This window comes from Sceloporus undulatus, chromosome 6 (genome assembly GCF_019175285.1).
Source record: "Sceloporus undulatus isolate JIND9_A2432 ecotype Alabama chromosome 6, SceUnd_v1.1, whole genome shotgun sequence".
Lineage (NCBI taxonomy): Eukaryota > Metazoa > Chordata > Lepidosauria > Squamata > Phrynosomatidae > Sceloporus > Sceloporus undulatus.
Window position 1 is genome coordinate 77876791 of NC_056527.1, and position 60171 is coordinate 77936961.

The following is a 60171-nucleotide window of genomic DNA, read 5'->3' on the forward strand; positions in this document are numbered from 1 at the left end:
CACACACACACACACACACACACACACACACACACACACACACACACACACACTGTAGTGATGACATACCCAGTTCCACAACAGGATTTACTGTCTTTTTAGGTTTAGATTTTCTGGGTTCTTTTTGTTCAGGTGATATTATTCCACCAAATACAAAGCCTCCTGAAACAAAAGAAAATTTAAGGCATTATTGCTGCATAATAACCATTTAAATTATTTTTGTGACTCAAGACTATAACATGGAACAAATGGGGTAACAATGTGACCTAAAGGCATATCAGTTTTTATCAGCTTATACATTAATGAAAAATGATCTCTCTTTAACATGTCTTTTGGCCATACTATTTGCTTTTAAGCACTCAGTCTCTTCACAGTTCCATAATCACACTTCTCATATGGACAAACTGATAGTGAGAAGCAGTCAGGGGGAAAATAGTCTTTGTGCCCTTATTGGAACTTGTTCCAAAGTGGCAATAGACATGGGGTTTGCTAGTTCAACCCAACATCAGAAGGCTTCCGAGTAAGTGTTCAGGAAAGGCATGGGTCACAAATAACTGTGTTGCATGGTGCTAATTAGTCCCTCCAAGTATGAAAAAGGAAGAGAAATGCAAACATTATAATGTCACAGTGTTGTTGTATGCCTTCAAGTCATTTTTCAACTTATGGCGACCCTAAGGCAAGCCTATCATGAGGTTTTCTTGGCAAGTTTATTGGGAGGGGGGCACTGCCATCCTCTGAGGCTGACTTGCCTAAAATTGCCCAGTGGGTTTACTTGGCTGAACTGGAATTCAAACCTTGGTCTCCAGAGTCTTAGTCCAGTGTTCAAACCACTACATCATGCTGGCTCTAACATAAAGCCACATACAGTGGTGCCTCGGGTTACGAAATTAATTCGTTCCGCGGCCGCTTTCGTAACCCGAAAAGCCTTCGCAAGCCGAAAACCCATAGGCGCTAATGGGGAAAAGCCGCGATTTCGTGTGAAATAGCACCGAAAAGCACCAAAAATTTTTTCGTAACCCGAAAAAACATTCGTAACCCGGAACAATTATTTCCTATGGGATTTTTTCGTATCCCGGAAATTTCGTAACCTGGGTATTTCGTATCCCGAGGTACCACTGTACAGTGATAGAAACATTGTATTTTCACACTGCTTAAGCTTCACTAGTAGTGAACAGTGTTTGCAGTGCATTGGTACAAAATGTAGGTGCACTGCACTTGAAGAACTGTTGCTTCTAAAAGTTAACACCTGAGGGTCTTGTCTTATATTCCACACGTTCTCCACGCCAATACTCCAGTGGTTTGATACGCATTCTTTTGGTCCGACGAACATTTGGTGTGTTGGTGGGCAAGACTAAAGAACAAGAAACAAAAGTGGGTGTCAATAAGCTAAACCCAGAAGCAGCAGAACACAAAATATGCATATAGTAGTAGACAACATTCTGTCCTTTGCCATTTGTGGGCTATTCCAGTGAAAACACTTGATTCTATTCTATTCTACAACTTTAAAAAAAACCTGCGCTCAAGCCAATTTCTTTTTAAACCTTCATGACAAGGATCTCAGAACAATATATACAGTCCCCACCACCAACCTCTCCCCAAAATTTGAATAGGTGATACTGAGAGAGATAATTACTGACTTGAGCTCACCCAAAAAACTTTGTGACTAAGCACAGATTTGAACATAATATTCAGGTATTCTGGAAACTCAAACAACTATGACCTTGGAGTATGCTGCCAACTTGACATTCTTCCATAGGTCTGTCCAGACATGACAGGGCTTGGTCTGGCCTGTCCACATCATTAATTGTTGACAGTGGGACAGAAGGAAAGATTTTTTAAATACTTCTCTTTTCTTCTAGAGCAGTACTAACCAAAGTAGTGGAACATGAACCAACGCCAGTCTACAAGCCTTTGGTTGCTGGCTTTCATGAGTTTCCAGAAAGAAAGAAACAATTGTAACTAATAGGCACAAATATCCCTGGCATGGAAAAAATAATTGCCAGTGCCCCACATAAGACAATATGGGAAGCACTGCTCTAGAATATTATTTTGAATATGAAATATGATGGGTTCTTTGTAGCAAAAAACTCCGAAAGCCTCATATCATTTTCTATAGTAGAATATTATCCTTCTTAAAGGACTGCTAAACAGCACTGACTGGCATCAATTTAAAACCAGTATGTATAAAAAAAAACTATCCAGATTTATCACATTTATAGAAAAAAAGACAACACTTTTGAGCCAGCTATCTTACAGAGAGACTGCAAGGTCTAATTAGGCCTTTTTATGCAGTTGCCATTCTTTTTGTAGAGGAAATAATGGCGGGGTACAGACCATCCAGAAGAGGTGCCTCCTTGGTGCCTCTCTCTGCTGTGCAGCTGCACTGCAGCACACTAATTGCACAGCACAGCTTCGCAGCAGAAAAGGAGCTCAAAAAAGCGGCTCCTTTTTGCTGCGCCGTAAAGCACCAAAGATGGTGCATATACATCGCAGCTGTACAGCTTTGTATGAAACCTGCGCAGCTGTGACGTAATGGTTATGCGCGCCATGTGTAAGGCGCTGCGTAACAGTGGCATGTACATGACATGCTAGGGTTGCGGGGCGTGTGCAAGCGCCGCCCCAAGCAACCCTAGCACGTTGTGGACGCACCACAAAGGGCCCATCTGGAGAAGGCCAATCTTACCTAATTTGTGCTTTAATGAATTTGAAACCAATCCTCCCAAATTCCTCATGAAGTCTTCAGATTCATCTAAAAATAGAGATCACAGAAAGATCCAGTGTTTTAAAAGTGTCAAGTTGATTACAACTAGAATGTCTAAGTAAAGTGTAATAAATTTGTTAAAATATATGGATAAACCACAACTCAGATAAAACAGAAATAGTATTGGCTGATAATTTCTTCTACTTGAGGATGTGGTATTCATCACTTCTAGAAAGGGCCACACTGAAGCTGAACATGAAACAGAATGTGAGGCTATTAGCCTTCCTTTACTTGTTCAGGTTTTGGGGAGAGGCCACTTTTAATACCACTTTCAATAGTCGAAAAGTAGAAAGAAGCATTTATGCTCGCAGAAGGCAAGCTCAATTTCCTAGCACAGAGTATATAAAAACCACAAATGAAAGTCTTGTGCATTTCTAATTCTACACATAGATATACAGTAACACAGAGAAGATACAATGCCAATATTGGTAAGTCTTACCTGTATTTGATATATCTCTGTCAAAAGTCTCCTTACGCTTGGAGTGTGCTTTGTTATCAAGAGGGCCACTTTAAAAAAATGAAGTCCACATTTCGATGAGGTAAGATCATTACAAAACAGTAAACTCCAAATCAAGGTTTGCAACCTGAAAAGTTTGTCATTGTAAAGCAAGAATCCTATGTATATGCAGAACATAATATTCTTGAAAACATTTATAGGGCTAGACTATACTTAATGTAAGTTATCATTTTCTAGCTGACAAATAAATGAAAAATGAAAGTCACAGAACCTGTATCAACAGGCTTATATCCTAAATACCTAAACTTACAAAACACAATTTTAGGAAACCTCTGATGTTCCAACTGTATGTCAGAGACAAATATAATTCAACACAACCGAAAGAAGCTCAAGTCAGTGCCTAACTCTGCAACATGCTATCCTATACCAAGGCATGTATGTAAGTGATGTCTGCACAATCTTTCTCACAAAACATTTGGTGGTTCGTAGTGGGAATCTTGGAAGACATTAGGGGTAGAAACACCACACCTCTCCAAAGAGAAAGAGGGAAACAAATACACAGACACACACTCTAACCTAGATTAAGCTCATAAACATTCCAGAAAATGTTTAGTTGAAAAAATTATGATATGAACAGTACAGATAATTACCTGGCATTGATCATATTTACATCTGATGGAGAAGAAGATCTAAAAGAAATGAAAAAATTAGGTACAGGTTCATTGCTAGAAGTCACACTTCATCATCAATGCAGCTGGCTCTCCACATCCACAGATTCAACTATCCACAGCTTGAAAATATTTAATTCTAAAAAGCAAATCTGGATTTGGCATTTTTATATGTGGCCCCATTTTACTATGCCACAATATTTAAAGGGATTTGAGCATCCATTGATTTTGGTATTCATGGGGGATCCTGGAACATCTAATGCATCTGACGAAGTAGACTGAAGTCTATGAAAGTTCATGCTGCCAACTTCTTTCTTTCAGTTAGTCTCAAAGGTGCTACAAGATCTCTGTACATACTGATTCCACAGACTAAAATGGCTATAATCTTAGAATATACAGTAAAGGCATACACATAATTGATCTGGATCCAGCACTGGTGCTTCCAGCAATGGGCTGCTTTGTTTCAGACTGCTTTGGACACATCAGCTTTGAAATAATCTCATTCCAAAAATATTCCCCATTGGGAATGGGCTAAGATTTCCTATTGAGCATCACAGAGAAAATAGCTAGAAAAAGCCCCTGCATGGCCCAAGAATTCTTGGAACAAAAAAGATTCAGAATAATGAGGGAACAGATTTTCCCAAACCACCTATTTTGAATATGGTCTTTCTTTGCCTCCAATGCAAATCTACTGATACAGTCTTATCTTCATAGGTTTGCTTGCAGAAAAGAGGTGGGGAGGAAATGGGTCATCCCCACCAAGACACTTTGAAGCAGTCTGAAGCTTTTGTAACAGCTTGCTTTGCTTCATGGAAGATTCTCTTCACCCCCCAAAAGATCTAAATATCACCAAAGCAACTCCTTTTGCTTCAGGAGTCAAATTTGTTCAAAATGGGTGCAAGTCAAAGTGAACCTTCACACTGAAACTGATGTTCACTGCTCCCATCAGAACACTAATTGATTACAAATTTTTAAAAGTCAAATTAATAAACAATTAAAAGAATGAGAAAACTTACTGCAATGAACTTGTAGCACTTTTTTGTTGCTCCGCGGAAGAATATAATCTTTTTTCTGTCAGATATTGTTCAGAAGAATCCTCTTCACAAGACATACTTTCACAATCGCTATCTTCTGAACTTACTAAAGAAGTCTGTCTTGTTTTTTGAGATGGCTTCCTTGAATTAGTTATACGTCTTAGTTCATAAGGACAATGTTTGTCAACCCCTTCATTACACTGTTCATCTTCAAGCTCACTTTCAGAACTCTTTGAAACCAGTATTCTCTCCTTCCTTCTACTTGCCCTAATAATAGGTTCTTTAAGACTGCTCTTCTGAGTTTCCAGTTGTTTTTTAGATTGTGTAGTTCTTACAGGCTTTTGCCTTTTAAGTGCTTTTTTATTGGATGACTTTTGCTTTGCAGGTTGTGATTTTTTATTGGATGACTTTTGCTTTGCAGGTTGTGATTTTTTATTGGATGACTTTTGTTCTGCAGGTTCCACTGGCAAAATGGGCTTTAAAACAGAAACTGAATTCTCAGAGCACATGTCTGTATTCTTGAAGGGCTGGCTATTCTCTGAGGCTGTGATTACAGAAGCCCTCTCCTGGCTCCCTTCGTTTTGCTTTTCTGCTGAAGTTTTTGTTTTTGGGTGTTTGTGTTTCACAGTTCTCATACTGTTAGGTGACCTTTCTGCTGTCCTTAGAACAGCTTGTGGTTCTTCTAAAAAACTGTTGTCCTCTTCCAGTAAAGCTGCATGGTCTTCTGTTTGGTTTATACTTGTAGAAATGTTGGTACTTATTTCTTCTGACACCTTACCTTTGGAATCTATTTTCTGCTTTCCTTTTTGGGTGGTATTTAAAACCAACAGTGGCTGGTCATCTACCAAAGACATAATTTTATTACTCCCTGAAATATTCTTTTTATCAACAGTGGTTTCAGCAACATTTGTCATCTTGGTTTGCTTTATAGCGGTTGGTGTAACAAGTTTCTCTGATGTTCTTTTATCTTTTTTTCTTGCACTATGCTGGCTCACTTCCCTTTTTTGTCGAGATGGTGCAGATATTAAGCTCTTTTTCTGTGGTTTTTGTTTCTTCTTTTGCGAGGCTGAAATCCAAGATTTAGAAGAGATTCCAAATGACTCTTCTATCAAAAATTCACAGTCGTCTTCTGGCTCTACATTGGCGGTATTTCTTGGGGCGGGGGGAGATAAGTGATTTCTTAGGTTAAGACCAAGGAACAAAAAGAATAGAATACCCTCAAATGCTAGTTTCAGACGTACTGCCATTTTGAGAATACTCAAATGTATTTTTTTTGAAAAGAATCAATAATTATTTCTACATTGTATTATCCAAAGCATACCCATAAAGGTATCCCACCATTGACCAAATACAACACAGGACCTCAGGCAAACTTTTAACATAATCCACTTTCTTAATTTACCAAGCAGGATAGGGGGTGCAGATAATATTTTTAAGAAAATAACTTTTGAAATGGATGGTCTTTGATTGGCTATCTGTATGACCGCACATATAAAATTCCATGTCTGCACTAAGCATATCTGCAGAACCTTATCCAAGAATGCCTGTGTGGCCATATAAATGACCGTCAGGTATACACAAGCAACCATCTGTCTTTCATATGGCAATGTAACATATATGGGAAACTGGAAACTATGTACGCTCAGATAGCTGCACTTGGAGTATAGCCAGTACAAAGCACTCATGCAAAATACTTATCATGCATCTAGGACATTGCATTTCACAAACACTAATGGAATAGACCAGGTGAGCAATTTGGGAGGTTATGTGGCAAGGGCAGCAGAAATGGATCCAACCCTGAGTTGTTTAAAGATTTCAAGTCAGCCTTCACTAGGCAGTCAGGGAACACAATAAGATGGCAAGTAAAACATGTTCTCACAGCCTTTGCAAAGAAACTCTGTAGCTTTGCTGAGTTTCTCTCCGTAATAGCCAGGTGCATTAGAGCCAAGGTGGGAAGAGAATGCCAAGTGTGTGTCTCTACAAAGGCCACAGAGACGGACTACATGATCTACCTGTGGTTCAAAGTCTTCCTCCCAAAGCACTTCTTGCTCCAGTCCCAATGGCTTCTATGTGAATGGGGTAGTGAATCTGCTCCAAATTTCAATTAAGATTTTAAAGGAACACTTCAAGTTGCTGAAACCTTCTTGCAGAAAGGGTTGAACACACTGGGCAGGCTCTTTAAATTTCTGAACAAAAGTCAAAGCAGATTCACCTTCTTACTCACAGTGAAAACCACCAGCCATCACTGTTCAGACCTACCATCTAGAACAGTGATTACCAAAGTGGATAGTACTGCTCTCCTGGGGCAGTAGAAAGATGTAGGGGTGGTGAACAAAAGGATGTGGCAGTGGGACATTCAGTCACTACTAGCACGCAAGAAAATGGGAACCAGATGCTTTTAGGACCATAGTGAGGATGAGGATTGCATGAAACATCTGTTTTCAGGGTCCTTTAAAATGCTGCGCATCACTGATTTTGCTTCATATAGTGGTGTCTCCAGCTCTTTCTCTGCCCACACAAGTTCACTCCATTAGCCATCACTTTTGCTAGTAGTGGTGGCTGTGGTAGGGAAACTCTCACAAGACTTGGATATAGGACAGTGGTTCAGAGTGGTACCATTTTGGGACAGATTGCCTGACTGGAGCAAGGAGGTAGAGGACAGGGCAGCAGGGGAGAATGGGTGGTAACAAGGAGCTTTCAAATTTTGGACATTGCTAAAACTTTGTGAACTTTGCCAGAAAATGGTTGGCAGGTTGGAGCTTAGCTTCTGATCCAGTTTTCTTTTGTTGGACAGGCCAACAGAAGAAGTCAAAGAATATTTCTGTCAGGGGGGCACCTCAAAGCTGCGTGGGGAAGGCACATCTCTGAGGAACGAAGGGAAGAAGTATTTGGGGTTGATTCTTGGAAACAGTCCTTTATCTTGGAATAGCTCATCTAGTTAAAGTCTCTTACTTCCCCTATCCGAACATGTGGCCTCTGTAAACCCTACTAGTAATTTGATGGCTGTGCTGCAAATTGTAAATGTTCAAATATCTTAAACAAAAAGACTTTGTAAACAGTGTTGCTGTACCTGGGTGACCTTGGGGAAGTCACACACTCTCAGCCTCAGAGGAAAGCAATGTCCCCCCCCCCCCAAAAAAAAAGAAACATGCCAGGAATAGGTTCACCTTAGGGTTATCATAACTCAGAAATTGCTTGAAGGCACACAATAACAAAAACCTTCTTTTATCTACATCTTTACCTCTGTGTAAAATAAGTTCTCATATCTTCTGATGATGCTAGGGACTCAGACATCTTGTTTTGATGGGAAGGTGCTGCTGAAGATTTTGGTTCTACAGCAGAAAGCTCCTTTGTTTCTTTCCTTTCATGACACATCTCATACTGTGCAACATCTTTGTCCTGCTCTACATTCACAGCAAACACAAATTTATCTTCACCAGAATTTAACCTACATGGGAGGAAATCAAGAAACTCATATTTTGATTTTGTAAATTTATCTTAAGAACTGTCACCTAACCTTTTCTGTAAAGGGACACCTGAGAGATTTTTTCAATCTTATTTCAACTTTAATTGAATCCCCCCCCCTTTTCTATTTTATTTGTTTTTATGGAGGGCTTCTCAGGGTCAAAATGTGGGATGTGGAGACTTTCAAATAGCTGTACTTAAACTAAGGAAATTCTTAACATAAGAAATAGTGAGTAACTGAAAATATGAGTTAGCAAGTGAGAATTGTATAGATTGTTTACATTTCATCATTTCAACTTGATACCTCTAACAGAACTAAGGGAAAGGCCTCTGAGATTTATAAAACAACTATTAAGACTAGATGGGGGTCCAAAAAATGATCTAAAAGCACAGGAAGCTGAGCTTGGACTATAGATCACCAAAAATAAATGGGATAGGATTTGGAGATACAGTATGTCCCACAGAAATTTCTATCTGCAGCTGTAAAGGAGGGTACTATTAAGGTGATACACCCTTGGTATCTGTGCCCTATAAAAGTATCCAGAATGAATAACCATTTATCAGATGGATACCAGAGAGGCTGTAATAAGGCTGGAACACTGGAACTTATGTGGCTGGCTGCTCTAAAATAATTCCATTATGGCTGGACACTCTTGATCGGATTAACAAAATAACTAATAAAATAACTAATCAAAATGTACACATTTAAAGTACTGTACTGATTTTATTAATTTATTATTTAAAAAATGAAATTGTCATATGTAAATTTAAAGATCTTATATCTACCTTCCTGTATGCAGAAGGGGTGGAGATAGCAAGGGCATGGAAGAATTTACCAGGTGCGTCCATCAATTGTTGGTTAGACAGAGTTTGGATCTTTGCATTATTAGGGAAAATGACACACAAATTCTGCCTTGCCAGAGGTGTCACAGCTGAAGACACTTTCAAGACTATGTGGCATTGTTCATAACATATATGACAGAAAGCCGCTCCTTTTTGAGCCAGCAGAAAGCTGGCTTTTCTGCTGCTGCTGCAGCTTTGCAATGTTCCTTTGGTGTGCGATGTATAAACACCACACCATCGAAGCGCCACAAAGCTGCCTGCCATGTGGCCAGGAGGGCAGTTTCACAGCAGCTTCCTGATGGCTTGGGGGTGTGCATCATCTAAACAAGCCAGCAAATCACCGCAAAGGAACTGTCTGATTCACCCCTTAGTTATACCTAAGTTAGACCCACTGAAATAACATTCAGGATGTCTAAAAAGTTAATTAGGAGCTGGTAAGAAATTATGAATTATGTATGTCAAATGATCCACCAAAAATCCATGTTTGAAGAAAGACCAAACATGTACAGACACTCTCCAAAAGATTAAACTTTTTTAATTTTTAGTTTTATATATATATATATATATATATTTTAGAATATACATCTTAATCATGCAATTCTGTGGCAATGGGAATGGTCCTTAAGGTTGTTGAAGAACTTCAAACACAGTATGACGTCAAATACAAGACCTTGCTGAATGGCTATCAAAGCATTCATCAAAGTCATCCATTGAACAGCTGAACATTTATTCCTCAGCAAGCTAAAGTTAATCAAGAACAGAGGTATGCTATACAATATTTCATTTTGCATAGAAGTAACTTACATTCCTTCACACTGTGATGTTGAAGGCTTTTCTTCACATTTCTCCTCTTCCAGCAGGAGAGCAGGTGATCCTAAGGATATATCAAAATCATCATCATCATCTAGAACATGGCTTGTATTCAGTCCTTCTTCATCTTCTGATACATTCTCACCTGTTTTGTTAGAAAAAACAAAATGAACAGAATAGCAATATTATTACTCCTTCGGGTATAACAAGTTATTATTTGATACTGCTTTAATTGATGGCTGAAACATTTATTGCTGAACATTTTTTTAGTGGGTTTTGTGATTATTATTTTCTCTCACTCCCAACACTGATTTGCTTTCACCTGCTACTCCAACCCCACAGATTATAATAAACACATTTTGAAAGCTGGAGTTGCACATTGGTGAGGTTTTTCTCACTAGCTCATCCATTTTCCCCCTATCTATGAGATTCCCACATTTCCTTCTGCTTTGTCAGAAGTGGCAAGATAATGTTGCTGGTCTGTCTGGAGAAAATCAGTCTTCCATGCCATAGTGCCGACATGATGGCTGAGAGTATGGTGACGGATGAGAGGGTTTTGAACACAGAAACAAATAACTGAGATGTGGTGTTAACACAGCATTTATCGGGTCACATGATTGTACTGCAGGTGACTGTTGTGGATGCTGTTATGTTAATTTCTTGAGGAGTGTGCAGCATTTAAATGGACACTGTTTTGAAAAAAATACTGTCTTAATGTTCTTGATGACTGCTTGTTTTTTTGCAGACAAACAGAGAGTTTGTTAAAGAAATTATAATGCTAAAATACAATGCTCCAATCTGTGAGTGGCTAGCCCACTGATACAGAAGGCCAACTGTATTACTGGGCCTGAGCACAGGCCAAAATGAAACTGCTTTGGGTCACGTTGGAGGTATGCTGTAAATGACACATGCATCTTAAGAGGCCAGAAGCTGTGCTCCAGTCCTTAGGAAATGCCTTCCTTTTCTCTTTTGTATCCAAGAGAGAATTGGTAGCATATTAATTACATTACATTACAAGCCGCTAAGAGTTCGAAACCAATGTCACCCACCTGGACATAGGTCTTTTTGATTTGATGATGGTAAGCAAATGATGGTATTAAATGCATTCTGCACATGGATTTGTGGTGCTGGTTGTTCCTGCTGGCAATCAAAAGATACAGTAGAAATGGAAAAAGATAGTGTTAACCCATAGTAAACAGAACAAGGTTTTTGAATTTTTCAAAATAAAAATAAGTATGGTATTGTATTCACATGAAGCAATGCTTCTTACAATGTGATTTTCTTATAAGGAGCAATCTCAGGGCACAGGAAAAAGCACACATAGTTAATATGGGATTTTGACCCATGTGAGGAGGACAAGGGAGTGCAACTTTGCTTAGTCTCCTAATTCTCTTGGTAGTGTTATGTACTGCTGTCCATGGCATTTTTAGATAATTGAGTTAAGAGAGGAATGAAGAACGGTTCAATGGTACATCTTATACCAGGATGTCCCATGTCAGACATTGGTGTGGAAGGACTACTACTCAGTCCTGTAGCAGTTATGATAAGGCTGGGAAAGATCTCCATACAGTCTTGTAGGAAATATTTCACAGAATGATATCACACACATCTTCTCACTACATCAGCTTATATATTGACCATGGTCTCCTTATACCATTCTACAGTAGGGTGCATATTGAATAGAAGAAATATCGAGATCCTAGGTTGGAACAAGATATTATGGCACTGGCACTGCAAATTCCTTTAAGACATTTTTGTTGTGTAAATGAACATAGCTTTAAGCACTAACCAAGTACTCTTGGAGTATTTCCTTTGACTTCAAAGTTCCTTAATTTCTGGACAGTGGGTTAGTATTGAGGAGATAAATATTCTAACTATAAATTTAGCTGAATTAAACCAGATAATATAGAGTGAGCTCTAGATGAAGTTTTATTGATTCAGTCTGCTTTGCCAAATTCAGCCAGGGCAAATATGGTCACTGCTTAGCCAATACTTAGTTATATATGTATAACAACAGAGGGGCAAGCAATCCTGCTTTCATATTCAGGCCCAACTGAGGTTTCAAAGTATTTCAAAAGTGGTCCCAAATACAATGCATCACAAAAATCAAACCATGCTATTACTAAAGCATGGAAAATCACAGCAAGAGTAGACAACTACTGCAACATTTCTGCAGAGTGATGAATCTAGTAGCAGTTCAAACTTCATCTTAAAGACTGTAGTGCCGTCACTATATATCAACAGATTGCCAAGATACAGTTTCACTTTACTATCTTTCATCCATCCCTTTACTGATTCTAGGCATTTATTCAGAATGACCACTGTCGTTATTTTTGTAAGCCGTCTGTAGCTAACACAGAGTCCCATAAAGACCGTTTCTTATTTTAAAAAATGTATGTGATATTCTTTCATTGTGGCAGCCGTCAAGCCTGCATACATTCTTTCTTATTCAGGAGCAGCAGCTTCAACGAAAATTCCAATGGAGCAACAGTTCCAAATTAACAGATAAGAGCTAAATAAAAAACCAAAGTTAACACTAGTAACACAAGTACATGAAGAATTGTTTTAAGCTAGCATCTTAACAATAGGTAACTGATAAGGAGCACCTCTCCCCATATATAGATGCTCAAATGTTCTAGAGGGGCCCTCCTCTGTGTCCCACAGGTGAGGTCAGCATATTGTGTGAGGCCATGTGAGAAGTCCTTCTCAACTATGCCACTCTAAATGTGGAATGGCCTCCCTTTCTTGGAGGCATGACTAGGCCTGACACTGGCTTTAACTACCATAGCTGCCAAATAAAAGCATGGTTATTCACTGAAGCTTTTGGGGCTTCATTGATTCACTTCACAATATTTGTACAGATGGCTTTAAATTGTTTTAACCTTAACCTGATTTTAACATAACCTCTGAAATACGTTTCAATTATCTTTATTGGATTATTTGCTAATACAGCCCTCCATATCCACAGATTCTTTATCCATGGATTCAAGCATCCACATCTTGAAAACACTAAAAAATTATATAAACTCTAAAAACAAACCTTTATTTTTGCCATTTTGGTAAAATGGTAAAGGACACCTTTTTATTATGCCATTGTATTTAATGGGACTTGAGCATTCACACATTTCAGTATCCACAGATATCCTGGAACCAAACCGCAGCAGATACCAAGGGCCCACTGCAGTGATTTTACTTGTATACCAGGCTGAGATTTTAGCAACATAGGGCAGGATATATATATATATATATTTAATCAATATACAAAAAAGAAAGATAAATTGTATTTTTTTCAGTCAAATCATTATCACCTAACCAAACATGACTACGTAGGTTAAACTGCATGGTATTCCCACAAACAGGAAACACAGATTACTAACAGAAACAACTTACCTCTTCCCTTTGAAATGGACCTTCATCCTGGTCCTTCCCAAAACTGGAGGATGAGGAACATGATACAGTAGGAGAACATATTATGAAGTCCTTGGCACAAGCTAAATAATAAGTAGTATTATGCACTGTTAAGTGGGAAAACTGCAGTTTTACATGGATAGAGTATAAATATCATAAGCTAAAATTACCCTCTAAATCAGGACTGTGTAACTTCAGAGTCTCCAACCAATCCTCCTGCCTCAGGGACACGCTGTGGCTATTACCTCCAACCTTGCTAGTTCTGGTTTAAAGCTCTATTCCGTGTTTGTTTTACACAGCGATGGGGAAGAATTTAAGAATTATGCTTTTCAGAGCCTTGTAGTACTGCAGTTCTTTATTTTCCACCCTTAACTTTTTCTCCCAGGAAGAGAGGGTTGAGGGGAAGAAAAATACATGAAGTGCATATGGCCCATACACCCTATGCTGCCCCCCTACTTTAAATGATCTACAGCCACACTTGCTAACCTGCTGGTAGTGAAAATGTCACAATTTTCCACAATGTCCAAACAACAAGATGACTGTGCATCATGAAGCTTACTGCTCAGTTTTATACAGAAAGCAAAAGAGGTAGCAGCACAGAGGAGGTTACAGGAGGAGTTAAAAACGGTATAGAATCTATAAGGTCCAATTGATCTAGAAATTATACTGTGTTACTAGTAATACTATGGTTGTTGCTTTGTACCTTCAAGTCACTTCTGACTTATTGTGATCTTATCACAGGCTTTTCTTAGCAGAATGTGTTAAGAGGGTTTCCTCTGAACAAATTCTGAGGCTGAGACTGTATGACTTAGCCAGTGTCACCTGGTGGGTTTCCATGTCCAAGCGGAAATTCGAACCCTGGTCTCCCAATGTCCCTAGTCCAGCACTCAAACCACTGTACTACTCTGGCTCCCAATACTATAAGATATGTCAAAGCTGCTTATTATTTAAAAAAAGATGAGGATAGCTACCAATAGCAGCTAGACTTTGTGGACCATGTGACATCTATATTATGAAACTAGTTATTCTACTGCATGATTTTTCAAACCGATCACAGCACATGGAAACTTACTTTCAAAGCAGCCTTGTATATATTTCAGTACATTTTCCCCTTTTAGACCAACATCTTGTTTTTGGCTGCAGGAGGAAAAAAAGTTGTCAAAAATCACTCACTCACTTCCAATTTCTAAATACAGTTTTACTGGCATTGCCTTGAAATCATGTCAGTCAGTGTGACCACCTTACCATACAATCTCATGTTACATTCAATTCAGATACCAAAACAAACTAGGTTTCTGATCCCAGAGTCAATAAGCCAGGGATCTTTCTGTTCAAAAAATAAGTCACGCAGCTCTTGTTTCAAACAAGCTGTTTATGACAGTCCTAAAACCTATATAACCACACCAGGAAAAGTTACCTCCATCTTGAAATCAAAGATCCTAGAAAGAATGGAATGATGTGGGGTATCTGGAAAAAGTAGAACTGGACATTATCTGAATTAGCCCATTTGGCTTAAATGTTATCTTTAAATACATTCAAAGATGTATGTGTAAATTATTTTATTGGAATATTTGTAGTAATATAAAGAGAAGAGGGTATATTTTTCCCTTATGTTTAACAAAAAAACTACTGTCTCTCAAAAGAATACTATTTCTAGGAGAGAAACTATACCTAGTGTATCTTAAGAGAGCTGTATCTAATTTATCCCTGATGTTTCACCTGCATCTGTGGCTGGTATGTTGAGAGGTGCCACCACCTCTGAAGCCACAGATACAGACAAAACATCTTCTAGAACACAGACACATAGCATTAAAAACCACAAAAAATTATGGATGTCAGCCATGAAAAGCTTTCGACTTCTGATATAAAATAGTTAAGGCTGCATCTGCACTGCAGAAATAATCCAGTTTGACATCACTTTAAATGCCCTGGCTCACTGCTTCCCAGAATTCCACAGGACTGAGATAGGGCAGTTAAAGTGGTATCAAACTGAATCATTTTTACAATGCTGATGAGGAGCAAACATCAAAAGTTTAACACGAACAAGATGTTTTTAAAGCCAGATAAATTAAAGCACTGCAAAATTGATGTCAAAACAATTCAGAGAGAACATTTCGTAACTGCATTACCATGCTCTCCGTAATGCCTCTCATTTTAACAAAACCCTCACCTCTAACAGGTGGCAGTTGAAGCAGGGCACCAACAAAAGAATTTTATACATGTTGCTGGTTTCCCATAAAAATGCATGCGCCTACATAATGGAATCTGTTGGCCTGTTTCTGACCATTAGTTTGCCAGATTGTCTCACTAAATTGTTGTAAACGTTCACCAGCTGGTTATTACCTTTAAAGCACTACATGGCTTGGGCCAGAGTTACTTACTGGAACACCTCTCCCCACATAATTCGCCCCACACTCTCAGAATATCGGAGAAGAACCGGCTGGGATTAAAAACGACCAGAACTTCCCTAAGAGCTTTCACCACAGCCGCTCCTAGATTATGGAACAGTCTCCCGGAAAAGATCCGTCTTACTACCTCCTTGGAGACCTTTAAGAGGGCAGTTAAGACAGATCTCTTCCAGTGAGCATACCCTATGGACTCGGGGATTGGAATCCTTATTCCCACTGTCGCTTTTGAAGCGTGCTTTTAATTGTTAAATGCTTACATATTTAACTGGTAAATTTTGAAGCTGTATATTATACTAGATTATAATCCACCTCGATCCATCCTTGGAGAGGTCGGGAAAATATAAATAAAAATGTTATTATATTATTTATTATCAGTCTTATAGCATAGTGGTTACCTACACAATCTTGCTCTCCATTAATCTAGAGATGACTACTTTAAGAATGGTATCTGAAGGTTTCCCCACCTTTTAAAATACTGCATAAGGTACAGGGAATGTGGCAGGTGCACAGTTGCAATTAAAATGTTCAACCATTATAAGAAAGCTGATGGAAAAGACTACATTTTAGCTGTATCTTGAACAAGATTTTTTTACCCTTCTCTGTTGAAGTATCTTGGTCTCGTACTTGGTTTTTAGGTGACCCTGTGGAGGAAAAAAGAAACCATAAGAAGATGTTTCTTGAAAAGCAAAGCAGCTAAAAATGTTATTTTAAAATCTGCCTTTCTATACTGCACACTCAAGGCAATAAATTAAAACTAACACAAATCACAAATATAAATGCCACACACCCAACAACAGTTCCTAACCAGCGTTTAGATCTTTCATTATGTTTGATGCCAAGAGGGTGACTCTCCCTCCATTTCTATGTTAACTAAACACTGGAAGGTTTTATCACAAAGAGATGAGAAAACGTTGGAGTTTATATTTTGTATAGAGGCAACCACTCATGATATTTAAAATTGTGGAATTACAGATACATTGTCATTGTTTTCATAGAATCATAGTAATCATAGAGTTGAAGAGACCGCAAGGGCCATCCAGTATCCAACCCCATTCTTCCATGCAGGAAATCCAATCAAAGCATCCCCAGCAGATGGCCATCAGTCCTGTTTGTAAAGACCTTCCAGGAGGGAGACTCCACTTCACTCCAAGGGAGTTTGTTCCATGTTTTCAAACAGCCCTTACTGTCAGGAATTCCTCCTGATGTTGAGTTTAATCTCTTTTCCTGAAGCTTGCATCCATTGTCCGGATCCTGTTCTCTGGAGGCACAGAAAACAAGCTTGCTCCCTCTCAATATGACATCCTTCAAATATTTAAACAGGGCTCATCATATCCACTCTTCAACCTTCTTTCCTCCAGGCAAACATACCCACTCCCTAAGTCGTTCCTCATGGGCATGGTTTCCAGACCTTCACCATTTTTGTCCCCTCCTTTGGACACGCTCCAGTTTCTCATGTCCTTTCTGAATTGTGGTCCAGAACTGGACACAATATTCCAGGTGGGGCTGACCAGAGCAGAATACAGTGGCCTATTACTTCTCTTGATCTAGACACTAGACTTTCTATTGATGCAGCCTAAAATAGCATTGGCCTTTTAGCTGCGCACGCACACTGAGGTCGACTTATAGTCAGTATATGGTAAATGTACTGAATGTACGAGTAAGAGATTTTCTATCTCTTTTTTGAATAAGATTGGAAATGCACAAGATGATATTTCAGAGATTCGTTAGTGAGTCTTATCGTAAAGATTCAAGCTAAGGGCCAAACACAGGCCAAATAAAGCTGCTTTGGGTCACTTTGGGAGAGTATGCTGTTCTACATGCTGCATGCGTCTACTAAGAGGCCAGAAGCCATGCTCCAGTCCTAAGGAAAACCAAGACATTCTGCCTGCTGTCCTTAAGATGACGATGAAGATGATGATGATTACTAACCACCTCTTCCCAGATTGGGACTCAGGTGGCTTACGACAATTAAACACAATATTGTTAAAATCTACAAAATAAGAAAGTTTTAAAAAGCAATTGAATATCAGAACAAATAAAAGCCAGTTAAGCATGCATGAAAACACACACTGAGGAAATTGTGACATGTTAGTGAAGCTCTGTGCCGCAACCAAACTACACTTCCCAGAATCCCACATCCAAGTGTGTCAAATCAGATTATACTGCAGTGCATGTAGCTCAGGACTTTAGAGACGGGTTTGAAATCCATGTAAACCCAACTGGTTGACCTGGACAAGGCACACTCTCAGCCTCAGGGGAAGGCAATGGCAAAAAGCTCCTCTGAGCAAATGTTGTCCAAGGAACCCCCATGATAGGCTTGCCTTAGGGTTGCCATAAGTCACCCAAAGGACTTGGAGGGAGGCACAAACAACATGGCTTTATGAGCTTCTGCTGTATATAATTCAGCTTAACAGCTACTGTCTCTAAATATTACTATGGCAATGAAAGCATGAGCTTCCCTAGACTTCAGTCTACTTCTCCAGATGATTATTATTGTTGTTGTTGTTTTGTTGTTGTTGTGTATTATTATTAATGTAGAGAGGTCTTGTAGCACCTCTGGATTAACTCATGCTGCCAACTTCTTTCTTCAGTGAGCCTCAAGGGCTACAAGTCATCTCTCTATGTTTATAAATGCATCTGAGGAAGTAGATTTTAGTCTAGGAAAGCTCATGCTGCCAATTTGTTCCTTCCAGTTGCTACAAGATCCCTCTACATAACAACAACAACAACAACAACAACAATGCATCTGAGAAGGAAGTAGACTCAGTCTAGGAAAGCTCCTCTGCCAACTTCCTTCTTTCCAGGTGCTACTACAAGACCTCTCTACATCCTGAACCATGGCTCCGCCTCTCTCAAGGGAGTCCATGGCAGCATCCTTCCCTGCGAAACCCGCCTCAAACTAACGGAGGACACCCAAGAAAAGCTCCCGCCTGGTTTGAAACCTCGATCTGTCCCGCGACGAATGAAGAGGCCTCTCATTGGTCGGGCCTCTCCTGACGTCACGAAAGGCGCACCGAGGAAGAGGCCTCTCATTGGCCGGGCCTCTCCTGACGTCACGAAAGGCGCGCGCACGAGAGCGAGGAAAAAACAAACGTCTTAGAGACTGTTAGCTCACGGGTTCATTTTGGCCGCGGACCTTATCGCGTCACGCTCCTAAAATGGCGGCTTTAACCGCTCTGACTGCCTCCCCGTTGCATTTTGGGTTTTGTAGTTCAGGGAGGCTGAAGAGCTCTCTGGCTGAATATGTTCGACTCCTTCCTAAACTACAAGTCCCAGAATGCAACAGGAGGCAGCCAAAGCGGTTTAAAGCGACCTAGCCCCCCCTTTTAAGAGTGTAATAATGTGATGATTTAAGTCAGTGGTTTGTTGTTATTGTGTGCAAGTCGTTTCCCACTGAGGGCGACCCCAAGGAGTAGATGAATAAAAATACATTCACACGTTCACATTTATTCATATTTTGTAATATTATAATTTCACATATAGAGAAAAAAACATATTCAAAATAGTTATGTATAAATATAATAAACATCATAATAAACACTTATACCCATTTCCTCCCCTCTTGATCTCCTTCAGGCTTGTCTTCAGTAACAACTTTGTAAAGATACTCTTGGTTCTCCCTTCATTTTACCTGTTACATACCATTTTAACAACATATTAATCCAGTTTGACCTCAGTTTAACTGCCATGGCTCCATGCTATGGAATTCTGGGCATTGTAGTTTGTTGTGGCAGCCCAAGTGCCCTCCTTGCCTTTCTCTTCCCCTTCAGGACACAAAAAGACTGGGGATCAGGGCCTTCATGTCTTGGAGGGCCCCCTCAAGCACCCTTTTCTCTTCACACACACACTACTAGTCCACTCCATAGTTTGAGAACCACTGTTGAAATCAACAGAGAAACTCAAGGTTGTAGTATACTTAGGGATACCCATGTTGGCCCTGAGGCAAAGTACAGTCACATCCAAAATCCTCACATACCAATGACATATATATATGTCTGTGCCTGGCTCCCACTCCACCAAAGGCACCACTGTTTTGTGGATTTCGGACTCAAAGACATAGCCCTGTTAGTCTAAAGAAACAGTATTTAGAGACACCTTGTAGCACCGTTGAGACTAAAGGCCCAAACAGACGGGCCAAAATAAAGCTGCTTTAAGCCACTTTGGAGATATGTTGTTTAAATGACACATGCGTCCTAAGAGTCCAGAAGCTGTGACAAAGCCACGCTCCAGTCCTAAGGATTGAAGCGCAGCTTTGGCGCTTCTGGCCTCTTAAGGTGTGTGTGTCATTTAAACATTATAGCTCCAAAGTGACCTGAAGCAGCTTTATTTTGGCCTGTTTGGGCCCTAACTGAAAGAAATTGGCAGCATCGGCTTTCATAGACTTAAGTCTACTACCACAATTGCATTCACTGGGCCCACCAAAATGAACAAAATACACAATGCTTCTTCGTGAAGCAAAGGTGTTAAAAATCATGTACAGAAGTAAAGGGGAAAAAATGACAATGTTAAGAGTCACAGGCCTATATTGCTGTTGTTCTGAATTAAGATTATATGGAAGGATACCCATTCCATGGGGACCCTTGGAACCAAACCCAAAGGGTACAAAGCACCCATTGTACTCCTTTCTTGTTACGTGCCGCAAGTCGACTTCAACTTGTGGCAACACTATTCTAGGGTGGGGTTTTTTTTTGGGGGGGGGATGACAAGATTTGTTCAGGTTTGCCTTCCTTTAAGTGATTTACCCAAAATCACGGAGTGTATTTCCATGGCCAAGTGGGGATTCGAACCATTGTCTCACAGGGCCCTAATCCAACACTCAAACTACTACCCCGTGATACACTAAAATTTCTGTTTCTGAGTCTATGCATCTTGCAGCATTTCATTGAGCCAGCATTCTCAAGGCACTTCTAGATATATTTTTCAACACTCTATATAATATTTTCCATGGTAAGCAACTGTTAGAAAGAAATGATATACTACTCCTGTATTTGACTCCTACTAATTTTGTTCAGAACAATGGCAGCAAGAAAAAAATGGGACACTGCAACTGTCTGGAAAATCCACCATGTATTATGAGCTATTTTGTTTATAAAGTACCTAACATGATGATAAGTAGAATCCCAGAGAAAAGGTAAAATGCAGGCATTGTTGTGATACACAGACTTCATATTGTAAAATAACACACACTGAACTAATGATAGGCCGCACACATTTTGAAGCTATGTTTTCAAATTATTTAATATGAAAAGGACAAAAAGCCATTCTCATAACTGTTTAGGCTATACATAATAATTTGTGTACACAAATAAAAACCAGTCCTTCAAAATGTACTGAAATAAATTCAGAGATAAACACAAACTGTGGAAGTATATACAACCTTTATATATATTTTCTTTGAACTGAGAGCACTCTTTGAGATCACATGGGTGAGCAGAATAAATCCTCAAGATAGACTAAGTGCACAACAAGTAGGAAGAGGTTTTTTGTGTGTTGAGACTGCCCTCCCTGTTTCTGTGTTATAAGGTCTGCAAGGAAGATTAGTTGGAAAGGGTTCTTCCATTTCAAACCAACTGATGTATGACATCAAATGCAGTTTTGCAAATGCAAAGTCTTGTTGCTACTTTTAAACACTGATTAGTAATCCTAAAGGGAAACATAAAATAAGAAATGCTAGCACAAGTCATGATGAAACACAGATCGTAAAAAATAAATAATGCATTGCATGCCATTGGGAGTTCATGACAGCAATCCTTTTTTATTATCATTATTATAGTCCCTAAGCTTTTTGGTGTTCATAGTTGTTTGCCTTAGTCAGAACAATTCAGAACAAAAGGGGAAGCCAACTCAATCAAAATGTCTGCTGAAATATGTTGCCAGTATGGGAGCATCTTCACAGCCCACTCCCACCTCCTAATACTTATGTCTCTTTCACTGCTATTATTTCTTTTAAAAACAAGGTTAACCACCCAGTTTTCAAACCCACTAAATTATAACAAGCTGTATTTTGTAAAATATAAGAAAGCTTATGAGCATTTACTACATTTTAAGATTTAGTCCCAAATGGAATAACTTGAGATGGACTGCAATTCACAAATAAATACATCTTTGGTTGAGTGCCTATAGAAACAGGGAAACAAACAAGTTATGTTGTCATGATCTGCATAATGACCAAACCTTAGGGAAAATACTAACCAGCTTTACTTTATGAATGATATTCAAGCACACTGTAGGTATGGAATGTTTTTCCATCCCCAAGAGCTAATTATGTTGAAACTTCTTTGTAAAGAGGAGGGGAGAAGACAGAGCAGTGTAGGAAAGGCAACAATTTATCCATCCAGGGATACACACATTAGAAAACAACCATGTAAGAATGATGCCTCTGTATTGTGCTACTGTTTCTTACAAATGACTATAGCTAGTTACAGTATTTCGTTCCTCCTTCTCTCAGTATACTTTACGTTGAACTGTTTAAATTTAGATGTCTGAATCTGAGTCTTCCCAAAATAATGGTACACATTAAATACCCAGTTTAACAAGCAAATGGGTGAGAGCAAGTCCTCAACTCTTTGCCCACCTGAATTTCAGTTTCTCGGACAGTGTCCCTTCAGCTGCTTTTCTCCTCAAATACAGAACGATGGCTCAGCTCAGGGTTTATAGGGTTAGTTTCAAGCCAACCAATGTATGACCCATATAACCCTTCTGCTGCTAAAATAGGATTGCATCTAATTCTTTCTATGCAATTGGGGCCAATGAATGTTTATAAATACATGATGCTCCCACCAAGTGGCTAGTTTGGCCTTATATGAATATTATGACTATGTCAAATATCACAAATTTTGTTTTCTTGAAGATTGTGGCAGGTGACCTGTTTCTACTAAAAGCTTGACTCCTGTATGTTTAGTTGAGACTAAAGTGTTAGCCAGTCTCTCGATACATAACAATTACCCAGCTTTTCTAGATCAGTATGAAAAAGCAGACTTGAAAAACATGTTTGTAGAAGAAAATGTGTATAAGAGAATCTGCATTTCCTTGATCCCATGTTGCCTCCAAACAAAAAAGGGAAGGGTTGTTTTTTCAGGAGGGAAAAAATGTAAACCACAACATCATAGAACTCAGCTTTCTTCCAATGTGAATCTTTCTACATTTTCACACCTGATGTGTTAATTTGCTTCAGGAGAGAGCAAGAACAAGAATAAATCGTTTTATTGCAATGGATCATCACCAGAATGCTGGCTTAGGACTAAGCACTGGTTTCTGATGATAGTGTAAGTTTGATGGTGGTGTAACTGGCAGTTTCTTTATATCTTGATTTCCACCTCATTTAAAGATTTGTTTCTGCAATTTCCTATATTCTGGTGTTCTTGCAGAGGTTAGGAGAAGTGTGTTTTCTTCAAAATGAACCAGCAACTATCAAGTCCTGCTTAAATCTGGGTAGCTATGAAAATTCTACAGACAGATAAACTGCAAATCCAATTTGCTACAGAGCTCCACAGAAGAGCTTATGGACTTTGACTATTTGTTTCTGAATTAAGGCTTTGCCAAGTATATAGTACCATTTTTAAGGATGGTGCTGCACTCCTTTTTTGTGGTCCTGCTACAACATGAACAGTATAAATGCATCAGTTATCTTCATGGGCAAAATAATATCTAACAGGTGGTCCTGGCAAGTCTTCTTCACCATCTGCTTCTGGAGCAAATGACACTGTCAGATCCACGTATTTCTTATTTGCTGCTGGTTTCACAAGTTTTTGCATCCTACAAGACAGGATTGGAATAGTAAGCAGCAGCAAATGCACATAAAGAGACAAGCTTCCCTAAGGACCAGAAACAAACACAAGTCACCTTTTAAAAATGTACAATTACTATAGAACCAAACACCCCCCCCCCCAATTATAAGCAATTATGGACCTATAGGAATATAACTAAGGTCAAAATTTAAAGTTCTCAGTTAATTTTAAAAGAATAAATAAAAATACTGCAATCTTCCAATCGAAGTAGGAGGGCATGTAAAATCCTTTGGGTAGGATAATCCCTTCAGGAAGAAGGAAGGGACAGCTTGCTAATGACTTCTCTAAGGAAGGGCAGCTTCATTGATGACAGGGAAGCAAGTCTGGGTTTCTAAGGGATTGTTCCTGTTTTAAATGTTCATATTATGAATTCTGAAGCTGCAGGGAGACTGGCTGGGGATGGGGACTGAAGAGTTAAATACTTAAATTTGTCTGTTCTCTCGTCTGCGTTACATTTGTTTTTTATCTGATTGTCTGGATATATGACTAGGAACAGCAAGGTGCTGTAATTCAGTGAAGCAATGGAATTTGACTAGCAAGATGAGATCTGACTGGCAAAATGGAAGAAGAAAGATTAGACAATTTCAAGCTATCCTTTAATTCAGTTTCATTTGAACTCCTTCTTACATCAGCTGCCATAAAAGCAACAGGCCTAAGGTGCTGCTGTTGAGCATACTAGATTGGTGAATAGGAAGACATCCACCATTCATTATCTGATGTTCAGTGAATAGCTGCATGCATCATAGAGAAGTCAGCAGAATCTTGTTAGATGTAACACTGCATACCAATCTCAGCATTAAAAAAAAAAAAACCCTTCCAACATATGTAACAGTAAGGCATGCATCACTGTCAGAAGTTTTGAAGTCTCACCTAGACTGTACCACCTTTAATATTTAGCCAATACTTACGTCAGCTTCAATCTTTTGACATGCCCTGGCATTACAGGAACATATAGCATTTTAACTCCTTGCACCACCATTGTTGGCTCAATTCCATATTTTTCCTGTAATACACAAACATACAATTATTTTGAGCTTTACTATACATAAAATGAATTAATTAGAAACAAGAACAAAACTTCCAGTAATTTGTTCTGCAACTGTCTCTATAGTATATTTAATACTTTATAGTATATTTAATATAAAAATCTTACTTTGACAGCATTGATGAAATCTAGTAGTGTGAAATCTTCTTTCCCATGAACAGTCCATCTATCCCAGATTGTAAAAGATATCCCATTTCTGTAACAGAGTATGAATGTAAAACCTGTTTGTAGCCAAGACTTATTGGTGTAAAACATTTTCAGTGGTTCAATATTATCAATAAATAGATAGCAAAGGGATAAAGGAGTGCAATGAAACTTCCAAATACCAAGTGTGACAAAAAGTCAGAAATTTTGCTTCTTTGTGAACTCCTGTTTTCACACAAAGCAATGACAACCTATTAACTTGACCCTTGTAGTCAGAAAGAGGGTCAATTTTATTTATTTCTATGATGCCTTTTCTTAACTTGGACCCAAATCAGCTCATAAAAGCTTAAAAACATTTTAAAAGTTCAGTTTTAAAATACAACTAAAACACTGTATTAATATAACAAATAAAAAGCGTAAAATTCTTTTAAAACACTAAGTTAAAAATGTAAAACCATTAAAACCATACCAAGCAAACAACCTAATAAGAAGCCTCCCTGGGTGCAATTATGTATTAAAAGCCTATTGAAAAAGAAAAGGTTTTGCCTGCCAACAAAAGGAGGGCAGAGAGGGACCCAGTCTTGCCTGGGGTGGAAGGGAACTCCAGGGGTTGAGAGCAGCTACTGAGAGGGCTCACTCTCTCATGTCCTCACAAAACAAGCCCATGATGGTGATGGGCCTGGAAGAAAGCCTTCCCCTGAATATTTTAGATTTCTGGCATTTTCAATGTGACGCTGCCTCTTACTGTGTTGGAAAATAAATAGCAAGAATATGTTGAGTATGCCACATCTAAAATGCTTAGGATCAGAACTGTTTTGGATTTTGGATTTTTATTTTATTTTGGAATAGCTGTATTTGCAGAGATGTACATAAAGAGATATCTTGGAGTTGGTATCCCAGTCTAAACACAGCATTTATTATCTTTCATACACATTTTATATACGTAGCCTGAAAGTAATTTTATATAATGTTATTAATGATTTTGTACATGAAACAAAGTTTGTGTACACTGAACCATCAGACAAGACAGCAAATGGGTCACTATCTTAGTCACCCATGAAAAAGAGTTTTGGTTTTTGGAAGATTTTGGAACTTTAGATAATGGAAACTCAGTCTGTACTAAGCAGTTCTTACGTCTGCCCAGTGTGTTTAGATATATGAAATGCATGAGGTATTGGCATTACCTTGGTACATATGATATTACTTAAAATACACTCTGTTTTTTAATCCCTTCATTCATGCCATTTACCTTATTTCTGTTTTCCTCACTTCAGCAGTTTCTGTGAAGACAATTATTGGAATGGCCAAGTTGAAAAAACAGTTCTTGTATGCTTGGAAAGGGTAACCACCCACCACTTTGATCAATTCCAAAGCAACCTAATAGAGAGAGAAAATACACAAACCTGAATATTTTGAAGCATACAGTTGTACGAACTGCATCATATTCTGAACTGCATACCATGCAACATGATCTAAAGGCTACAAATGGCTTGAAATCAGCTTGCAGAAAGGAATCAGGAATCCTACCAACCTTGAGCCCAAAGATTCTGTGTCTCAGATTGCAGATAAGAGAAAAGGAATACCAGGGAAGACTCAAATATTTCCAGTTACCCAGTCATGAGGGTACAAATACTGAATTTTCTGCAGCTCCTTCCTTCAACACAAAATGAAATGCCTACTCAAAGCCACTTCCGTGTAGGATTTCAGATTAATATTATGGCTAGACCAGTGGTTCTCAAACATTTTACCATTGTGATGACCACACCCTCTTCCCAACACAGTATAGGTTTAGAATTAGGGTAGAGGTGGTAGCACAGGGCAATGGCAAGCCCAGGCACATGCTCTAAGCAGTTCACAGAAAGCAGTACACTTGACCTGCTCCTCCTTGGCTGGCTTGTTCAACATTCATTCATTCGGGAACAGAGCCAGCAGCACCACCTGAACAAGAGGTGCTATCTACTTCTCCACCAATAGAGCCCATCACAGAGGCTCTCCTTTGGCCACAATGTATCTAGGGAGTGCTGGACTAAGAAGGCACACTGGTTGAGGCTACGGAAATATCTCCTCGAGAATTAGGGCAACGACTGGTTGTCTGTGTGTGTGGGGGGGGGGGGGAGAGAAAGAAGCAGCAGTTCAGGATGTGTGCTGCCAGAGGCCATGATCCAGTGAGCTTGTTTGCTCTCCTCCTTGCCTTCTTCTTCCTTCAAGCAGAAGTGGCTGCTCCAAGCACCTTTCTTCCCATCCAGGACAGAAATCAGTTTGGGAAGTAGAGGAGGAGGAATCAGGGCCTCCAAGTCTTGCACCCCTCTTCAACAACTCTCACGTCCCCAAGCAGTTCCACCCTATAATCTGAGAAACACTGGGCTGGATATTATGTCAAACTGCTTACTGTAGCATTTATACTCAGGCCTGAAACAGTTTCCTGCCGCATTTGGGGCATAGTATTTAGATGATGCATGCCCCAAATGTGGTGGGAAACTGCAGTGATGCCACATCTTCTGAAAAGAACTGGGCCAAAAAGGAGGAGAAAAATCTGCTCCTTTTTAGTGGCCTGGTTCAGGACCATGGCAGCAGCCTGGTTTGGGGCCAAGCGTATGCAGTCACTGTGGTCCCGGTGCAAATACTGCTGAAGCAGACCCACCACGGTTATTTTGGCCAGTCTGTTTCAGGGTTAATTCAACAAAGACACAGTTGGTTATCAGGAAAGGGGACTCAAGTCAATCCAAGACTCTAATCCTTCCCCAATTCAACTCTTACCCCAAATACGATCTCATCTATGTTTTTTGCCAGTGAACACATTACTTCCATCAAGAATTAAAAGGCAACAGCACCACAGTCCCTTGATGAGCCAAAAAATGTAAATTAACAGAAAAAGTTTGTTCTTCCCTACCCACCTTTAGTCAATTGAGACCAAAACAGAAAGGCTAGCATACACATTACTTTTATGTTCAAGAAAGGAAAGGTACAGTCTCATTCACTCACCAGACCAGACACAGCTGCTGTAGAAGTTGCAATGGCCGGGATAATCTTTCCAGCAATCCGTTTTGTTTTCAATCTATCTGCTGGCTCTATATTGTACATTCTGGCTCGTAAATTGGAAGCAGCTGTTATGAAGTCTATATGACCATTACTGTCATCATCCTTTTCAAAAGTAAGCTCTTTCATTTGTAAATCATCTGTACAGGAAAAAAAAATCACTGTTAAGAATTTCTTAGAGATTTTTAGTCATATTAGTTTACTGAAAGGATTACTTTTGTCATCCTTGGGCTTCTATGAACAAAGAAAAAGACCCATGTTCCTCCCTCGGGCATGCACCATGCTGTATGGATGATGCAGGCCAATAACCCGGCCTGATCCCAGCCCAAAGGGGTCTTAATGTGAGGCAAAAAGACTGGCTGTTTACTGCAAAATTTCTTGAAAACTCCACTGCAACAGCCAGCAGACCACATGGCTCTGCGTGCCTCTTACCTGCCACTGTTGCTGCATCTTCTCTGGCGGCCCCCATTGCAGCCTGTGATGTCAGATGGGGAGCCTTGCCACATGGGTGTAGCCATGTGCTCCATTTCTGCCCTTATGGGCTGCAACAGGGGCCTTCAGAAAAGATGTGGCTGCAGCCGATAAGGGACATGCTTAAAGGAATTAGACTTCTTACAAACAATATTGACCTATGATACCATGGGAAATGAATAAAGGGTTCCTATTGTGTGTGAAGTTGAAGGCTTTCACAGCTAGCATCCATATTTTTTGTGGGTTTTTCAAGCTATGAAACTATGTCCTAGAAGAGTTTTTTCCTTATGTTTTTCCAGAAGCTCTGACTAGCATTTTCAGAGAATGCTGCAAAACATCAGGAAATAACTTTTCTAGAACACAGTCTCATAGCCCGAATAACCCACACAAAACTATGGTTCTTATTTTATTAAAAGATGTGCAATTAAAACAATAGCAGGTTGTGACATTTGGCAAGGCAATAAACCAAGGATTAAATTCAAGATATTACAAGATATGGGGGAGAAGAGGTTTAAGCTGGCCAGATCTAAGAATGTATTATTCTGCATGTCGTTTGGTATAGCTAAAAGAGTGAATAACTTTGGTCCAAAACACATTGCATAAATAATCCAGTTTGAGACCACTTTTACTGCCCTTGCTCAGTGCTAGGGAATCCTGGGACTTGTAGTTTATTGTGGCACCAGACTTCTCTTACAAGAAGGCTAAATGTCTCACAATAATGTTTCATTTGAACAGGTTGTCTCTGTTCCCTTTCATTATAACCCTTGGTTCCCTTTACTTTTTTTATCAGCTACTTCCTTGCTGTATTTTCATTTTGTTATTTACATATTTTTATATTCATTCCCTTTAGTGCCCTAGAAAGGCAGGATATAAGTATCTATATAATAATAAGTACTCACTCTTTGTAGCTTCATCGGCTAAAATGGCAGTCTCCAACTGAATAACAGCATTCCTTTCATCCTCACTACTGACCGGAATAGGGTCTGTTTTCCTCACTGTTTCATCTGTTTGAACAACCTGCAGTCATTAATGGTAAAAAAAGTACATTTTAATGTATTAATCCTTTTCCTTAAAAATAAATCTAATTTATTCATACAGATTAGATGAGACGCTTGTCTCGGAACTAGTCTACATGTAAGTGTAACTATGCGAATTGGTGTGCATTCTCACACATTCACATCAACGGTTAATGGTCTTCACTTCCCTGAACAAATTTGAATCTATTTTCATCTATTCACCCTCCCTCTGCTGAAAATAGTCAGCTATCTTAATGCTATGTGAAGCACACAGACAACCACATGTACGATAATGTTCATTTCTGCGAATTGCAGGCGATACTCGTATAAACCATGATGCCTTTTCCCATTGAATTTAAGAAGTTTTTTTGTGGTGGAGGGGGCAACAAGCTCGAACTCCTGCAGATAGTATGTGGCTGGAACACATTCTATTCAACTGGAATGAGGTCTATTTTGAACATATGGACTAGCCCTCAATTTTGTATAATCATCAAAAAAAATTATTTATCCAAGGACAACTCTTTCAAAAATGCTCAACTATACAGTTTTTACTTCAATTTCTCATCTCATTTTTAGCACCACTGAAATGAAATGATAGAAAAGAACATTAAGAATTAGCTTTCACATTATGAATTCAAATGTTCAGCATACTTCATGGACAATATTATGTCTGTTGTTATGATACTGGGGAAAAAATAGGAATCTAGCTTCAGAACCTTTGGCAAAAATGCATACAGGGAGAGTAAATGAACCTATTATCAAAGAAAAAGGAAGAATAATGACATACATTATGTAGCTATTAAACTTACCTTGTTAGAAGGTCGAAATTCTTGTACCTTCAGCCCAGAAATTATTTTTAAAATCATTTCTTCTGACATATCCTGCATTTTATTGAAAATAATAGTGACAGTTTTGAATTATGCAAAACCACACATCATGTTCTCCTCAACATTAAGTCTCCCTTACCCAAACTAAAAAAGAAATGCAAAGAATTCACCTTTGAATAAGTTAATCATGTTACCAGCCAATTTCAAACTTCTGAAGGAAATGTACAATTATTTAAGTATGGCTCAGTTGAAAAAAAAAAATCCTGGATAACATTTCTCTAACATCTGAACTGCTTGCAGTTCTTGCATACGTTTTTAAAAATGCATGTGAACAGTTTGTAATACTCATGGATAACCTAACACATCTTTGTTGCTTTCACATTAGATAAGACATTAATTACATATATTCAATATATATATACTATATATAGTATATATGCACATATGTACATATGTATGTGTGAGTATATGGACTAAATCTGCAGTTTGTGGGCCTGAACAGACAGGCCAAAATAAAGCTGCTTCAGGTCACTTTGGGGGTATGCTGTTTAAATGACACACACATCTTAAGAGGCCAGAAGCTGCACCAAAGCCGTGCTCCAGTCCTTCAGGCCTCCAAGGATGCATCATAATTTAAATAGCATACCTCCAAAATAGCCCAAAGCAGTATTATTTTGGCCTGTCTGTTCGGGCCTTAGGTTATTTACATCTGCTATTTAGCAAATGCATTCTTATAATTAGAAAAAGGGCAGGAAGCAAATGTATACAATAATAACAACTATCACCACAATAACAGCCTCACAACAGATAAGATCTGGGGGGGGGGGGATTATCACAACAACCAAAACATTCATCTTAGAAGAATAACTGCCTCAGAACTGTTTCGAGGCATCTCTAGATATGTTTAATAAAATTCTTAAAAAGATAATCCATTTGCAACAAACAGCAAACAAAACGCTTTAACAATTGTGCTAAAGGCTGTATTTTGAAGAAAATGTTTCTTTATATATATAAAAAAGTGCTTGATTGTTCAAGATTTTTTTAAAAATTAAAAATATCAAATGTCCAAAAAATGCAAGTGCATCCATCCTTCTTCAGGATACTTACCTTTTCCGTAAAAGGGACACAGTAAACTGCTGCAAATAGTTTTGCTGTACTCAGTATGAAACTATAATGCCTGGAGAGGAAACAAACCAACAAGAGATTGGGGTATTTTTCTCTTTTTCTACAGTCATGCATACTACACAAACATTGATTTACCTTGTAATATGTTTGTTTCCAGTGATGGAGATGGAGACATCCTATATCATAGGTTATGTTCCTTTGATCCGTTCCGAGAGGCTGGAAGTAGAACCTTTTAACTGCACTGCCAGGGGGAAGTAACCCCTCTGTAACTCCAGACCCAAAACTGGTATAACACTGAATAATAACAACAACTTGAATATGGAAAAAGCAGGTCAAAAAAAATTAGAACAAAAGGAATAGTCAGGACAGACTGAAATAATCAGCCCCCATAACCTAACTTTGTTAGACTAATCCTCAGTTCGGGATGGAAATGATGTCTCCACTTCCATCGCTGAAAACAAACATATCACAAGGTAAGTCAATGTTCATTTTTCCAGTGATGAAGAGGAGACATCCTATATGGTGGTATATTCCAAAGCTTCCCCTAACAGGGTGGGAGAACTGAGGAATATCAGTGTTTGATGATGGATTGGAGTACGCATCTACCAAATGAAGCCTTTGAAGACTGGTAGGTAACCAAACAGTAATGGCATATACAGTAAAAGTGGAAGGTGATGACCACTTTGCTGCTCTACAGATGTCAGAAAGAGAAGGATTAGCTGAGGTTGCAGCACTGTGTGTGGAATGAGCAAAAACGGTACCAGGTAGCATGATAGCATGTAGAGATACAGGACATGACCTATCTGGAGAGAGTAGTGGAAGAAACCTTTTCGCCAGTAGTAGTTGAACAGGACACGAACAGTCTGTCACTAAGTCTAAAGGGACTAGTGCAATTGATGTAGATGTGCCCTCATACATTTGGTTGGAAATGGGACCTCTAGGTTGTTGAAAGCTGGTCTTGGAAATAATTCTTTCTTTCCCTGGGTAAGGATGGAACCTGAGGGCTTGGATGTATAGGGACCTCCAAAGAGGTCCAGTGTCCTAATGGCCCCTTTTAACAGTATAGCAAAATCATCAGGTTGGAAAAGTCTGGATGAGCTGTAGGTAGCCAAGAAAGTTTCACCCTCCCCCTGGAACAGTTCTCCCTCTTCTCTCTTGAGTCTGCATGCAACTGATAAAAGGCATCCTCACCCTCTTCAGAGGAGTGAGAGGAGATCATAAACACCAGTTTTCCATGGCGCTTGCACGCGGGAGGTTTGGGTGTGAACTTGCCCTGCTCAGAATCGGGAATGGCCAAGCTGATGCAGGATGAGGATGAAAGGAAGGAGGAGGAGCACTCTCTGTCCCTGTTGTCCCGGCTTTGTTTGGGGCTCTATCACCGTGGGCACCTTGGTCTGCCACCTATAGGGTCAGGGAAGCTGAGAGAATGTTCCTCAAGAGGCCTCTGCCTGATATCCCTCCATGTTGGATTGCAGAGCCACGAGGGAAGAGAGAGGAGCCACAACCTCGGGATTGAGGATTTGTGAAAGGGGCCCCAAATTACTCACTCTCCTGAGGGACAAGCCATCCTCCGCCATGTGCTCCCAATCTCAAGAGCATTGGCTGCAGGTGGGAGTGGCAGCAATTAGAGACGAGAGATTTTCCTCCTCCCTAAGTGTTGCCGTGGCTGCAGCACACAGCTTCCCTGAGGCCTGGGGATTGGCTGCACTGCAAACTTGTGCAGCTGTGATTGTTCAGGGTTCCCCCAACATCCATGGGCTGTTGGAGTCCTGGGAAGACATGATCTAGCCCTTAGTGTCCCAAGGGGTTGGGAGAAAGGCTAGAAAGGAAAGGAAAGAAGGCAGAAAGAAGGTTTTTGTTTTGTTTTTTGAGAATAGAAAGAATTTAAAGTCAAAAGAAAAAACGGGGTCCAGGAGGAAGAAAGGGACCAGGAAGGACGCAAAGTGAGCAAGCAAGAAATGAAAGCAGACCTAGTTGGAGCAAGGCAGGAACTAGACTGGAGTTACAGAGGGGTTACTCCCTTAGTGGCAAGCAAGTTAAAAGATTCTACTTCCTACCTCTTGCAGTGGATCAAAGGAACATAACCCATCATATAGGATGTCTCCTCTCCATTGCTGGAAAAAAACCCAACTACTTAACATCTGTCCTCATCAGGTAAGGTGAAGACATTCATGGAGAAGGCCTTCTTACATCAGAGGGCTGAAAGAGCAAGCTTATCTCTGAGAACACCATTAATCTATTCATTTTTTTCTCAAAGTACTTCTCAAATTAAGAATAGATTGCATTGAGTGAAATTTCAACTAAAGAATCTGTTCAGACTATTTTTACAGATAAATATTTAGAAACAGTCTATAGTTGGGGATATGTATAATACAAAAGTATAAGACAAGGGTCCCAAATGCTATCCACCTAAATAAGATATGTACTTAGAACAAAAGGAACAAAAGAGATCTTATTTGTAGCTAAAGCAATAAGATCGTCTGACTACTGAACAATAAAAGCTCTCTCCATGCTTGGAATATAAGTCACCATGACAAGCTTATAGCAGTATTACAAGCAAGGAGGATCCAACTATGTTCAATTACATGCTATAGGAATATAATTTAAAACAACATACAGTAAACCCTTCCCATCTGCAGATGTTTGGTTTCAGCTCCCCCCCACCACGGGGAAAAATATGGATGCCCAAGTCCCATATTCTTCAATGGATGGCAATATGTGCACATCCATGTCAGTGCACCCACAAGCACACACCACCATTGAATATCATGCATGCTGAGTTGTAGACACTCCAATTTGCAGATAGCTAGCCTACTGACGTGACAGGCCAAAACATTTTTTTTATAAATGGCAATGTTTTTTCTCATACAAAATTAGTGTGTTGAAATACAACCAACCAGATTGGGGTAACCACAGATGAGACCCACTGTTGGAAGATTTTTGCATTCTCTTTCCGCCTCCTTAAATAGATAGGGATTTCCTGCATACAAACTCCTCCCTCTCTCTCATTCAAACTAACCATGTTACTTAGGTCACTCCCTCTTTGGGACTAACAAACATTTACTTAAAGATTTTCAAGTGACCCGTTCCAATCTCCTTGCTCTCTCAACTTTCTTTTGAAAGATGGTGAGATAAAGATTTCTTTTCTACCTGAACTATTCATTAGCTAGATTAGGATATAGCCTTTATGTAAATATAGATTAAAGCTATTAGTAAGCTTTTGTTTTGAACTACAAGCTACTTGTGTTTTTTTTGAGTCAGCCTCAGTTTGTAGAGAAGCACAGTTAGACAAAAGCACATTTCTGCTATTCTGCAGTTTTAAAGCTAGACTCTTAACAGGCTTGGCTTTGATATTTTGATATTTAAATAAATTATCCTCATCCACATCATCTGCCACAATTTATTCATTGTTCTTTGCAGTAAATATCCCAGGTACTGCTTAATATTCCAAGCTGTGTCATAGTTAGCATGAGAACTACTAATATAGACACTTGGTAATCGTACAGTAGAGACAACACATGGAAAATGTCTCAGGTTTGATGTATTGCGTACCCCTGGATCACATCCAAGAGAGAAAGAGATACCCAGTGTATGTTAAAATTATGTTTAACATGGAGCAGTTTTAGATCATAAAAGAGCACATTTTAAAAGTTATAAAAACCAGGTCTTCTGATAACTTATTCATTAATTTTTTAAAAAATTAAAACACTATACCACAGGATTTCAGGAGAAAATATAAGTAAAATCAAAATACACCAATATTAGATTGACTCTGTAACCTCAGAAACATATAATATAAAGTCCCTTGCCGTTTAGTAAGAAAATATCATAAAAAAGATACATTTACTTACAAAGGGTCATTGAAATCAAATTGTATTGGAAAAGGCGGCCTCTTTGGTGATTGCCAAAACAAACCTGTTGAGTTGAAAGAAAATAATTTTTAACTTGAAAAGCAATGTCCTGAAATACTATACATTAGTCAAAATGTACTTAATAATTTAATGCACTTACTGCCATCTTTTAATCGTGTATCAATGGGAAATGAATGAAGTAACTGGAGAGCCTAGATGAGGGGAAAAAACATTTAATATAACTAATGTTACGTGACCATCCTTTGGCCCCATTAAGCTATGTTAAATTCAAGCTTATTTTTCATAAAAAGGAAAAGGCCTTTTTGCTAACTATTAAAATACACCATTTCAGAACTCCCCCTGGAAAATTCCTCCTTATGCCATATCATTATGAGCTCTAAACTCTGGACTATAATGGCATTGAAGATATCCTCATGTTTCTGCAGGCTGCTCTAGCAAAAGTCTGAGCACTAACACCATCAAGTGCTGTTTTTAGTGGCTCTCAATAATGTTCTGGGACACAAAGAAGAAGACCCGCTACCAAATCCCCGTGTGGATCATCCTTTCTTACCTAAAATATCAACCCAGTGTTTCCTGTACTCATGAGTCATTCATGTCCTGACTCAAGCATTCATTGAGAATGCAGAGAACCTCCCCTCCCCACTGTGTTCCTGGTGGCTAGAGCCTTAGCACTGTGGTTATCTGATCTGGATGCCCTTCATTGTCTAACATGCTATTTATGGGCTCTAAAAAAGGTGGACCATTTTTCCTCTTCTAGTCCAGTGCTGGAAGCAGGGCAGCCTCTTCCCATAAAACCTTTTTTTACAAGATGGACCTGCCTACTGACAAAGTTGAAGAACAGCATACAGCAATCCCAGAGAAGGAGAAATCACACACACAAAAGATTTTCATTTTTACTCCTATGCACGGTTTAAAATGTTGAAAATGTTCACAGGCCTGAACAGCCTAGATCTCCATTATTTTCAACTGAAAACTTAAAAAACAAAACCAAAAAACAACCCACATCTGGAGTCCTGGTGGTGCAGTGGTTTTGTGGTTTGTGAGTGAGTGGCTGCAGGACTCCAGATGTGGGTTCAGTACCAGCCAGGAGCTCTAGAGCTGACTCAGCCTGGCATCCTTCCAAGGTTGCTAAAATAAGTACCAAGTTGGGGGCAATTAGCTTGCACACTGTAAACCGCTTAGGGAGTGCTTGAGTGCACAGATCAGCAGTATAGAAATGTACTTGCTATTGCTGTCTGTTTAACTGCTATTTTATGGAAAGTCACAGAAACAGGGAAATATTGCTGATTGAAGTATTCCCCAGCAGTTGTTGTATAATATTGGTTATTTTAATTACTTTATTAGTTCAATGTGTGTTTCAATTGTTATATTGTATGCTGCTCTGCAGAAAAGCTTTTTTTAAAAAGCAGCATTCAAAATTGGAAAAATAGATATGCTTAAAGCATTTCAGTTTTATTTTTTCTTCACATTGTTAACTGATATTATTAGACACTGGAATTAAAACATAGGTCATGTACTTACCTTATGATTAAAATATTTCTCAAATTTTAGTCTTGCTAATTCAACACATTGGGGCCAGCTTCTTGGTCTTCTACTGAGACACTTGATCACCTGGAAAGAACCTTCCAAGCTCTCTCCTGACTTTATTCTCTAGGGAAGGAAACAGGGATGAGGGAAGGAAAATTGGAAAGATTAGGGCCATGTCACGTGTCAGTAAGCACACTTTTACCACCACATTATGTATTAGTGGGGTATTGTAGCCAATCCTAGTTACCCCAAGCACATATGCACATTGTATGAGAATTACCCAGGATTTTAGTCTGCCCACATTGCTGTAAAACAGGGTAAATTCATTCTAGTGATAGCTAGGTATGCCTCCAGTCATTATAAACAAAATGTGTAAAACTTATTCTCATACACGAAGCTGCTCCTATTCTATTAAACTACCACTATTCAGTGTCTTTGAAGGTGTCCAAAACACACTTTAGAAACAAATTTCATCTCATTCACATTCCACCTAAGGAAGAAATCAATGTAACTCTACTTCAGATTTTGGTTTACCCAACTCACATGAGTGTCCAGTAAAACGAATCAGTACTACCAACAACCAAGTCTACCAAGGAATTCCAAAAGAAAATCAGCATATGTTGTATAGACTACCGCAAAGTACATAAATCATGAAAGCTATGGAATGCCCTTAAAAATATGGGAGTGCCATATGAGAAATAGGACAAGAAGCTACTGTTAGAAAACAGAGAAACAGAATGGTTCCCAACTGGCAAAAATATCAGGCAAGGCTGTATCCTTTCACCCTATCTGTTCAACATATATGCAGAAAGTATTAAATGAAGAGCAGGCTTGGACACAGAAAGAGGAGGAGTGAAAACAGGAAGGAAGGATAAATTCTAGAGTAGTCTCATCATAAAGTATACTATTACCTGTAACACTTCTTCAGCTGATGAATATGTCTGCCAGAACTTGTTAAACAGGGAAGGCTTGTGTGAAAAAGCACTTTCAAACTAAAATTTAAAAAACGGATTATGAGAAAACATTACAGACTACATTTAATAATAATAATAATAATAATAATATTTATTTGTATACCGCCCTCTGGCAAACCAATCCGGGCGGTTAACAACAGTAAAATATAAAATATGACAATTAAAAACACTTTATCCCTCCCCCCTTTAAGACAGTATTAAACAGTATAACATATTAAAAACACAATATCAAGCATAAAAACAGCAGTTAAAACTAAAAACCCTGATATCCCTCTGTTGATCCTCAACCATCACTAAGATGGGGCCACGGGAGGAATGAGGGAATCAGGGAACCTGGGAACCTGGGTCGGGATGGTTAATCTGGAAAGGCCTGCCGGAAGAGATCCGTCTTGACCGCTTTTTTAAAGCTGTCTAATTTCCCACCCAACTTCACCCTCAGTGGGTAAAACAGGATAAAATTCTGTCCCATTCTTGTAATTCAAGAGGGCATGATTGTGCTCTTGGTGTTTTTCCCATGCACTTTAACATATCGTCTGTAAGTCAATTTCCCAATGAATTGTGCCCATGATATATCTTGTTCATAACAAAATTTACCTTGTCTCTTGCCCACTGTATTGTGTGCTCAGTAGCAGCTGGGAAAGACTTCAATGTACAAAATGGTATTTCCTCTTCAGGTGGATCTCGCTGCATGCAATAAACAAACAAACAAACAAACAAATATTGAATCTGTTTTTTGAATTAGTATTCATGTGTTTTAATTGCAAAATGAATTATTTCAATCACCAGATCAACTCCTACCTTTGGAAGTAATTCAGTTCATAAAAGAAATGTACAGTACTGCACATGAAAAACAATCAGCTCTCAAATATAGACCCAAATTAAAACTGAGAACTGAAATACAGTTTTAAAATATTATTTTTTCAACTTTCAGAGAATATTATTTTTTTCAACTTTCACAGAAGGCCACGTACAAAAAAACCAGTACATCACACTGGGCTTACCCAAACCTTCAAGTAAAGGAAATCGTTGAAACTACAACAAATCCACAGAAATATCTCACAAATATCATGGACTTTAAGAGCTTTGGTAGCTAAAAAGCAGTTTCTACTTGCAAAAGAATTAAAGAAGAGTCACAGATACATCAAACAAGTCAACTGCTCTCATGGCATGAACACTTACATGACTGTTGTATGACTCTGTTAGATGGGGCAGAATGACTTCAGTATGCCCTTTAGTTCCCATGGTTCCTGAATCTAAAAGAGGGCGCAGGTTTGCTAGGCAGCGACTACATGGAGAGAGCAGAGGAATTTTTTAAAAACAATGAATGTGTGAGAATAGCATTCATGGAGTAGGGAAAAAGGAAAAAAACATATTACCCCCTGATTCATTTATAGTGGTATGAGTGCTGGATTAGGGCTCCAGGATTCAAATCCCCACACTTCCACAAAATTCCACTGGATGGCCTTGGGCAAATCACACTCTCTCAGCTTCAAAGGAAGGCAATGGCAAACCTCCACTAAATAAATCTTGCTAAGAAAACTCTATGATAAAGTTGCCATAAGTCAGAATGGACTTGAGGGCATACAACAACTAAGAACAACAACCAAGTATTTGGTATAAACACAGAAATGCCTTAGAAGTTCTGGTAAAATTACAAGACATGAATCCAAACTAGTAAGAAAAGCTGCTACAATAAAATTGTCAAATACAGTATTCTATCTCAAAGCTGCCACACTCTGGTCAACGAACAAATGACTTGTGATATTGGTAGAAACATAAGACAGTACGCTGAAATAGAGATTGGAAGTGGGTTTGTAAACCAGAGTTTAAGGTGACATGTTTTGAACCATAGCTTACACTGATGTGCATATCATGTGAAACCATCATAAATGGCAATAACAGGGGGGAAAAACTACTATGACATGTGAAAGGGAGAGAATACTAGAAAAAATGCAACATGCACCATATACTTACCTGTCAATATATCTCCTCGCTTCGACATTGTCTAATGCAGTTACAACCACATCTTGCTTGGTATAGAAGTCATCATTGTATATGTTTTCAGTAGCAGGACATACTTTGTTAAGATATGAGTCTATCTTCATCTGAGAGTTGATGCTAAGTGTTGCAGCTGCTGCAGTGTAACTTTTAGGTTTCTGATCAAATTAAAATATTTTCAGTATGGTTACTGTTTGCCCTGGATACAAAAAACTCTTAATCCACAATAGACCCTTAGTATCTACTGGGGTTTACTCCAGGAACCTCCCCACACCCCATAGATACCAAAATCCATGGATGTTCCAGTCCCGTTATATACAGTGACATAAGGACAAATTATATCATATTATCAAGGACCAAAGGCTATGTGTTTCATGGTTGCAAAGAGTGTTACGGGTAGTGCTCTTGGTGGGAGGGACTCTTTATCATTCATGTTGGGGGGGGGGGACATATTCACTGTTTTTCCAATTTTGCAGGGGTATTTGGCCCCTAACCTCCGCGAATGTGGAGGGGTGACTGTACTGTTTTGTAAGTTGGCCATCTATAACACTAAACACTGCAGGTGTAGAATGTTCCCTAACTAGTAAGTTTCACAGCTAGATTTCTCTTTTTAGGAACAACTTGTCTTCCCTGAATTCTCCTCCTTGGTTTTGAGATTTTAAGAGCAAATGATATATTCCAAGTATTGTTTACATATTATCTAAAAATTAAATATTTGGCATTTCATTGAGCAATTATAAATATTCACTTATGTTTTGGTTCATTTTTATAGAAACAAAGAACACTTAAGACACAAATAAACCTCTTAGTCATTTTATTTCATTTATATATGCCTCGTGTTCCAGGGAGCATTTGGTCTGAGCAACCAATGAATTAAACCCGATTCTTGTAACACCGCTGGTAATGTTTTAGTTTTTTCTACCTGTTTTGAATTTTTTTTTATTTTACTAATATTTTAATATGATCATTACCTGCCTTGAGCATCCATTTCAGAGATGGAAAAATGGGATACAAACCATTATAGTGCTGATAATTACTATCTATAGTACTAAATAGTAACTGTGTGCTATCTAGTTCAGGCAGTAATCTGTTCTGGGCATGCTATCTATGTTTTTAATTGAAGATGTCTAAAATTTATCCTAGAATGTTCCAATGCTTGTGTACTGTCAGCAAGTTATAGTTGTGGACCTAAGGTTAACAATTTCTTCATCAAAGAAGAAGACAAAATTAACTTCATGTACATAATGCATATGGAAACTTACTTTTCCAGTTTCATTAAAATAACTTTTCCACCACCATACTTGATATTTTCTTTAAAATCCAAAACTACAATTTGTCCTTATCACTCCAACATACCTGTATGTGATGTGGTCGAAAAAGGAACTGCCTATTTAAATTGGACTTTTCTATTAAATCTGGATCTGTAATTGTGACCTGTAATAGGTTGGAAAAGCAGAAAGGTAAAATTACAAGTTATGCTCAATATTGCCAAACCAATGACAGGTTTCACAGTGAGAATCAATCCTGGAAATCCACAACATCACTAGCAATACAGAAACTTTAAATGTTAAAACGGAATATTCCCAGTGTACTATCCCTTCAGATTTAACTGTCCAAGTCACTGGATTATGAATAATCTTTTTTTGTCCAGAATTTAATTACAGTAGAGTCTTGATTATCCAAGTCTCGGTTATCCGACTTCAGGATTATCCAACATCTCATGGTTCTTTGTGAGCGTGTATGCACGCTCATTAAGAAGCATGAGACATCAGATAATGGCGCGGTTTTCCTCAGCCCGAAGGGAGTCTGCAGACTCCCTTTGGACTGAGGAAAACCAAGCCTCTGAGAAGAGGCGTGGGCTGAGTGCCCAGACCTCTCCTTGGTGTGGCTTGGACTCCTTCAGCCCGAAGGGAGTCCGAGGACTCCCTTAGGGCTGAAGCCTTGCCAAGGAGAGGCATGGGCCGTCCGTCCAAGGCTCTCCTCGGCGAGGCTTGGATTTCCTCAGCCCGAAGGAAAGAGAAGCCGCCATGGAGGAAGCTGGACTTAGGAGGTAAGCAAGGAAGGAAAGAGCGAGGGAGGGAGGGAGAGGGAGGGAGGAGGGGAGGGACTTCTGTCTTCAATGGCAGTGTGCGTGCGCCATCATTGGATTATCCGACATTTTTGGTTATCTGACGATCAGTCGGCCCGTTTGCGTCAAATAATCGGGGTTCTACTGTAATTTTTTACAAAGACTGAATCCACACAATGTTATAAATTTAGGCTGATAAAAATAGGGATTCACCAACAGTCCTACACAGATTACCAAAACTGCTGCAGTAGCTCAACTCTATCTTTGGTAAACCCACAGCCCATGATACATTGGTTACAAAAAGTGTGCAAAAAGAAGAAACTCAACATGGAAATAAGAGTTAGTACGATCCAAAAAATGTACTTCTCAGAAAACATAGTGTTCTGCAGTGAAATTAGCAAGACAGAGCTTCCTATGCCTGCTTATTTTAACTAATTATATCTTATATTATTACCTATTGTTTTATGCGTATTTTGTAGATTGTGCGCCATAGACAGGTTTCATTTTTATTGATTTGATCATTTGTATGTCCAGCGCTGTGTACATTTACAATGCTATAAAAATAAACTATAATACAGTGCGCCCTTCCCTTACGCGGGGATCTGTTCCGGATCCCTCCACGGAAAGGGAAATCAGCGTATGCCGAAGCCCCATAGGAACTAATGGGGCTCACACCCGTGGCACCAAAAGCAGTTCTGACCTCCTTTGTAAACTGCATCGGGGGGGGGGGGGGCAAGACAAATGGAAATAGGATTTGAAATATAAACTTTATATTTAGATATGAAATATAAAACCTACCATGCCCCTTTCTTGGCCAGTGCCAACACCAAGGAGTGCAAAGTTTTTTAACATTTCACAGCCTATTGCACCACAACCAACCTATAAAATAAAATAAAAGGACAAAGTTCTCACATTTGAAAACTTTCATCAAGCAAAACACAGTTATACTTCTCCCCTCCCCCCACAACAAGACACAAAAAATATTAAAAACATACATTACTGGGCCTCAAAGTACATGTTAACATGTTAAATTAAATCTACTGGATATAACCTTTAGACAGCTTTTCACATGAAATGGTAGATTAAATCTAATATAAATGGCAAATTGAAACACCCTCCAAGATCCAAAGCCACCAAATCCTGCACTCAAATATAAAATTATGTAAAATAGTTAATTCATACTATGCAAAGCATCACTTCAGCCCATGTTTAGCTATTTTGTATCTTTTAAACTACAATGATAGGATTTTCAGAAAAAGTAAATTAAAAATTCTGATTAATGAACAAGGCAGTGACAGCTAAAATATTTGTTCAATACTGCAGTAAAATGTAGTGCAGGAGACCACCCAAAAGAGGACAGTTAGATCTCACCATTCTTACATTTAGAAAATCATCATGCCAGTCTCATTCTAGAAGCCATACTTACCAAGAAAACATTCAGATTTTGCAGTTTCTGGCACAAGGAGTCTCCAATGCAGGCTCTCAAGGCATCATATCTATCTCCCCTGATGAAGACAAATTTGATTTGAAATTACAATGCCACAGAGAAAGAGAACAAAAAGAGAAAAAAACAGAAAGAGAAAGAAAGATGGGGAAGGATTTTTTAAAAATTCAGAATGACGGACCAACTTGTATACTCAATTATTTCAGTATCAGATCAATGTAAACAACCCAAAGACTGCATGCAATCCAGACAGCTCATAGTAAGTGCCATTTCACTACAAAGGAAAATGTGGGAGGGATGCATGCCTATATGTGGTTGTAGAATAAAATGCCTCCTGTGCATTAACTGGAGATGGATTTAAAGTACATGTTAAAGTACAGGTTGAATCTTGCTTATCTGAAGTGCTTGGAACCAGAAATGCTTTGGATTTCAGCTTTTTTTCTTGGATTTTGGAATACCTGTATTTGCATATTCGTACATATGAGGATTTTTTTTTTACGAGGGGTCCAGAACGGATCCCCCACGTAAAAAAGGGCGCACTGTACTATTTTGTATTATGTAAAACACAATTTTGTATAGACTGAAATATCAGAAAGCAAATGTGCCAGTATCTCAGTCAGCCAAGAAAAAAGTTTAGGGTTTTGGAATATTTACCTTGGAAGAAATTCTTCACCACTGGCGTTTTCTAGACATGGGACTAATTCTAATGCATCAATGTAAAGCTAGAGGGAAACAAACATATTAATTATCTACCATATCTATAAAATATACTCAGAATCAGAGAGATTGTGTGTGTGTGTGTGTGTGTGTGTGTGTGTGTAGGTGAAAAATATTCAAACAAGACAGTAGAGTGGAATAGCAGCATTCTGTATCATGCCACTTCAGTTTGCAAAAATGGGGTTGTTGTATTTATTAAAGCTATCACCCCATAACAAGTTTATTACTAATGCACTAAGGACACAACTCTGCCAATTTTTTCTCTCTGATTTCTTCATTTACCAGAAGCATGATTTTAAAAATACAGTAATAATGAGGAAAGTTTCCCCTGGTCTAAGTTCAGAACTTTATTACCTCCAATTCCAACCTCCACCTGATCAGCTCTTGATTATTTTAAAATCTCCTGGCATGTTTGCAACCAGACTAACACTAATCATGTTAATCAACACTAATCACTAAGTAACACTAATCAAGCAGGCTACAGCATCAGCAATCTTAAACATAATTATCTGAAAAATAAACTTGATGTAAATCGGTAGGTCTTATTTCAGAGATAAATATTTGTGAGAAATGTATTATTTCTCTCAAAGAAGCATAACATAAAGGGCAACCAAGATGAGAGCTGGGGAGGTTGAGGAAGGGAAGATTCAGAGGTGGTACGATAGTCATTTGAAGGGAAGTCATACCGAAGACTGAGCAAGCTGATTTCCTGCCTCATTAGAAACTAGGGCACAAATCAATGGATTCAGATTTTAAGAACAATTCCATCAAAAGATAAGGAAGAACTTCTGGATGATGAGAGCTGCTCAACAGTGGAATAGACTGCCATGGACTTTCTTAGGTACAGCTTATTATTATTTAATTAATTAACATGATTAATTTTAATTAATTAATTCCTTCTCATTTGTCCAGTCAAGTAATTTTTGGTCTCACTAAGCCCTCCAAAGTAGGATTGCAAGTTTAGAGGCCTCACTTAAGCTGTAACTTGCCAATGAAAGTTGGCCTTCATTTAAAAATAAAATAATGAATTATATGCCAAAAGGGGAAAGGGAAGGGAAGGTAATATGGAAGTACAGAAGTAATTTGATGTCTTCCAAAATATCAGGGAGAAGGTATCATCTGAATGTAAGCATTGCTCACAAAATACTCACATCTCTAAAGCTAAGTAACCAAATCAGGAACAAAGAAAACTGACCCACTGTTGCAGAGGAGAAAACTTTCCCGTTACGGCTTTCAGGACTTCTTGACTGGCAACACCACCAAGTGCTGCTGTGAGGGGTGCCAAAGATCCTTGAGCCATCCTTGAGAGCCATTTCACAATGTCTTCATTAACCGTAGGCTACAATTTTGAAGGAAATAAGTAACATATCTGTAAATTAATATCAGTAAAAATCTGCACATTTTAACTGGTTTTATCAGTGAACCATAAAATATAAAAGGACAACAGAACATATATGGAGTTAGAGTTAATTATCCATCCAAATTCAACTCATGACTTCCCTCCTTTGGCACAAAGATGGGTAATCTGCAACACTAGAACTACATGGAGGAGATAGAACTGTAGATAGAAAACAGTGTTTTATTTAACAACTTGATAGCCAAGATGTCAGTGTTAAGCTAAGTAATCCCACAGTGAAGTGAATATACATTATCATTTATAGCATTTTGAAAGTTTACCCAGCATCAGCATACAACATATAATAAATTAGAGGATACTGATATCACCCAATCATTAAACAGCAGTCATTAAGCCATAACAGAAAATTACTAAGCTAGTACCAAGTAAAAAATATTTGTGTTGAACATTGGTCGTAAATTTCAGATTCACATTGTTTTTAGTGGAAAGCACCAATTAGTTAATAGTAGGGTTGGAATCCCCAAAACTGCATAGTTTGCTTTTCCTTGGGATTCTTAAAAGCTTAATAATTCTGCAGCCCAGTGGAGTCAATTTGGGGGGTAGGGGGGGGTGGCCAACACCAGGTGACACCCTAGAAAAGGGGTGAAACCCAGTCCGGCCCTCCTTCTCATGAGGCAGGGAAGGGGTGAGCATGCCCCTCCAGGTTCCACCACAGTGGTGGCTCCCTCCTGAGGAGGAAGCCACTGCCATGATGAATGAGAAGGGCAAATGCACCCCTCCAGGCTTTGCCAGGGTGGCAAAGGAGAAGGGTGAGTGTACCCTTGTGGCCATCACCACTCCCCCAATAGTCCCCCCTGCCTGCACTAGGCAACACCTAGGATGGGGACACCACTGTCTACTTCTGCAGCTTTTAACCTGTTTCCTAGTTGAGGATAATTTTCCTTCAGCATGGTTCTACCTTATTTTGCTCTTTTCTGCGACCTTCTCCTTCAAATTTAGGCAATGTTTTAGTTTAGGCTGTCAATTAAATGCATGGTAAGAATTAAATGAAATGCTGAGAACTGAAAAGCTGTATCCTGTTCTGTGTAAATCCAAGTAACTGCACTAACATTCTTCCAAATGGAAGCACCCATTCCCAACAATTTTCAAACAAAAGACTCAGCTGTTCCCCTGTTCATCTAGAATCAATTGCATCAGAAGCACAACTACAGATGAAAACAAAAATAAACTAAAAGAAAAACATCAAAGAATCTGCATTATTGTTTGCATTATGATCATATGCGTAATTTGTCTTATGTGGTGTGCGTGTGTGTCCAGAACGGATTCCCCATGTAAGGCAAGGGTGGATTGTATCTCATTCTCTATATGCAAATATTCCAAAATCCAAAACACTTCTGGTCTCAAGCATTTTGGATAAGGGAGATTCAAACTATATAGACACTACTGAACTCAAACCTAAATATAGTAGCTGAGATAGAACTACTCACTTTGCCTTCCAATGTTTGGCTTAAAGACAGTGCTATCTTCACCATCTCCTCAGCATCCTGAATGCACCTAGAATCCAAAACAACAAAGTAAAACAAAACAAAAAGCATGGAAAATAATTACTGCTATTCAAATGAATACATGTGTTAATACAGTACTGAAGTATGAATGCAAACCAGGTACTGCTAACAGCTAGATGTCCAGAGAATAGAAATCCATGGTTACCCAATACAGTGGTACCTCGGGTTACGAAATTAATTCGTTCCGCGGCTAATTTCGTAACCCGAAAAACCTTCGTAAGCCGAATTGCCATAGGCGCTAATGGAAAAAATAGCTCTCTGCTGCCCTCCGGTGGCGGCCTTTCCATTTAAAACAGCGCCGGGGTTTTTTCGTAACCCGAAAAAACCTTCGTAAGCCGAAACAATAAATCCCTATGGGATTTTTTCGTATCCCGAAAAATTCGTAAGCTGGGTAATTCGTATCCCGGGGTACCACTGTATTCACCTTCTGTGGATTGATCAATGAGAATAGAGGATCTTTCATGCCCCTCAAATGCCACTGCTACCTTCATCTTGAAGTCATAACTAGCAAAGAAAAAAGCTGGTGGGCACTGTGCTTTAACAAGCAGTGTAAATGAAGTACTATGAACGGAACAACCAGCAATTGTCCACAAAAAAGTAGTCTCCTGACATGAATGTCTAGTCGTAACCAACTGTAGGGGGCAGTGCTCATCTCCATTACTAAGCCAAAGAGCCAGCACTGTCCAAAGACAGTGGTACCTATCTATCTACTTGCATTTGCACGCTTTCAAACTGCTAGGTTGGCAGAATCTGGGACTAGTGACAGGAGCTCACCCCATTATGCAGCACCCAGGCCTTGAATTGCCAACCTTCTATCTTCTGAGCATCAGAATTGGCATCTTAATCAGTAAACCACAATACTATCAATAAAATAATCTTCTTTTGCAAGAAGTAAAACTGGTATTCTTAGTCAGCTATGAACAGAGAGACAGCTCAACAGAGGGCTTTACAGCTCTCCCTGTTTGCAGCTGAACCACAAGAACACCTGGTCATTAGTGAACAAAATAGATCTGAGGAAATCCACTTTCTTTCTTTCTTTCTTTCTAGAAATACTGATTAACTGAGCACTATTTGGATTCCCTCACTAACTGTAATATTCATGCAGCTTTATTACCCAATATTTGGTATACGACCAAAATTTTCCTGAAACTCATTCAAGGCCAGCATGGCAATGTGAATCTGCAGAGGTGTCTGTAAAAAAAAAAAGAAAACAGTGAATAATCAGAAAGATATTAAGCAACTGCATATTGAAGAATATTTCAAAGGGTCACCAGATCATGTAATAACAAGCGTCTTATGACATCTTAATGTGCACCAGAACTATTGTAGTATTGGCTTTCACAGACAAGAGCCAAATTCCTCCAGTGCATGAACTGGACATGACTGTGCTACAGACCAGGAAAATGGCAGAATAAAGCTGTTATTCTTAAACATGTTCCAAGACTCTTGGCTGTTTTCACTAATTATGTGCTCTCTTTCCATATATTCAACATCACAAGAATTAAAGCTGTTCTAATAAATAAGGCTAATATTTTCTGCTTTAAAGCTTCTCATTTTTAAATGCAACTGATAAGACTGATAGTTTCCAAACTATACATGATGTATAATTAAATTCATTCAGCAAGCAGCGGTCAACAGCCATTGGATGAATATTGTGATACCTTATCCTTGAGCAGCAATGTTCATAAGACCTTCCCTCATGTTATATTGTGATACTGAATTAATCTTGTATTTATTGAATTGCTTATCGTATGAATTTAGCAATTTGTTTTGTACCACACTGCTTCTACAAATGTGTATTTAAAAATAAATAAACTGAGAGCTATTTGACTTCACCATTAAATTTAGCCATTAAGTCCGCACTTGATTATGGAAAAGTAGTATGATGCCAAGGAGGCTGTGGTAATGTTAGGGTTAGTTGTAAATTACTGTCTTGGTGCAGTAAAGGCGGGCATGTGGGTGGACAAACTGAGAAATAATCCATATTTCCACAGGGGGGAAAAAGAAAAGAAAAAGAAAGCATGGAGTAAAATTACAACCTGATCTGATTGGGGCTGCACTTTCTCTCAGGGACCAGGTTTGCAGCTTGCAGGTGCTCTTGGGCCCAGCACTGCTCCTGGAAGGTCAAATACCTGCTGTGGCCAGGAATGTCTTTGCTCTTTGGCTGGTGTGCCAGCTGCACCCCTTCTAGGGAAGGCAGATTTGGCCACAGTGATTTATGCTTTCATTACTTTTGAACTGAATTACATAAGATGCTCTAAATAGTGCGTTACCAAAACTATCCAAAGCTACAGTCTGGCATGTATTTACGAACCAATGTTACTGGTTCTAAACCAGTTTCCAATTGGTTGGAGTTCAGTTCAAGATGAACGCCTTGATCCACAGCTTGGGGCCAGAATATCTGAAAGACTACCTCCTTGCATATGATCCTATCTGAATTTAAAGCTCTTCAATGGAAGCCCTATTGCATGTCCCTTCATGACAAGAGGCTAGGTTGGTGAGCACACATGAGACAGGACTTTCACTCCCACCCAAAGGAAGTCAGGTTGGATCCATCTTTGATGAGCTTTTGGCAGGTAGCCTAAACTGCATATGAAGCAAAGTGTGTTAAGTATTTGAAACTGTTCATAAAATTGACATTTTAAATTGTTTTCCATGTAATTTGTTGTATGTAATTTTTTATATACTGCTCTATTATTTTTATCAATTTCTGTTATTGATATGCAGACTATGCTAAAGAGATTCTTTGAAACATTTTATAACCTTTTAAAACACCCTGCAAGTTGACACATGTTAGAGTTTTTATGACTGTATTGTATTATAGTATTGTATTTTATCACTGTGCTGGCTGTGTGCCATAATAATAATAAATGAATGGATGGTTAATTATTTTTCATTTTTAAAATCCATTTTATTATACGTTGCCTTGAAAGTCCTGGTGAACAAAGGGGGGGGGGATAATACTCCTTGAAACCAACTTCTAACCATGAACATGTTTACATATTGCAACATGTGTCATGTCCTAACCAAGTCTCTCACAGATGTTTATACAGCCAGTTTTTTTAAATAAAGCTAGGCTGCAGAAATCCATAATTGAGATCACATAGACCGCTGGCCAGCATATATAACAGTTTGACACATTGTAAGGAAAAGATAAAATAAAAATTGACTATAATACCATTAGAACTATAAACTGAAGCTATAAAAAGTACTTTAAACAAGAAAAATAACCTCAGGTTTGCTGAAGTCTGCAACAAGACATCTTGGGTTGATCAACTGCTTCCTCAGCTGTTCCTAAGGGAGAAAAATATTCTATTTGTACATATTTTCTAAAGAACAGAGACAATGAAACTGCATACAAGCAAGCTGCATTAAAAGTGCATACATCATTCTAGGATTAACTTCCATTAATTTTCACAAATTGAAACTGCAAGGAGATATAAGTGGAATTGGATTAGCTGTCCCTCAAAACAGTGAGACAGTGAGTGAAGCCAGAACAATCTTCCTGGGACAGACCAGAAGATTCCACTAGGAAAGACTGTTGAGAGAGGGAAATCTCAACCTCTACCACAATTCAAAGTTAACTGGGAGCAAAATGTCATTCGGTTTTTGTTACCAGCTATGACCAGTTCTATACAAGAAAAGAAAACATAATTAATTAAAATAAATTAAAATAAATGGACAAGGCAAAGTATAAAACAGATTATAATACCAAGTCAGGGAGGATACTGGCTAGCAAACAAACTTGTTGGATAGTACATGCAGCTGAACAAAATACAGCAACATTAAAAACAGTTGAAGGTTTTCCTAGTAACACACTAGAAGAGGCATGGCTCACTAATTCATTTTCCTTCGAGCGACAAGGACACCTGCAATCAGAGAAGCAGATTTTCTGAAATCTTCCTTCCAACACTGCTCAAGGCAGAATACTGAGTTATGCCAGTGTCAAGGGTCTTTGATGCTTGTGAACTGAGAGTGACAAAATATAGTTTGCTGATTTATATGTACAAGTTCTGTTAATTAGTAAAGAATTGGTAATTAGGCCAAGATTCTGTTGGTATTCAACATCTAAGATGCATTACTTAAGTACTGCTCTGGTTGTCTTAAAACCCAATGAGATAAGATGCCTAGACGGCAGATCTATTGCTGGAACTTCCAAGATCACTAGTGACCATCCTGATTTGAAATCATCCTGTAGAATAAGGTGATAAGCTAAGATAACAGGAAGGAAGATGAGTAACTTCAGACAAAAGCTGAATATGGCAAGCCTGAGTCTACCTTCATCCTTATAGAGCTCAACTACTAAATGGATGATAGTATTTGTAGTACTCGAGGGCACTTGAACCACAGTCCTCAAAAAGTTGGATTGTACTGTACTACACTGGGCCCTCAATATCCATGGATATGGTCTGCACAGATTTCAGCATCTGCAGACTGAAATTAAGAAACATTTAATTTAATTTTTTTTTAAAACCTGCGATTGATGGCACCAGGATGAAAAGCAGTCTCAGAGCAGGAAGGGAGGCTGGAGCAGGAAGACCCAGACACCAGGGACACATTCTTCCTGCTTCTGCTGCAATTTGGCTTCAAAAGGGCAGTTGGTGCGCTTCCAAGAAGCATGGTGCTTGCCTACTCCTCCCTCTTGGCTTATTGAAAAACCCCACCTCCATGTCTGATTGAAAGCAATCCCAGGAAGGAGTTTTTAAAAGAGCAAGAAGAAGTAAGTGCTTCTTGTTCTGGCAGCTTGGCTCTGCTGATGCTGCCTTCCAACTCCTGATTTCCCCCACTCCAGATGTCTGATTGAAAGCAATCCCAGGAAGCAATAAGTGCCTGGATCTGAGAGCTTTGCTTTACCTGTGCTGTTCTGAGAGAACTAATGTTGAACTTAGCTTATTAACAAATATTGCTAATACTTGTCTTCCAGAAGAATACTTACGAAGTGAAATATTTTAGGTGTCTTTACTTGGACAGCTATGCCACCATGTAAGTAAGGTTCCATATCTGTAGTATTCCCAATGCTAAAAGAATAAGGTGATATCACTGAAAGATAGAAAAAGAACAGAGAAAGTCTGACGTCAGTGGACCTAAGATGTTCACTACAACATCCATATGAACAGACCAGAATTTAATTTTAAAAAATAATTTTATATATTATCTAAAATGTAATTATTTTTCAAAGACACAACAATAAACATGGCCTCAAAAGTGACATTAATCCATATTCTGTACTAGGAAAAGCTAGATTCTCTTGCTCATACAGCCATGCAAAATAAACAGTTTGTTCATGCTTAATCATGGGGAAGAGTTCTACAAGGAGTTTAAATTGAATATCTGCTTTGTGATACAGGTCAGCTGGAAAATACTTCACTTCTGATAAACAGCAAGCTGATTCATTTTCAAATGATTTAATGTCAAGAGTTCAAAAACAATAGAATACAAAGTCACCCCTGACGCTAATAAGGATATTTAATCTCCATACAGGTAAAAACATGTACAGCTGGCCCTCTACATTTGCAGGTTTGACATTCATGGTTTTGGTTATTCGCAAATGTTGCCCCTTCCACCCTGGAAAGACTTGGGAGAAGTTTCTCTGAGGCATTTCCAGGATGGAAAGGGCTGGAGAAAGGGAGCACTCCTCTGCCTCAAGTTCCTCCCACCCTAGAAATGGCTGCCACGTTGGGGGAGGGAGGTTATTCACAGTTTTTTCCACATTCACAGGGATCTTGTTCCACTAACCCTCAGGAATGTGGAGGGCTGACTGTACTTAGATATTTGTAAATCAAGATAGGTAATCTAATCTCAAATTAATTTTAAGAACATATACATCTCATCCCACATAAAGTTTGTTTTGAAACTTCTGGAGTGTAGGGGGCATTTTGAAAAAAGACAAGTGACCTCGTGAAATTGAGAAAAATTAGCTATACAGTATAGTAAGATCTGACTGAACAAGGTGGGACAAGGATGATCTGGGTTCTCTACTCAACAGCAAGCAAGACCTAAGGAAAAGGGGGCCAGATTTGCAGTGATCTGTCTTGCTTATGTGCTTCTGACCCATCCTGGGGACTTCCCGGTTTTAGGTGTATCTGAAGATATTCATGAGAAAACAGGGGCTCTTCTAGCATACTGTACACCACAACCAAAACTTGCTATGCAGATGGACTTTAATGCTGAGGCTCTCCTTCTGGGCATAGCTCAGAACTCCAAAGTAACCAATTTCTACTGGTGTCTAGCCACTTTACCTGACAGGGCCCACTTTGGACCTGTTTTACTGTGCTGGGAGAGATAATTGTGATGTGGGCAAATGTTTGATGTTTTCACTGTCATGAGCCACCACCTTCAGATTTACTGGGCCTCAGAACCTCTGAACAGGTAGGGAACCAATTAAGATGGTCCACCCCAGGGGGCTGATTAGCCCAAACAGTCTCCTGAATCCTGACAGCTCTTGAGACCATTTACCATCAATCAGACCTGAACAAGTCCCTGAGTTTTCAAGGGGGAAGTGGCCATAATACAAGTGAAAGGACTGCTAGAGCAGCATTGTTGGAAAACACGGGTGGAATCCATTCCATGGCACTGACAGTGTGAATAAATTAATCTCCTGTGCCACAACATCATGGAGTTGTCCAACAGAATTTTTTCTAGTGCTTAATGATACATTATGCTCTGGTCAAAGGCTCACAAGAAGAAAGTATAGACCACTTGATAGCATACCGGGCCTAGTACTTTCGCAGACACAACATGGCTCATATCTGAGCAAATTTGAATGCCACAAGAGATACAGGACCAATTGATTTAATTGTGGCCTATACTTATTGCATTTTAATGAATACTTTTAAATTATTAAAGTTGTGGACTAGACTCTTGGAAAGGCAAGGAAAGGAAAGGTACATACAGATCTACCATCTGTAAGTTTGAAGGCACTATTTCATAGGTGCTTCTAGGAAGGAGAACTTCAGAAGGTGATACTGTCACACCAATTCTTAGCTTTCTTTTCTGTATTTATGTCCTGGGTTTCCTAGGCTCTATAATTATCACACTACTTGAAAATTAAGAAGGAATGTTGGCTGCCAGAATTAAACTATTTCATTTTATTTTTTTGCTTTCATAGTACACTAATTTAACCCTTTCCCCTAGTTTCAAACATTTTGAACCCGTACACTCATGAAGGGTAACAATACCCTAAGAACAATAACTTGGCTGGTAACGTATCTAACATCAAATTCCAATTTGAATCCCTACTCCTATTTCTCTCAGCCCTATGAATTCACCAATTTTTCAGTACAGAAAAACTACAGAATTTAGCCATACCATGATATAATACTACAGTGTTGCTAAGAAGCAACCCAGGGCAGCAAACACAATTGAACAACATGAAAGGAACAATGCATATCATATTGTAACAAGTTGTTTTGCCACAAGTTGAGAAGATACACAAAACAACGCTTACCAGTTATTTGATGTGTGGTTCCATTTAAGCATGACATTCCATTAATCTCCCGGAAAGTTACAAATTGTCCCGTTTCAAGTTTATGAGGATTATTGTCAAGGCAGGTGACAATACCAGGATTGGACTGAAATTAAAATTCACCATGAAGTTACAATTCAAGTTACAAATTGAGGCAGAGGCCAAACTAAATGAAAATAATTCATAAACATAAATGTAAATGTTTCCATATCTAGCTACCATAATGTCACCTACCGCTAATTCACTTTTCCCAGGGAATATAGTTACTAATGCAGACATTATTATAGCAGTACAGAGCCATAACCAATATCTGTGATGTTTTAGTAGCAAAAACAGTGCAGCACTTAAAGGTAAACAGCCCTCAGTAAAACAGAATAATTAATCCCTACTATTACTTTAGAATTCTTATTAGAGCACCAGTTGTGGCAAAAAAATTAATAATAATCAAGTGGTGAAAAACCATCTTAAAATCACTGCTTGATCAATGGAGCACAGGGGGTCTTGGAGATTTCTCACCACATGGTCATCATGAGCCGGGGTGAATTGGAAGCAGTTATCAACAACAACAACATGCTTGTAAGAAATTTAAACACAAATTAAAACCAGTTAAAGGTGTAACTATTAAAAAGAGAAGAAAAAAACCAATAGATTCTACGATTCTAACTAATACAGCAAATTATACAATGTCCTTTCCCTTCAAGAAAATCAGCCCTCAAAGGCCGGTTAAAAAAAAAAATCTTAAGCGGCCTATGGAAGGATCCAAAAGGGGGCATCAGTTTAACCATGCTAGGAAGGGTGCTGGGGAAAGCCACTGAAAAGGACAGGCTCATATGAAAAAGTACAGACCCATTATATAACCCAGGCTTGACCCGTATAGAGTTTTTTAGGTCGTAAATAGCACTATACACTAATTTTATATTTCTGTTTCTAGTTGATGTTTTCTATATACCATAGCATTTCTGCTTTAAAAAAAACAATACAGGCCTGTTACAGACTGCCAAAATAAAGCTGCTTCGGGTCTCTTTGGAGGTCCAAATGATGCATGCACCCTAAGAATCCGGAAGCTGCACCAAAGCTGCACTCCAGTGCTTAGGAATGGAGTGTGGCTTTGGCGTAACCTCGGGACTCTTAGGACCCATGTATCATTTAAATAGCATACCTCCAGAGAGACCCAAAGCAGCTTTATTTTGGCAGTCTGTAACAGGCCACAGTTTATGTTATCCTCATTTGTTTCCTGTAATAGCTACTACTATTGAAGCCCTTTTTCAGGGGGAAAAACAACCATGATTTTATACAAAAACAGTGCCAGCAAATCAGACCAAAAGTCTATGTAGTCCACATAATCATCACTGTGGCCATTTGTTACATATAACCATCTAACAATTTTGTTTTGAAGTTGCTTGTTTACTTACTTGTGAAAACAAGAGTTTAAGCTATATTAAATATTTAAAGGATATATAATACAAAAATGAAATTAAGCCTTAGCGGTGCACATCTTTGTCCTCACCTGAGATATGTTTGCAATGAAGATTTCCTTTGGTTCCTCTCCTGTAGTGTCCAGCACTTCAAATTCATCACCAAAGTCACAAAAGAGACGTGCCCACATTCCATATACATCTGCACTTATGAACTATAAGAAAGGCAAAACCAACAGTCACTAGATTTCTTGAGTTTGGACCAAAGATTTTATTTTCAATTCTAATGCAAACACAAAACAGAGCCCTGTAAAACATTACCACACAGCAGAACTCTAGAGGAGGGGCTAGTTTACTGGCAAAGCATGCTTTCAATGCTGGGTGTCTCGGGTTAAATCCTTATTCTGCCTGGAAGTATGTACAGCTTGTTGTTACTGTTGTGTGCCTTTCAAGACATTTCCAATTTATGGTGACCTGGTCTAAGGCAAACCTATCATGGTCTTTTATTGGCAAGATTTGTTGAGAGGAGCTTTGCCACTGCCTTCCTCTGAGACTGATAAAGTGCTACAATCAGTCCATATCAGCAGTACTAGGCTTAACAGTGAAGACAGACCTGACTGATCATCTACAGTTATGTGTAATGTAAGACTATCTGGAATTGCCTGCCAATGTGCAACTGGCCTGCTCTTTGGTGTCTATTTATCTCCAGAACATCTCCCCAAATCCCTACTTTATTAGCTCCTCATTTCTGCTAAATAGTACCAGCTTCCGAAAGGCAATTGAATTATGAGTTGTTCTTTAGCCATTTGGCACCAGCATATCCATGCACAAATCAAACAGTGGTGAAAGTTAAGACTGCCTGCATAGAAGTAAACTGTCTTATATTTAGCAGGTAAAAATTATATGAAGCATAGAAGAAGACATAATTAAGGAAAATTCTAAAAAGAGAAACAATATGTTGCATTACCTTAATAGGTGGGTGTTGTGCATGGCAAAAGTCATTAATCTTCTTCTGCAGTGATAGCTTCATCTCAGTTACTATAACACACTTTTGAAAGAAAAGTTTCAGGGGTAAGTTCTAGGCTATCAAAGCCAGATCACAAACTATAAATGTACATATTTGCAAGTACTGTATTTCTTCCAATGTAAAGTATACATCAAACAAAGATTTATATTTTTCTTGAAATTGAGCCATCACAACGAGATATTCCAAAACTGAATGTGAGTAAATAGAGAATTTTGACTCTTTTCACTGAAACACAGTTGAAAAAAATTATTGAAATTTTTTTTCACCTATTTTTATTGGTCCCTTGTATTATAAAAAGTGGGTCCATCAAGGGGTCAGTTGTATCATATAAATTTCCTCTGTAATTCTCTTCTCATTATTATGTTTCCAAACATACATAAATGCTTTTGGATGTTGCCCCTCTCTACGTTTAACTTACCATGACGTCATTTCTTGATCAGATCTGATGCTACAGAGGTATTCTTGTCAGTGGATCACCAAGCAGTCAGTATGCCAACCCTCACATTTACAAGGACATCAGCAACAGAACACATGAACAGGGCAAAGGCAATGAAATCTCTCTTACTGTCATTGGTTCAACCTGTTCTTCAAACCTAGACCTAGACAACTACTTGCTTAGAAGCAATATGTCACCTTAAGAGCTGGATTCTAAGGTCCAAATGGGGAGTTCCATAATTGTAGTGTTACAACTGCTGACTCTGTCATGGGTCCTCTTAATTCTTATCCTAATGAACTACAGAATAAATAATCAGGGAAAACAGCATGGCATCTCTGAAATGCACAGAAGATCCAGAAACTAAAGAAATCCTTTAATGTGTATACGTACACACACACACCCCAGCTATGTGCCCTGGTCTAAGTAAGAATGACCCAGAGAAGCAATTACCACACCACTGTTTGCAATGATGAGACTGTCTGACAATACATTCCAATGCAGATTGAGACAACTATCCGCACGGGTTTTCCATGTACTGGGCTACTCAGAAAACAAAGACATACGAGTTCATGCTAAACAAATGAGCTGGGCCTTATTCTGTGCTCAAAGAGGACTCTGGGAAGAGGATGGATATAAGTCAAGAGTGGCCACAAATAATAACTGGCTACCAAAGTAAACTGAAATCTGTAGATCCTGGGCAAGCGAAGCATTTCAGACAAATGTCTTGTACCTGGTACTGCCTGAGGAAAGAGATGTCTGTAACTTCATTTAGTGGAGCAGTTGATGACATCACCTGCACATATGGGTTCAGCTCCGCAATGTGATGGTATGTTGCTTCAGCTCTGAAAGACATTTTTCATTATATTTTTAACAAGCTATAGTTATAAACTTGACTTTTTAAACAAAGCCTTTAAAAGAACACCTGGTTACATATGCAATCAAATCAGTCATTGTTAGAGCATCAAATATTTAAAGAGCGAAGAAGAATCACCAGCACTCGCTTAAATTTAAAAAGCATCTAGTTGAGATTTTTACTTACCATACCAAAAAGTCATTTGCGAGACTGTAAAAAATCAATAAAATCTGGACTGGCTTTGAGAGCACATTAAAAATTGTGAAACACATAATCAAGATCTAAAATACCTAATATTAGCTGGGCTCTTAGCTCCAGTACTTGTTTTTCTGATTCAAATGATGACTTACCGTATATACTCGGCTATAAGTCAACCTCATGTATAATTCGAGAGCAGGTTTGGGGGCTAAAACTATGGCTTTTGATATGACCCATCTATAAGTCAAGGGTAAAATTTAGGAGCATGTGACAAAGGATCTACAGGATGAAGCAAAAGAAAATGATAGCAAAGAACCTAACAAAATTCCAGCAGGCATAACTGTTTGTGCTCCCACTAAAAGATGGATGGATGAGAGAGCAGCCGGGGGGGGGGGGGGGGGGTGTCATTGATTTCAGGACAGACTGCACTTTTGCCTCTCACCAAGGGATGGCTCACTTTTAATTAGAGTTAAAGTACAGTACTTACACTGACCCGAGCATAAGTTGACTCAGGTTTTCTGGGTCAATTTTTTGACTAAAATTTCTAAACTTATACATGAGTACTTTAAAAAAAACCTACTAAAGTACAGACAGCGATCCACAGTGGAACAACTTCTTTGCTGGCATTTGAGTTTTATTTTTCCTACCATTGGAATCAACTGGGGGGGGGGGGAATAATGTAAACTCCTGGCATAGTTTCATGGGCTGTTGGAGGGCAAAGGGTACTTTGGATCCTACATACTTGTCTGCTCTTTCTATCAATTAAATACTGTAGGACAGTCAGCAATGGTAACAGAGCTTCTGCCTCCATTGGGGGAGGAGGTCTGTATCTATGGCTTAAGTGGGAAAGGGTACAAAACATTATTTGTCCCTTCAACCAGCCTCCAATGGATAATATGGTTATTCCATTAGTACATAAATCAAATAGGACTCATCTCCCTTCTCGTTCCCTACCCACTTAGTTTCCTTCTCTGTTCATTTCCACCCTTTAGTTGCTTTCCTTTCATAGCACATTAACTTAAGAACATTCTCTCTAGAATTAATGGAGGTTTTTTAAAAGCCTAGTGAGCACTTGAGAAGAACCAACAAAAATGCATAGATCGATTAACCTTTCAAAGCATCCCCTTATGTCCCAAATAATTACAGAGAAACTGAAATAATATATTTATTTACCATTCTTCTTAAGGAACATAATTTTCAACATATGGAAGGCTTTTCTTATATTCTAGAGCAGAGATTTGGAAATTTTAGTCCTCCAGGTATTTTGGACTAATTTCCAGAAGCCCCAGTACCCATAGTCAATGTCGAGGAATCCTGAGAGCTGAAATCCAAAACACCTGGAGAATCAAAGTTTGGGTACTGCTCCTGAAGAGGCACTAATCCACTATTTCTCAACATTTATGACACTAAAAAAGACTATACAGGTCGAATCTCCCTTATCTGGAATTCTGAAATCAGAAATATTCCAAAAACCAAAACCTTTCATGGGTGGCTGAGATAGTGAGGCTCTAGTCCACTACTTCTCAATATTGATGACATGAAAGAAGACTATGTAGGTTGAGTCTCGCTTATTCGGAATTCTGAAACCAGACGTATTCCAAGAACGAAAACTTTTTTCATGACTGAGACAGTGACACCTTTACTATCTGCACACAATTGCGTTTCATGCACACGATGTTTAAAAAATATTGTATAAAATTACCTTCAGGCGATGTGCATAAGGTGTATATGAAACAAAAAAGAGTATTGTGTTTAGACTTAGGTCCCACCTCCGAGACATCTTATATACATGTATGTATTTCAAAACCAAAAAAAAAAAAACAACCCTGAAATCCAAAACTCCTTTCATCCCAAGCATTTCATATAAGGAAAACTCAACCTGTAGGTTAAAACATGCACAGTATATATATATATCATACATTGTGGAGACTACACTGATAATTCTTTGTT

General features: G+C 38.8%; 2 protein-coding genes across 2 annotated transcripts in view; both read right to left on the reverse strand.

Moving 5' to 3' along the window:
• CENPC (centromere protein C) overlaps positions 1 to 15847 on the reverse strand; it is a 25779-nt gene extending 9932 nt beyond the window's left edge. Inside the window, exons 1-12 of the mRNA XM_042473602.1 lie at positions 15828 to 15847; positions 14519 to 14583; positions 13429 to 13529; positions 11088 to 11178; positions 10033 to 10183; positions 8162 to 8368; positions 4903 to 6072; positions 3869 to 3907; positions 3201 to 3268; positions 2684 to 2749; positions 1247 to 1351; positions 70 to 162 (exon numbers count right to left, since the gene is read on the reverse strand). Coding sequence (XP_042329536.1) covers positions 70 to 162; positions 1247 to 1351; positions 2684 to 2749; positions 3201 to 3268; positions 3869 to 3907; positions 4903 to 6072; positions 8162 to 8368; positions 10033 to 10183; positions 11088 to 11178; positions 13429 to 13529; positions 14519 to 14583; positions 15828 to 15847 — 2176 coding nt within the window. The remainder of the gene's footprint in view (positions 1 to 69; positions 163 to 1246; positions 1352 to 2683; positions 2750 to 3200; positions 3269 to 3868; positions 3908 to 4902; positions 6073 to 8161; positions 8369 to 10032; positions 10184 to 11087; positions 11179 to 13428; positions 13530 to 14518; positions 14584 to 15827) is intronic.
• Positions 15848 to 21074: 5227 nt separating this feature from the next.
• Positions 21075 to 58423, reverse strand: UBA6 (ubiquitin like modifier activating enzyme 6). Its single transcript, XM_042475483.1, has 28 exons — positions 57901 to 58423; positions 56675 to 56755; positions 55800 to 55922; positions 54275 to 54398; positions 51764 to 51867; positions 50059 to 50121; positions 47942 to 48018; positions 46750 to 46816; positions 45101 to 45244; positions 43843 to 43910; positions 43171 to 43249; positions 42543 to 42623; positions 41033 to 41110; positions 39653 to 39834; positions 38858 to 38963; positions 38273 to 38362; positions 37616 to 37696; positions 36699 to 36827; positions 35317 to 35368; positions 35157 to 35220; positions 31288 to 31357; positions 30163 to 30234; positions 29237 to 29354; positions 27813 to 28006; positions 26080 to 26207; positions 24795 to 24882; positions 24550 to 24644; positions 21075 to 23609 (listed from the first exon to the last, which is right to left on the reverse strand). The coding sequence occupies exons 1-28, from the start codon at positions 58021 to 58023 to the stop codon at positions 23474 to 23476; spliced, it is 2817 nt and encodes a 938-aa protein (XP_042331417.1). The 5' UTR covers positions 58024 to 58423; the 3' UTR covers positions 21075 to 23473.
• Between the last annotated feature and the right edge of the window lie 1748 nt (positions 58424 to 60171).

Coding starts and splice junctions, on each gene's coding strand:
- UBA6 (XM_042475483.1), bottom strand. CDS start 58,023: ATGTCTTTCAGAGCTGAAGCAACATACCATCACATTGCGGAGCTGAAC. Junction 55,923..56,674: donor CACAACACCCACCTATTAAG/GTAATGCAACAT, acceptor CCTTTCTTATAG/TTCATAAGTGCAGATGTATA. Junction 38,363..38,857: donor CAGAGTCATACAACAGTCAT/GTAAGTGTTCAT, acceptor TATTGCATGCAG/CGAGATCCACCTGAAGAGGA.